Source organism: Salvelinus alpinus, chromosome 6 (genome assembly GCF_045679555.1).
Source record: "Salvelinus alpinus chromosome 6, SLU_Salpinus.1, whole genome shotgun sequence".
NCBI lineage: Eukaryota > Metazoa > Chordata > Actinopteri > Salmoniformes > Salmonidae > Salvelinus > Salvelinus alpinus.
Window position 1 is genome coordinate 5733902 of NC_092091.1, and position 72089 is coordinate 5805990.

The following is a 72089-nucleotide window of genomic DNA, read 5'->3' on the forward strand; positions in this document are numbered from 1 at the left end:
GTGGTTAGAATATATAAAGGGTAACAGTTTCTATGAAGTACATATCTATAATGCTTTTAATGAATGTTGTAATGTCTTCAACTGATATGCTGTGATACTAACTATAAGCGTCCATAATAACTCATACGTGGTTGTAAAACTGTACAATGTGTTCTAGATAATTAGCTACAATGGGGGGAGGGGGGACTTGAAATGGATACAATGTACTGTAGGTGAAATGAATACTGGATGTATAGACTGATCATTGAGAATGATGTAACTCTTTACATTACAGTGTGTTTATTGGTGTGTAATTGGTCCTGTTAGTACAGTGGTGTAACAGGTACTGTGATGCCTCATTCTTCCACTGTACCAGCAGCAGTAACCCTAACCAGTAATAAGGCTACTGTCATGGAAAGTGGTACAGGAAATATAAAGTAAGGATTTATACATGTCATCTAGGATATACTGTATGTAATGATATGTCTTCTAGATGGTGTTCTATACTGTATGTAATGATATGTCTCTGTCTTCTAGATGGTGTTCTATACTGTATGTAATGATATGTCTTCTAGATGGTGTTCTATACTGTATGTAATGATATGTCTTCTAGATGGTGTTCTATACTGTATGTAATGATATGTCTTCTAGATGGTGTTCTATACTATATGTAATGATATGTCTCTGTCTTCTAGATGGTGTTCTATACTGTATGTAATGATATGTCTCTGTCTTCTAGATGGTGTTCTATACTGTATGTAATGATATGTCTTCTAGATGGTGTTCTATACTGTATGTAATGATATGTCTCTGTCTTCTAGATGGTGTTCTATACTGTATGTAATGATATGTCTTCTAGATGGTGTTCTATACTGTATGTAATGATATGTCTCTGTCTTCTAGATGGTGTTCTATACTGTATGTAATGATATGTCTTCTAGATGCTGTTCTATACTGTATGTAATGATATGTCTTCTAGATGGTGTTCTATACTGTATGTAATGATATGTCTCTGTCTTCTAGATGTTGTTCTATACTGTATGTAATGATATGTCTCTGTCTTCTAGATGGTGTTATATACTGTATGTAATGATATGTCTCTGTCTTCTAGATTGTGTTCCATACTGTATGTAATGATATGTCTCTGTCTTCTAGATGGTGTTCTATACTGTATGTAATGATATGTCTCTGTCTTCAAGATGGTGTTCTATACTGTATGTAATGATATGTCTTCTAGATGGTGTTCTATACTGTATGTAATGATATGTCTTCTAGGTGGTGTTCTATACAGTATGTAATGATATGTCTCTGTCTTCTAGATGGTGTTCTATACTGTATGTAATGATATGTCTTCTAGATGGTGTTCTATACTGTATGTAATGATATGTCTCTGTCTTCTAGATGGTGTTCTATACTGTATGTAATGATATGTCTTCTAGATGGTGTTCTATACTGTATGCAATGATATGTCTTCTAGATGGTGTTCTATACTGTATGTAATGATATGTCTTCTAGATGGTGTTCTATACTGTATGTAATGATATGTCTTCTAGATGGTGTTCTATACTGTATGTAATGATATGTCTCTGTCTTCTAGATGGTGTTCTATACTGTATGTAATGATATGTCTCTGTCTTCTAGATGGTGTTATATACTGTATGTAATGATATGTCTCTGTCTTCTAGATTGTGTTCCCATACTGTATGTAATGATATGTCTCTGTCTTCTAGATGGTGTTCTATACTGTATGTAATGATATGTCTCTGTCTTCAAGATGGTGTTCTATACTGTATGTAATGATATGTCTTCTAGATGGTGTTCTATACTGTATGTAATGATATGTCTTCTAGGTGGTGTTCTATACTGTATGTAATGATATGTCTCTGTCTTCTAGATGGTGTTCTATACTGTATGTAATGATATGTCTTCTAGATGGTGTTCTATACTGTATGTAATGATATGTCTCTGTCTTCTAGATGGTGTTCTATACTGTATGTAATGATATGTCTTCTAGATGGTGTTCTATACTGTATGTAATGATATGTCTTCTAGATGGTGTTCTATACTGTATGTGATGATATGTCTCTGAGCTTCGTGAACGGAAAGGCACTGGAGCAACGAACCGCCCTTGCTGTCTCTGCCTGGCCGGTTCCCCTCTCTCCACTGGGATTCTCTGCCTCTAACCCTATTACAGGGGCGGAGTCACTGGCTTACTAGTGCTCTTCCATGCCGTCCCTGGGAGGGGTGTGTCACTTGAGTGGGTTGAGTCACTGACGTGGACTTCCTGTCTGGGTTGATGCCCCTCCTTGGGTTGTGCCGTGGGGGAGATCTTTGTGGGCTATACTCTGCCTTGTCTCAGGGTGGTAAGTTGGTGGTTGAAGATATCCCTCTAGTGGTGTGGGGGCTGTGCTTTGGCAAAGTGGGTGGGGTTATATCCTTCCTGTTTGGCCCTGTCCGGGGGTATCATCGGATGGGGTCACAGTGTCTCCTGACCCCTCCTGTCTCAGCCTCCAGTGCTGAGACAGGAGTGCCTTATGCTGCAGTAGTTTATGTGTCGGGGGGCTAGGGTGAGTCTGTTATATCTGGAGTATTTCCCCTGTCTGATCCGGTGTCCTGTGTGAATTCAAGTATACTCTCTCTCTCTCTCTCTCTCTCTCTCTCTCTCTCTCTCTCTCTCTGAGGACCTGAGCCCTAGATCCATGCCTCAGGACTACCTGTCATGATGACTCCTTGCTGTCCCCAGTCCACCTGGCCATGCTGCTGCTCCAGTTTCAACTGTTCTGCCTGCGGCTATGGAACCCTGACCTGTTCACCAGACGTGCTACCTGTCCCAGACCTGCTGTTTTCAACTCTCTAGAGACAGCAGGAGCGGTAGAGATACTCTGAATGATCGGCTATGAAAAGCCAACTGACATTTACTCCTGAGGTGCTGACCTGTTGCACCCTCTACAACCACTGTGATTTTTATTATTTGACCACTTGGCCTTTCTAGGGAGTTTTTCCTAGCCACCGTGCTTCTACACCTGAATTGCTTGCTGTTCGGGGTTTTAGGCTGTGTTTCTGTACAGCACTTTGTGACATCAGCTGATGTAAGAAGGGCTTAATAAATACATTTGATTGATTGATTTTTGATATTTTTCAATCATTTCATCAAAACTGCTCACGCGCGTCTGCGTAGCCAAGCGCTAAAATAGAACTTGGTTCTATTTTTTGATGCGCTGCAAGTCCCGCCTTTTCCATCTCCTCATTGGTTATTAGGAGCATATACCCACGTGGGTGATTGAAAGCTGAACTGAGGTCCACACTCCAGTCCAGTTGGTGGTGGTAATGCAACTTAAAGTTGGTGTCCAACTGACACACATAACGTCCACAGAGGAAGAAGAAGAGATTACTAGAAACTACATTTTCCCCGTTTATCTGTGGGTTAATTGTTGGAGTAGAGAACAAGATTTTGTGTGACTCAAAATGGATCAAAATTCTAAAAAAGATCCAGGAAAAAAAAGGATATTGTTTTCAAGTAAAATAACAAACCAATGTTTATATCCCAGGACAAATGAGCTAGCAACAGCAAGCTAGCGAGCTAAATAGGAAAAATGACCTAGCAACAGCAATCTAGCGAGCTAAATAGGACAAATGAGCTAGCAACAGCAATCTAGCTAGCTAAATAGGACAAATGAGCTAGCAACAGCAAGCTAGCTAGCTAAATAGGACAAATGAGCTAGCAACAGCAATCTAGCTAGCTAAATAGGACAAATGAGCTAGCAACAGCAAGCTAGCGAGCTAAATAGGACAAATGAGCTAGCAACAGCAAGCTAGCGAGCTAAATAGGACAAATGAGCTAGCAACAGCAAGCTAGCTAGCTAAATATCCATGAACCGTTTCATGTGTTTCGACCTGTTCCCAAATTAATATAGTTGGTTAAGAGTTTTGATATTTCAGCCTGCATGTCCTGATCATGTCTGGTGTGGATGGACAAAATCAACATCCCGGTGTAGACAGCATGTTAGGCATACGGTTATTAGTGTGGTTAGGTTTAAAATCACGTTTTAAGAAGAGAAATTGTATAATTAGGCGATCACTTTGTGGCTGTGGTAACTAGTGACGACCCAGCTCAGCTGATGCTGCCAGTGAATCTGTGGTGCTGTCACTAAATCACTGAAGCTGGAGACTCATATCTCCCTCACTAACTTGAAGCATCAGCTATCAGAGCAGCTTACAGATCATTGCACCTGTACATAGCCCATCTGTAAATAGCCCATCCAACTACCTCATCCCCATTTTGTTATTTATTTTATTTATATGTATTTTTCTTCCTTCTCCTTTGCACCCCAGTATCTCTACTTGCACATTCCTCTTCTGCACATCTACCACTCCAGTGTTTATTTGCTAAATTGTAATTATTTCGCCACTACGGCCTATTTATTGCCTCACCTCCCTAATCTTACTTCATTTGCACACACTGTATATAGACGTTTCTATTGTGTTATTGACTTGGTTCAAATACTAACACACATTCAGTTAATGGCTTAGTGATTACGGTAGTTGAACAGTTGGGTGTGTACTGGCTGGAATAATGAGCCTGTACACCCAGTAGGACCAGGAATGAAGAACGGTAGTGTAAACTGTAACTGTAACTGTAAACCTATGAGCCAACTGGCCCTGATGCCCTGTTTCCTAGGTTGAAGAATGTATGGCATTCTAGCCTTTAACTCACTGGCTATCACACTGGGGTTTTTAGTGTATAAAAACAGAACTTGAAGTAGAAGCTAAGGAAAGACAGGAGGCAGTGAAACCATCGTCCAATCAGAGAGACAGGAGGCAGTGAAACCATCGTCCAATCAGAGTTATACGTTCAGAAAAGAGAAATGGTGGTGAAATCTCAACTCTGAATCCTGCTCTGGGAACTCTGGGAACTCTATGGGTTCAGAATCTACTAGATGGTGAGTTATCAGACTCCTGGTCTGGGTCACTCTGGGAACTCTATGGGTTCAGAATCTACTAGATGGTGAGGTATCAGACTCCTGGTCTGGGTCACTCTGGGAACTCTATGGGTTCAGAATCTACTAGATGGTGAGTTATCAGACTCCTGGTCTGGGTCACTCTGGGAACTCTATGGGTTCAGAATCTACTAGATGGTGAGTTATCAGACTCCTGGTCTGGGTCACTCTGGGAACTCTATGGGTTCAGAATCTACTAGATGGTGAGTTATCAGACTCCTGGTCTGGGTCACTCTGGGAACTCTATGGGTTCAGAATCTACTAGATGGTGAGTTATCAGACTCCTGGTCTGGGTCACTCTGGGAACTCTATGGGTTCAGAATCTACTAGATGGTGAGGTATCAGACTCCTGGTCTGGGTCACTCTGGGAACTCTATGGGTTCAGAATCTACTAGATGGTGAGTTATCAGAGTCCTGGTCTGGGTCACTCTGGGAACTCTATGGGTTCAGAATCTACTAGATGGTGAGTTATCAGACTCCTGGTCTGGGTCACTCTGGGAACTCTATGGGTTCAGAATCTACTAGATGGTGAGTTATCAGACTCCTCGTCTGGGTCACTCTGGGAACTCTATGGGTTCAGAATCTACTAGATGGTGAGATATCAGACTCCTGGTCTGGGTCACTCTGGGAACTCTATGGGTTCAGAATCTACTAGATGGTGAGTTATCAGACTCCTGGTCTGGGTCACTCTGGGAACTCTATGGGTTCAGAATCTACTAGATGGTGAGTTATCAGACTCCTGGTCTGGGTCACTCTGGGAACTCTATGGGTTCAGAATCTACTAGATGGTGAGGTATCAGACTCCTGGTCTGGGTCACTCTGGGAACTCTATGGGTTCAGAATCTACTAGATGGTGAGTTATCAGACTCCTCGTCTGGGTCACTCTGGGAACTCTATGGGTTCAGAATCTACTAGATGGTGAGTTATCAGACTCCTGGTCTGGGTCACTCTGGGAACTCTATGGGTTCAGAATCTACTAGATGGTGAGTTATCAGACTCCTGGTCTGGGTCACTCTGGGAACTCTATGGGTTCAGAATCTACTAGATGGTGAGTTATCAGACTCCTCGTCTGGGTCACTCTGGGAACTCTATGGGTTCAGAATCTACTAGATGGTGAGTTATCAGACTCCTCGTCTGGGTCACTCTGGGAACTCTATGGGTTCAGAATCTACTAGATGGTGAGTTATCAGACTCCTGGTCTGGGTCACTCTGGGAACTCTATGGGTTCAGAATCTACTAGATGGTGAGTTATCAGACTCATTTATAGTTCGTGTTATTGTCTTTAGATATTTTAAATATTCTGTGTCTTGAATGCCTTGAGTAGATATCCAGTTACATAATTAGTATGTTATATAATGTGATAGAATACCACAACAGGTTCTGAGTGGAAGTCCAGTTACATAATTAGTATGTTATATAATGTGATAGAATACCACAACAGGTTCTGAGTGGAAGTCCAGTTACATAATTAGTATGTTATATAATGTGATAGAATACCACAACAGGTTCTGAGTGGAAGTTCAGTTTGACAATCTTTATCAATATGTAAATGTTCATATGCAATGGTCCTGAGTGGAACAATATTGTTTTTCTCATAATGAATCATTTAAAAGGAACAACATTTTTCTCTCTCAGACGTGTCTGGTGCCGTACATGGCGATCTTCCTACCCAGGGCCAATCCCTCAGTGATGGTGCCGTACATGGCGATCTTCTTACCCAGGGCCAATCCCTCAGTGATGGTGCCGTACATGGCGATCTTCCTACCCAGGGCCAATCCCTCAGTGATGGTGCCGTACATGGCGATCTTCCTACCCAGGGCCAATCCCTCAGTGATGGTGCCGTACATGGCGATCTTCCTACCCAGGGCCAATCCCTCAGTGATGGTGCCGTACATGGCGATCTTCTTACCCTGGGCCAATCCCTCAGTGATGGTGCCGTACATGGCGATCTTCCTACCCAGGGCCAATCCCTCAGTGATGCGAACCTGATGTTTGAGGTTACACTTCTATTAGCCTTGTCCCAGATCAGTTTGGGATGTCTTACTGACAACGACCATCAAAGTCAACAAGAAAACACAAACAGGTCTGGGACCAGGCTACACTTTAATGGGCATGTTGTCAAACTCTTTGTTTTTCCTCCGCTCACCCATATCAGCTCACTCCTAAACTTCTTTCTTATACATATGTTATTATCTACCCACATTTCACTGATCGTTAGTTTCTTTCCTCTCCATATAGTTCTTGTTGGGTGGAGTAGAGATCGACAAAGACAACAACATCATCTTGCTGGACCTGGAGATGGCATCTATGAGGCAGGGACGGGCCTTCCTGGCTCGCATCAACCACAACATCCCCAAGACCCTCTCTTCCATGGAGCAGATGGTGAAGGACCTGGAGGACCAGAGAGGGGCTATCCCTCTGGCTGCACCCCGCTTTGAGAGCCTCATCCTGGGCATAGCCTACTCTGCCCACCAGGCCAAGCTCCAGGAGAGAGAGGAGGACCAGGAGAAATGGGGAGAGGTGCTGAAACGTTTAGCTAATGTTACAGTCAACGAGCTGCGTAGACCGGAAGCCATCACAACATTTACTTAGATTTGAATACAGACTGTTCATTAGCCTGGTCCCAGATCTCTTTGTGCTGTATTGCAAAATACCATAGGAGTTGGCAAGACAACACAGGCTAACTATTCATCAGTTTAAGGTACCAGGCTAACTATTCATCAGTGTAAGATACCAGGCTAACTATTCATCAGTTTAAGGTACCAGGCTAACTATTCATCAGTTTAAGATACCAGGCTAACTATTCATCAGTTTAAGGTACCAGGCTAACTATTCATCAGTTTAAGGTACCAGGCTAACTATTCATCAGTTTAAGGTACCAGGCTAACTATTCATCAGTTTAAGGGACCAGGCTAACTATTCATCAGTTGTAAGTACCAGGCTAACTATTCTTCTGTTTAAGGGACCAGGCTAACTATTCATCAGTTTAAGGGACCAGATTAACTATTCATCAGTTTAAGGGACCAGATTAACTATTCATCAGTTTAAGGGACCAGGCTAACTATTCATCAGTTTAAGGGACCAGGCTAACTATTCATCAGTTGTAAGGTTTAAGGGACCAGGCTAACTATTCATCAGTTTAAGGGACCAGATTAACTATTCATCAGTTTAAGGGACCAGATTAACTATTCATCAGTTTAAGGGACCAGGCTAACTATTCATCAGTTTAAGGGACCAGGCTAACTATTCATCAGTTTAAGGGACCAGATTAACTATTCATCAGTTTAAGGGACCAGGCTAACTATTCATCAGTTTAAGGGACCAGGCTAACTATTCTTCTGTTTAAGGGAGCAGTTTAAGGCTAGCTATTCATCAGTTTAAGGGTCTAGATTAACTATTCATCAGTTTAAGGGACCAGGCTAACTATTCATCAGTTTAAGGGACCAGGCTAACTATTCATCAGTTTAAGGGACCAGGCTAACTATTCTTCTGTTTAAGGGAGCAGTTTAAGGCTAGCTATTCATCAGTTTAAGGGTCTAGATTAACTATTCATCAGTTTAAGGGACCAGATTAAATATTCATCGGTTTAGGGTGAAGAATAAATACACAATCAATTTCAAGATCAAAATTCTCTTTTTTAATACAGTATAAAAAGTTTATAAAAAGTAACAATTTATCACCAGAAACAGAGGTATATAAAACATCTGAAACACAAGATATATCTTTGAAACACTGTAGAAAAGTGATCAATGTTGAGAGACATATTTCAAACATCTGTGGATGTTATGTTGTGTGGAGTCAAAGTCACGATTGTCCCTGTTTATAACAATGGGAATGGAACATTTTCAATAAAACACATGATTTGAACAAGAAAAAGGTAACAGATGACAAATGCAGACAGGTAACTGACTAAATTAAAGGAAATACGAGTAAATGAGGGATACAAAGGATATTGAAAGTAGGTGTTTCCACATAGGTGTGGTTCCTGAGTTAATTAACAAATTAATGGCCAATCAGAGTTGCACACCTCATGTAGCCTAGCCCATAGTCCTATATGTTTTAATAAGGTTAGTATCACACCTCATGTAGCCTAGCCCATAGTCCTATATGTTTTAATAAGGTTAGTATCACACCTCATGTAGCCTAGCCCATAGTCCTATATGTTTTAATAAGGTTAGTATCACACCTCATGTAGCCTAGCCCATAGTCCTATATGTTTTAATAAGGTTAGTATCACACCTCATGTAGCCTAGTCCTATATGTTTTAATAAGGTTAGTATCACACCTCATGTAGCATAGCCCATAGTCCTATATGTTTTAATAAGGTTAGTATCACACCTCATGTAGCCTAGCCCATAGTCCTATATGTTTTAATAAGGTTAGTATCACACCTCATGTAGCCTAGCCCATAGCCCTATATGTTTTAATAAGGTTAGTATCACACCTCATGTAGCCTAGTCCTATATGTTTTAATAAGGTTAGTATCACACCTCATGTACCCTAACCCATAGTCCTATATGTTTTAATAAGGTTAGTATCACACCTCATGTAGCCTAGCCCATAGTCCTATATGTTTTAATAAGGTTAGTATCACACCTCATGTAGCCTAGCCCATAGTCCTATATGTTTTAATAAGGTTAGTATCACACCTCATGTAGCCTAGCCCATAGTCCTATATGTTTTAATAAGGTTAGTATCACACCTCATGTAGCCTAGCCCATAGTCCTATATGTTTTAATAAGGTTAGTATCACACCTCATGTAGCCTAGCCCATAGTCCTATATGTTTTAATAAGGTTAGTATCACACCTCATGTAGCCTAGTCCATAGTCCTATATGTTTTAATAAGGTTAGTATCACACCTCATGTAGCCTAGTCCATAGTCCTATATGTTTTAATAAGGTTAGTATCACACCTCATGTAGCCTAGCCCATAGTCCTATATGTTTTAATAAGGTTAGTATCACACCTCATGTAGCCTAGCCCATAGTCCTATATGTTTTAATAAGGTCTGTACTAAAGTGGCCAAATAACTCCTTCAAATGAAGCACATGAATCCTCTTTATAACCGGTGTAGAGTCTCAGACCCCCATTGTTAGGGCGGAGACATGAGCATCTCATCATTATTTACAGATCTCTGGTTTCAGCTTCTTGTGAAATGGAAAGGAAAGTTAGCACGTTCACAGTGCACAGTTAGGATGCTGGATTGGCCTAAAGTAACGTGATGTTTCACCAACATTATAGAATTACTCCTGTCTAAATAACATTATAAAAATACTTCACCAGGGAGCATCTTAGCCACAGAGGAACATTCACTTCATTAAAAGAAATGCTGTGGATTGTTTCAAATCCCCCCAGTGTGTTTGGGAAGCCTGCGATTTGGGTAGTGGGCATGGCAGTAGGTGTAGTTGAATGAGTTGCGACTGTCAGTGAAAAGCGCCATAAACAAGTGTGTAGAGACAGACCAAGGAGCAGTGTGATTGTGTGTAGATAATGTGTCTGTCACGGCGTGTGGAGAGACAGACCAAGGTGCAGTGTGATTGTGTGTAGATAATGTGTCTGTCACGGCGTGTGGAGAGATGGACCAAGGTGCAGCGTGATTGTGTGTAGATAACGTGTCTGTCACGGCGTGTGGAGAGACAGACCAAGGAGCAGTGTGATTGTGTGTAGATAATGTGTCTGTCACGGGCGTGTGGAGAGACAGACCAAGGTGCAGTGTGATTGTGTGTAGATAATGTGTCTGTCACGGCGTGTGGAGAGACAGACCAAGGTGCAGTGTGATTGTGTGTAGATAATGTGTCTGTCACGGCGTGTGGAGAGACAGACCAAGGTGCAGTGTGATTGTGTGTAGATAATGTGTCTGTCACGGCGTGTGGAGAGACAGACCAAGGTGCAGTGTGATTGTGTGTAGATAATGTGTCTGTCACGGCGTGTGGAGAGACAGACCAAGGTGCAGCGTGATTGTGTGTAGATAATGTGTCTGTCACGGCGTGTGGAGAGACAGACCAAGGTGCAGCGTGATTGTGTGTAGATAATGTGTCTGTCACGGGCGTGTGGAGAGACAGACCAAGGTGCAGCGTGATTGTGTGTAGATAATGTGTCTGTCACGGCGTGTGGAGAGACAGACCAAGGTGCAGCGTGATTGTGTGTAGATAATGTGTCTGTCATGGCGTGTGGAGAGACAGACCAAGGTGCAGTGTGATTGTGTGTAGATAATGTGTCTGTCACGGCGTGTGGAGAGACAGACCAAGGTGCAGCGTGATTGTGTGTAGATAATGTGTCTGTCATGGCGTGTGGAGAGACAGACCAAGGTGCAGCGTGATTGTGTGTAGATAATGTGTCTGTCACGGCGTGTGGAGAGACAGACCAAGGTGCAGCGTGATTGTGTGTAGATAATGTGTCTGTCATGGCGTGTGGAGAGACAGACCAAGGTGCAGCGTGATTGTGTGTAGATAATGTGTCTGTCACGGCGTGTGGAGAGACAGACCAAGGTGCAGCGTGATTGTGTGTAGATAATGTGTCTGTCACGGCGTGTGGAGAGACGGACCAAGGAGCAGTGTGATTGTGTGTAGATAATGTGTCTGTCACGGGCGTGTGGAGAGACAGACCAAGGTGCAGCGTGATTGTGTGTAGATAATGTGTCTGTCACGGCGTGTGGAGAGACAAACCAAGGTGCAGCGTGATTGTGTGTAGATAATGTGTCTGTCATGGCGTGTGGAGAGACAGACCAAGGTGCAGTGTGATTGTGTGTAGATAATGTGTCTGTCACGGCGTGTGGAGAGACAGACCAAGGTGCAGTGTGATTGTGTGTAGATAATGTGTCTGTCACGGCGTGTGGAGAGATGGACCAAGGTGCAGCGTGATTGTGTGTAGATAACGTGTCTGTCACGGCGTGTGGAGAGACAGACCAAGGAGCAGTGTGATTGTGTGTAGATAATGTGTCTGTCACGGGCGTGTGGAGAGACAGACCAAGGTGCAGTGTGATTGTGTGTAGATAATGTGTCTGTCACGGCGTGTGGAGAGACAGACCAAGGTGCAGTGTGATTGTGTGTAGATAATGTGTCTGTCACGGCGTGTGGAGAGACAGACCAAGGTGCAGTGTGATTGTGTGTAGATAATGTGTCTGTCACGGCGTGTGGAGAGACAGACCAAGGTGCAGTGTGATTGTGTGTAGATAATGTGTCTGTCACGGCGTGTGGAGAGACAGACCAAGGTGCAGCGTGATTGTGTGTAGATAATGTGTCTGTCACGGCGTGTGGAGAGACAGACCAAGGTGCAGCGTGATTGTGTGTAGATAATGTGTCTGTCACGGCGTGTGGAGAGACGGACCAAGGAGCAGTGTGATTGTGTGTAGATAATGTGTCTGTCATGGCGTGTGGAGAGACAGACCAAGGTGCAGCGTGATTGTGTGTAGATAATGTGTCTGTCACGGCGTGTGGAGAGACAGACCAAGGTGCAGTGTGATTGTGTGTAGATAATGTGTCTGTCACGGCGTGTGGAGAGACGGACCAAGGAGCAGTGTGATTGTGTGTAGATAATGTGTCTGTCACGGGCGTGTGGAGAGACAGACCAAGGTGCAGCGTGATTGTGTGTAGATAATGTGTCTGTCATGGCGTGTGGAGAGACAGACCAAGGTGCAGTGTGATTGTGTGTAGATAATGTGTCTGTCACGGCGTGTGGAGAGACGGACCAAGGAGCAGTGTGATTGTGTGTAGATAATGTGTCTGTCACGGGCGTGTGGAGAGACAGACCAAGGTGCAGCGTGATTGTGTGTAGATAATGTGTCTGTCACGGCGTGTGGAGAGACAGACCAAGGTGCAGCGTGATTGTGTGTAGATAATGTGTCTGTCACGGCGTGTGGAGAGACAGACCAAGGTGCAGCGTGATTGTGTGTAGATAATGTGTCTGTCACGGCGTGTGGAGAGATGGACCAAGGTGCAGCGTGATTGTGTGTAGATAACGTGTCTGTCACGGCGTGTGGAGAGACAGACCAAGGAGCAGTGTGATTGTGTGTAGATAATGTGTCTGTCACGGGCGTGTGGAGAGACAGACCAAGGTGCAGTGTGATTGTGTGTAGATAATGTGTCTGTCACGGCGTGTGGAGAGACAGACCAAGGTGCAGTGTGATTGTGTGTAGATAATGTGTCTGTCACGGCGTGTGGAGAGACAGACCAAGGTGCAGTGTGATTGTGTGTAGATAATGTGTCTGTCACGGCGTGTGGAGAGACAGACCAAGGTGCAGTGTGATTGTGTGTAGATAATGTGTCTGTCACGGCGTGTGGAGAGACAGACCAAGGTGCAGCGTGATTGTGTGTAGATAATGTGTCTGTCACGGCGTGTGGAGAGACAGACCAAGGTGCAGCGTGATTGTGTGTAGATAATGTGTCTGTCACGGCGTGTGGAGAGACGGACCAAGGAGCAGTGTGATTGTGTGTAGATAATGTGTCTGTCATGGCGTGTGGAGAGACAGACCAAGGTGCAGTGTGATTGTGTGTAGATAATGTGTCTGTCACGGCGTGTGGAGAGACGGACCAAGGAGCAGTGTGATTGTGTGTAGATAATGTGTCTGTCACGGGCGTGTGGAGAGACAGACCAAGGTGCAGCGTGATTGTGTGTAGATAATGTGTCTGTCACGGCGTGTGGAGAGACAGACCAAGGTGCAGCGTGATTGTGTGTAGATAATGTGTCTGTCACGGCGTGTGGAGAGACAGACCAAGGTGCAGCGTGATTGTGTGTAGATAATGTGTCTGTCACGGCGTGTGGAGAGACGGACCAAGGAGCAGTGTGATTGTGTGTAGATAATGTGTCTGTCACGGGCGTGTGGAGAGACAGACCAAGGTGCAGCGTGATTGTGTGTAGATAATGTGTCTGTCACGGCGTGTGGAGAGACAGACCAAGGTGCAGCGTGATTGTGTGTAGATAATGTGTCTGTCATGGCGTGTGGAGAGACAGACCAAGGTGCAGTGTGATTGTGTGTAGATAATGTGTCTGTCACGGCGTGTGGAGAGACAGACCAAGGTGCAGCGTGATTGTGTGTAGATAATGTGTCTGTCATGGCGTGTGGAGAGACAGACCAAGGTGCAGCGTGATTGTGTGTAAATAATGTGTCTGTCACGGCGTGTGGAGAGACAGACCAAGGTGCAGCGTGATTGTGTGTAGATAATGTGTCTGTCACGGCGTGTGGAGAGACAGACCAAGGTGCAGCGTGATTGTGTGTAGATAATGTGTCTGTCACGGCGTGTGGAGAGACAGACCAAGGTGCAGTGTGATTGTGTGTAGATAATGTGTCTGTCACGGCGTGTGGAGAGACGGACCAAGGAGCAGTGTGATTGTGTGTAGATAATGTGTCTGTCACGGGCGTGTGGAGAGACAGACCAAGGTGCAGCGTGATTGTGTGTAGATAATGTGTCTGTCACGGCGTGTGGAGAGACAGACCAAGGTGCAGCGTGATTGTGTGTAGATAATGTGTCTGTCATGGCGTGTGGAGAGACAGACCAAGGTGCAGTGTGATTGTGTGTAGATAATGTGTCTGTCACGGCGTGTGGAGAGACAGACCAAGGTGCAGCGTGATTGTGTGTAGATAATGTGTCTGTCATGGCGTGTGGAGAGACAGACCAAGGTGCAGCGTGATTGTGTGTAGATAATGTGTCTGTCACGGCGTGTGGAGAGACAGACCAAGGTGCAGTGTGATTGTGTGTAGATAATGTGTCTGTCATGGCGTGTGGAGAGACAGACCAAGGTGCAGCGTGATTGTGTGTAGATAATGTGTCTGTCATGGCGTGTGGAGAGACAGACCAAGGTGCAGTGTGATTGTGTGTAGATAATGTGTCTGTCACGGCGTGTGGAGAGACAGACCAAGGTGCAGCGTGATTGTGTGTAGATAATGTGTCTGTCATGGCGTGTGGAGAGACAGACCAAGGTGCAGCGTGATTGTGTGTAGATAATGTGTCTGTCACGGCGTGTGGAGAGACAGACCAAGGTGCAGCGTGATTGTGTGTAGATAATGTGTCTGTCACGGCGTGTGGAGAGACAGACCAAGGTGCAGCGTGATTGTGTGTAGATAATGTGTCTGTCACGGCGTGTGGAGAGACGGACCAAGGAGCAGTGTGATTGTGTGTAGATAATGTGTCTGTCACGGGCGTGTGGAGAGACAGACCAAGGTGCAGCGTGATTGTGTGTAGATAATGTGTCTGTCACGGCGTGTGGAGAGACAGACCAAGGTGCAGCGTGATTGTGTGTAGATAATGTGTCTGTCACGGCGTGTGGAGAGACAGACCAAGGTGCAGCGTGATTGTGTGTAGATAATGTGTCTGTCATGGCGTGTGGAGAGACAGACCAAGGTGCAGTGTGATTGTGTGTAGATAATGTGTCTGTCACGGCGTGTGGAGAGACAGACCAAGGTGCAGTGTGATTGTGTGTAGATAATGTGTCTGTCACGGCGTGTGGAGAGACAGACCAAGGTGCAGTGTGATTGTGTGTAGATAATGTGTCTGTCACGGCGTGTGGAGAGACAGACCAAGGTGCAGCGTGATTGTGTGTAGATAATGTGTCTGTCATGGCGTGTGGAGAGACAGACCAAGGTGCAGTGTGATTGTGTGTAGATAATGTGTCTGTCACGGCGTGTGGAGAGACAGACCAAGGTGCAGCGTGATTGTGTGTAGATAATGTGTCTGTCATGGCGTGTGGAGAGACAGACCAAGGTGCAGCGTGATTGTGTGTAGATAATGTGTCTGTCACGGCGTGTGGAGAGACAGACCAAGGTGCAGTGTGATTGTGTGTAGATAATGTGTCTGTCATGGCGTGTGGAGAGACAGACCAAGGTGCAGCGTGATTGTGTGTAGATAATGTGTCTGTCACGGCGTGTGGAGAGACAGACCAAGGTGCAGCGGTGATTGGAGTTCCACATCTTTATTTTTAGTGAAACTTAAAACAAACCAAGAAACAAACAACGACCTACTGAGGTGCACCAAGCACTCACTCAAAACAATATCCCACAGAGCAGGTGGGAACAGGGAACCCTTCAGTATGATCCCCAATTAGAGACAACCAACACCAGCTGCCTCTAATTGGGAACCATACCAAGAGCACCAACATAGAAATATATAACCTAGAACACCCCCTAGTCACACCCTGATCTACTCTACCACAGAGAACCAAGGACTCTCTATGGTCAGGGCGTGACAGTGTCATGAGAATAATTTAACATTTTGCCTCAAGAAGAAGGGGAGGTGGGTGAAGTTATGGTGTGTCTCTCTCCAGAATGCATTCAGATGTAGGAAAGTGCCCATTTGGCAATGTCTGATTTCTGATTGTCTTAACTCACCATGTACACCACCGGCCTCACAAGTCAACAAAGTCTGTTTTTACATCCATTGCAAATGATACCAGCCCGCTGGACAACAGCGCAACAGGCAGTTCTGGGAAACAGATGAACCTTTCTGAGAAGTCACACCACTAACGTTGTCTTGACATACAGTACCAGTTAAAAGTTTGAACACACCTTCTCATTCAAGGGTTTTTCTTTATTTTCTACATTGTAGAATAATAGTGAAGACATCAAAACTTAGAAATAACATATAATCACATATTAACCAACAAAACAAGTGTTTGAAAAATAAAAAACATATTTTAATTTGTTTAAGTAGCCACCCTTTGCTCTGATGATGCTCTGCAGGATCTATTAGATGTACCTATATAACTATATCATAGCTTAATAATAGGAGCATAGAGATGGTAAAGGCCTGATGGTGGCGCTAGAGGAAAGGTCAAGAGGTCACCAAGTCAACAGGTTTCTTCCACTTTGGGTCTTGATTGTGAACAACATATTTTATGACAATCCAGCCATTACTTTGAGATATATCTTGTTCTCTGCCTGTGGGCCTCATGTGTGTAGTGATCCAATATCCATAGCCCTGCCATTTAACAGTTATCACTGTCCCTTGCTCAGCCTTACTCACCAAGAGCCCAGCTTCCTTGCTAGCAAAGTCACTGATCAGCTTGTTTTTCAGCATCCTCACTTTGTCTTTCTGTGCACCTTCTCTCATTTGCTCCATCCTCATTGGTTCTGCCAGAACTGTCTTTCACCTCTTCCTCCACACCCTGACAAAACTGTATCACTTGAAGAGATTCCTGGCTCTGTAGAGTACATGACTCATATGATAATATATCCTATAATATACTACCATTTGTAATAACAACCAACATGTCAGTTACTACCATTCTGTTGACTTAGATTAACTGAACCACGGAAAAAATTAAACAGCACTGAATCCTGCAGAATATTGACCCAAATTACCTGCAGTAGCGTATCACCACCACTAGATGTCAGTAAACGCCCATATTTCAGTCTGCATCAAAGCCATGGACACATTTGAATTTTATTTTATTTCACCTTTATTTAACCAGGTAGGCTAGTTGAGAGCAAGTTCTCATTTACAAATGCAACCTGGCCAAGATAAAGCAAAGCAGTGTGACAAACACAGAGTTACATATGGAATAAACAAGCGTACAGTAGATAAAAAAGAAAGTCTATACAGTGTGTGCAAATGGCGTGAGGTAAGGCAATAAATAGGCCATAGTAGCGAAGTAATTACAATTTAGCAGATTAACACTGGAATGATAGATGAGCAGATGATGATGAGCAGATGAAGGTGTGTAAGTAGTGATACTGGTGTGCAAAAGAGCAGCAAATTAAATAAAACAATATGGGGATGAGGTAGGTAGATTGGGTGGGCTATTTACAGATGGGCTACGTACAGCTGCAGCGATCGGTTAGCTGATGTTTAAAGTTAGTGAGGGAAATATAAGTCTCCAGCTTCAGCGATTTTTGCAATTCGTTCCAGTCATTGGCAGCAGAGAACTGGAAGGAAAGGCGGCCAAAAGAGGTGTTGGCTTTGGGGATGACCAGTGAAATATACCTGCTGGAGCGCGTGCTACGGGTGGGTGTTGTTATCGTGACCAGTGAGCTGAGATAAGGCGGGGCTTTACCTAGCAGAGACTTGTAGATGACCTGGAGCCAGTGGGTCTGGCGACGAATATGTAGCGAGGGCCAGCCGATTAGAGCATACAGGTCGCAGTGGTGGGTGGTATATGGGGCTTTGGTGACAAAACGGATGGCACTGTGATAGACTGCATCCAGTTTGCTGAGTAGAGTGTTGGAGGCTATTTTGTAAATGACATCGCCGAGGTGGAGGATTGGTAGGATAGTCAGTTTTACGAGGGTATGTTTGGCAGCATGAGTAAAGGATGCTTTGTTGCGAAATAGAAAGCCAAATCTAGATTTGATTTTGGATTGGAGATGTTTAATATGAGTCTAGAAGGAGAGTTTACAGTCTTGCCAGACACCTAGGTATTTGTAGTTGTCCACAAATTCTAGGTCAGAACCGTCCAGGGTAGTGATGCTAGTCGTGCGGGTGCGGGCAGCGAACGGTTGAAAAGCATTTAGTTTTACTAGTGTTCAAGAGCAGCTGGAGGCCACAGAAGGAGTGTTGTGTGGCATTGAAGCTCGTTTGGAGGTTTGTTAACACGGTGTCCAAAGGGCCAGATGTATACAGAATGGTGTTGTCTGCGTAGAGGTGGATCAGGGAAACACCCGCAGCAAGAGTGACATCGTTGATATATACAGAGAAAAGAGTCGGCCCGAGAATTGAACCCTGTGGTACCCCCATAGAGACTGCCAGAGGTCCGGACAACAGGCCCTCCGATTTGACACACTGAACTCTGTCTGAGAAGTAGTTGGTGAACCAGGCGAGGCAGTCATTTGAGAAACCAAGGCTGTTGAGTCTGCCGATAAGAATACGGTGATTGACAGAGTCGAAAGCCTTGGCAAGGTCGATGAAGACGGCTGCACAGTACAATCTTTTATCGATGGCGGTTATGATATCGTTTAGTACCTTGAGCGACATACCTTGGCCTAATGACTTGAAGGTATTATTTTAACATTGGCTGTCACTTATACAGACTGAGTCATTCAATGCTTCAAACTGTCCAGCATCCAAGACTACAGGCTGTTTTTGTTTCATATAATGATCATTATGTGGAAAAATAATTACAGTGTTTGAATTCTTATCATTAAAAAGGACTTAATCTTTATTTTTTTTCATAATAATAAAATAAATTCTCACAGACCCCCTGCAATTATGCCAACTGACATGTCATTCAACACAATGCTGCTCACCTTCTTCTTCAGTTGGGAGTAGGGCTGGTTCAGGGAGATGGGGAGACAGGGCTGGTTCAGGGAGATGGGGAGACAGGGCTGGTTCAGGGGGATGGGGAGACAGGGCTGGTTCAGGGGTATGGAGAGACAGGGCGGGTTCAGGGGTATGGGGAGACAGGGCTGGTTCAGGGGTATGGGGAGACAGGGCTGGTTCAGGGGTATGGGGAGACAGGGCTGGTTCAGGGGTATGGGGAGACAGGGCTGGTTCAGGGGTATGGGGAGACAGGGCTGGTTCAGGGAGATGGGGAGACAGGGCTGGTTCAGGGGTATGGGGAGACAGGGCGGGTTCAGGGGTATGGGGAGACAGGGCTGGTTCAGGGGTATGGGGAGACAGGGCTGGTTCAGGGGTATGGGGAGACAGGGCTGGTTCAGGGGTATGGGGAGACAGGGCTGGTTCAGGGGGATGGGGAGACAGGGCTGGTTCAGGGGGATGGGGAGACAGGACTGGTTCAGGGGTATGGGGAGACAGGGCTGGTTCAGGGGTATGGGGAGACAGGGCTGGTTCAGGGGTATGGGGAGACAGGGCTGGTTCAGGGGTAGGGGGAGACAGGGCTGGTTCAGGGGGATGGGGATGGAGAGACAGGGCTGGTTCAGGGGTATGGGGAGACAGGGCTGGTTCAGGGACATGGGGAGACAGGGCTGGTTCAGGGGTATGGGGAGACAGGGCTGGTTCAGGGGTATGGGGAGACAGGGCTGGTTCAGGGGTATGGGGAGACAGGGCTGGTTCAGGGGTATGGGGAGACAGGGCTGGTTCAGGGGTATGGGGAGACAGGGCTGGTTCAGGGGTATGGGGAGACAGGGCTGGTTCAGGGGTATGGGGAGACAGGGCTGGTTCAGGGGTATGGGGAGACAGGACTGGTTCAGGGGTATGGGGAGACAGGGCTGGTTCAGGGGTATGGGGAGACAGGGCTGGTTCAGGGGTATGGGGAGACAGGGCTGGTTCAGGGGTATGGAGAGACAGGGCTGGTTCAGGGGTATGGAGAGAAAGGGCTGGTTCAGGGGGATGGGGAGACAGGGCTGGTTCAGGGGTATGGGGAGACAGGGCTGGTTCAGGGGGATGGGGAGACAGGGCTGGTTCAAGGGTATGGGGAGACAGGGCTGGTTCAGGGGTATGGGGAGACAGGGCTGGTTCAGGGGGATGGGGAGACAGGGCTGGTTCAGGGGTATGGGGAGACAGGACTGGTTCAGGGGGATGGGGAGACAGGGCTGGTTCAGGGGTATGGGGAGACAGGGCTAGTTCAGGGGTATGGGGAGACAGGACTGGTTCAGGGGGATGGGGATGGGGAGACAGGGCTGGTTCAGGGGGATGGGGAGACAGGGCTGGTTCAGGGGTATGGGGAGACAGGGCTGGTTCAGGGGTATGGGGAGACAGGGCTGGTTCAGGGGGATGGGGAGACAGGGCTGGTTCAGGGGTATGGGGAGACAGGGCTGGTTCAGGGGTATGGGGAGACAGGGCTGGTTCAGGGGGATGGGGAGACAGGGCTGGTTCAGGGGTATGGGGAGACAGGGCTGGTTCAGGGGGATGGGGAGACAGGGCTGGTTCAGGGGGATGGGGAGACAGGGCTTTGAGGGCTTTTTTGAGGACCTCATCAATACAGGTACTGTATGTAGAACCATAGTAAAGACCAGTATGGACTATCAATACAGATACTGTATGTAGAACCATAGTAAAGACCAGTATGGACTATCAATACAGGTACTGTATGTAGAACCATAGTAAAGACCAGTATGGACTATCAATACAGGTACTGTATGTAGAACCATAGTAAAGACCAGTATGGACTATCAATACAGGTACTGTATGTAGAACCATAGTAAAGCCCAGTATGGACTATCAATACAGGTACTGTATATAGAACCATAGTAAAGCCCAGTATGGACTATCAATACAGGTACTGTATGTAGAACCATAGTAAAGCCCAGTATGGACTATCAATACAGGTACTGTATGTAGAACCATAGTAAAGACCAGTATGGACTATCAATACAGGTACTGTATGTAGAACCATAGTAAAGCCCAGTATGGACTATCAATACAGGTACTGTATGTAGAACCATAGTAAAGCCCAGTCTGGACTATCAATACAGGTACTGTATGTAGAACCATAGTAAAGACCAGTATGGACTATCAATACAAAGTGACCATTTAGAATGAGGCCCAGTTCAATGAGAGGAAGTCTTAACAGAACTGGGGGATGACAGACAGGAAGTGGGGGGGTGGAGATCTAATATATTGTTGTGCCAAACACTAAAGCATGATATTGTAATAAATCTACACCCTATTCCCTACGTAGAACACTACTTTAGACCTGGTCAGAAGCACCGTAGTGCACTACGTAGGGAATAGGGAACCATTTGGAACAGAGACAGTAATTCCCCTGAACACCTTCCTCTTCCTCATCTGGTTTCTTGAACAGCCCTTCACTCCTCCTCTCTTCCTCCCCTCCTCCCTTTTCATTCTATTCTATCAGCCACACCACTAGCTCACCTCCACACAATACATTTACAAGTTAAAGACACACCTTGGAATAAATAACAAAGGAAAACTATTACTAGATGAAGTTTAGTGTTTTTTATTATTTCCCATCACCATAAATCATATTTGATCACTGAACAGTAGCAGACCTAACTTCATCTGTTCCTGACTCTGGATAGTGGATTAAAAAGACCATCAATCTCCAATGATATTAAAGTACTATTCTGAACATTACTGATATACTGAGTGGCAAGTCAAGATATCTGCTGGTTTTATTGTTTGGTCAATAGCACCACCTGCTGGACAGGTTTAATGTTGCTGGACTGAGCAGTATGGGAGGATGAAAGATGACACATTTAGGGCCGGTTTCCTGGATATCTACATTGAACATACTTTTGAGTCCAGGACTAGGATTAATCTGTGTCTGGGAAACCAGTCCATATAGTTTAGTAGAAAGTAAGTGATACCAGCTTGTAGTGGGCTGACTAGTCCTGAATTGTCCTTTAGTTCCTGGACCATTTTCCATGCAGCTCCAGGTGACAGAGAACACATCAATTAGGACCAACAAGCTGATCAATGATACTGAGGAGAATTACATAGAGACAGAGAACCAACTGAGAAAACATATCAATGGTTCTGAATGACAACCAATATACATCAACACCAGACATCATGATTCATGGAAATGTACAAGATTAAAACATTGCAATTACAAAAATATGAAAACATTGAATTTTAATTCATAACATCTTCTGAAGATCAAATCAGTTAAATCATTGGAGATAAAACAGAGCAGAATGAATCATCACATCTGGGGACCATCACCACCAGCATGACTAGTATCTATGTGGACCCTACTACAGTTTAACCAGCTCAGCTATAGACTACACCAGCATGACTAGTATCTATGTGGACCCTACTACAGTTTAACCAGTTCAGCTATAGACTACACCAGCATGACTAGTATCTATGTGGACCCTACTACAGTTTAACCAGCTCAGCTATAGACTACACCAGCATGACTAGTATCTATGTGGACCCTACTACAGTTTAACCAGCTCAGCTATAGACTACACCAGCATGACTAGTATCTATGTAGACCCTACTACAGTTTAACCAGCTCAGCTATAGACTACACCAGCATGACTAGTATCTATGTGGACCCTACTACAGTTTAACCAGCTCAGCTATAGACTACACCAGCATGACTAGTATCTATGTGGACCCTACTACAGTTTAACCAGCTCAGCTATAGACTACACCAGCATGACTAGTATCTATGTGGACCCTACTACAGTTTAACCAGCTCAGCTATAGACTACACCAGCATGACTAGTATCTATGTGGACCCTACTACAGTTTAACCAGCTCAGCTATAGACTACACCAGCATGACTAGTATCTATGTGGACCCTACTACAGTTTAACCAGTTCAGCTATAGACTACACCAGCATGACTAGTATCTATGTGGACCCTACTACAGTTTAACCAGCTCAGCTATAGACTACACCAGCATGACTAGTATCTACGTGGACCCTACTACAGTTTAACCAGCTCAGCTATAGACTACACCAGCATGACTAGTCTCTATGTGGACCCTACTACAGTTTAACCAGCTCAGCTATAGACTACACCAGCATGACTAGTATCTATGTGGACCCTACTACAGTTTAACCAGCTCAGCTATAGACTACACCAGCATGACTAGTATCTATGTGGACCCTACTACAGTTTAACCAGCTCAGCTATAGACTACACCAGCATGACTAGTATCTATGTGGACCCTACTACAGTTTAACCAGCTCAGCTATAGACTACACCAGCATGACTAGTATCTATGTGGACCCTACTACAGTTTAACCAGCTCAGCTATAGACTACACCAGCATGACTAGTATCTATGTGGACCCTACTACAGTTTAACCAGCTCAGCTATAGACTACACCAGCATGACTAGTCTCTATGTGGACCCTACTACAGTTTAACCAGCTCAGCTATAGACTACACCAGCATGACTAGTATCTATGTTGACCCTACTACAGTTTAACCAGCTCAGCTATAGACTACACCAGCATGACAAATATCTATGTGGACCCTACTACAGTTTAACCAGCTCAGCTATAGACTACACCAGCATGACTAGTATCTATGTGGACCCTACTACAGTTTAACCAGCTCAGCTATAGACTACACCAGCATGACTAGTCTCTATGTGGACCCTACTACAGTTTAACCAGCTCAGCTATAGACTACACCAGCATGACTAGTATCTATGTGGACCCTACTACAGTTTAACCAGCTCAGCTATAGACTACACCAGCATGACTAGTATCTATGTGGACCCTACTACAGTTTAACCAGCTCAGCTATAGACTACACCAGCATGACTAGTATCTATGTGGACCCTACTACAGTTTAACCAGCTCAGCTATAGACTACACCATCATGACTAGTATCTATGTGGACCCTACTACAGTTTAACCAGCTCAGCTATAGACTACACCAGCATGACTAGTATCTATGTGGACCCTACTACAGTTTAACCAGCTCAGCAGTACCATTGAGCCAAATCCCAGGATAGAGGGGCTGAGTGAATGTGGTCTGGACTCTGTGGAGGAGGGTCATTGTGTCAGAGACACTGTAGAAGGACAGAGTACCTGCCTTGTGATCCAGGTACACTCCTACTCTGGAGGACTGAGGGCCTGATACTTTAGTCTCAACATTATTGTGTCTGAACCAATAACCACCACTATAGCACAGTAAACTCCAGGACTTGTTATTGCGTCCAAATGCACTACCTTTCCCTGTCTCTGTTCTGCTGATGTCTTTATATGAGACTGCTGTATTAACAACACCAGTCCACTCCACCTCCCAGTAACAGCGTCCAGACAGACCCTCTCTACACAGAACCTGACAGTAGTTGGTGAATCTGTCTGGATGGTCAGGATATGGTTGGACTTGGTCTGTAAAGGTCACCTTTCTGTTCCCTTTAGACAGAGAGAGGTCTATGTGTGCTGTGTTTGGGTCCAGTGTGAGCTGACAGGAATCTGGGAGAAGAGCAGAGCAGAGACCAATGAGGGGAGTCAGAACAATAAGTTAAGTCAGATACTGTATCTACCCTGTCTTTGATTAGAGCACAGCAGAGATCAAATCAGAGAAATATGAGGAGTCAGATAGATACCCAGTCTTTGATTAGATCTACTATTGCTATATATTTCTAGAGGGATTGTTAGGAGTGTCAGTAAAAAGAGACTGTTAGTTACTTCACAATAAAGAGACTCACATTGTAACAACTGTTCTCTGGTCTTGGGCTCTGGAGGCAGTACAACATCCACTATATTCACTACAGACACACAAACACATTGACAGAGAGAGGGAATGTTATCATCAGACCATATTCCACATGTATATGACTAGTAGGGAACTTTCAATGGTCTAAAGTTGATGTTCTTATTGTTTTCAACACACCTGTAGTGGAGATCTTGGTCCATTCTCCTTTAAGGAAGTCTTCTAGTTTCTCTCTCAGTTCAGACACAGTCTTACTCACATCTCCAAAGTACTGAAGAGGACGGACAACGATGCTGGGTAAGTCTGATGATACACTGATACTGAAGAGAGACTGATAACTCTGGAGAGAGAGAGAGAGAGAGAGAGAGAGAGAGAGAGAGAGAGAGAGACAGAGAGAGAGAGAGAGGGACAGAGAGAGAGAGAGACAGAGGGAGAGAGAGAGGGACAGAGAGAGAGAGAGACAGGGACAGAGATACAGAGGGATGGACAGAGATACATAGACATAGGGAGGGACAGAGAGAGAGAGGGACAGAGAGTCCAACTTTTTTAGGCAGATTTAGGCTCTTAACCCTAGTGGCTCTGGATAAGAGTGTCTGCTAAATGACTCACATGTAAACTTAAATACAAAGTTAACTAGATATAATTTGTGTAATTTATAGCCTGGTACAGATAGTAAAACTACATTAAATACAACGTTAACTAGATATCATTTGTGTCATTTATAGCCTGGTACAGATAGTAAAACTACATTAAATACAACGTTAACTAGATATCATCTGTGTCATTTATAGCCTGGTACAGATAGTAACACTACATTAAATACAACATTAACTAGATATCATTTGTGTCATTTATAGCCTGGCACAGATAGTAAAACTACATTAAATACAACGTTAACTAGATATCATCTGTGTCATTTATAGCCTGGCACAGATAGTAAAACTACATTAAATACAACGTTAACTAGATATCATCTGTGTCATTTATAGCCTGGTACAGATAGTAACACTACATTAAATACAACATTAACTAGATATCATTTGTGTCATTTATAGCCTGGTACAGATAGTAACACTACATTAAATACAATGTTATCTAGATATCATTTGTGTCATTTATAGCCTGGTACAGATAGTAAAACTACATTAAATACAACGTTATCTAGATTTCATCGCCACATAATAACTTATGTGGAATTTAAAAGACACCGTTAACGTTACCGTTAGCTAGCTAACAACGTATGTTACACTGTAACTTACCGGCAGCCTCACATAAAAACGTATTGGTTAACAAAGCTTTGATTATGACCAAAGTCTATAGTAGTGAAAAGTCTCTCTCTCTATTGTAACTTACCACAAATTGCCATCATAGCCTATCTACATGAATGTGTCCTGTCAGAGTCTTTTCCTCTCCGTTAACCGTTAGCTAGCAGTCTCGAGCCACAGCTGACGTTGACCACAATGAGCTACAAGTAGGACTGACGTCACTACCGGTGCAGCAGCCTCTGCAGCAGCAGCCTCCCCCGGGTCCTAGTGCCCGCCCGGTAACACGGTTAAGATGCGATGGAACGGTTGACGGGAAAACAACAAATCACAGAGAAAATATATCGACTGATATATTGAATTGTTTAGGGTAGCTTTAGCTTTGGCTTTAATAAATTCTGAAAATACTTGAAAACCAAAATAAAAAAGAATAGTAGCCCTCCTCAGGAACCACAAAACCCTCACAGACCAACTTCTTCTTCTATGATATAATGGCGGTCCACAAACCAACGTTAAAGGTGCATGGCGCCACCTACTGTGCTGGAGTGTGTTCAATCACGGTTTACACCATTTCTAAATCCTCCTACCTACCTCAGAACTTCTGAGGAAATAAGAAAGAGTCCTACTAACTTCTAATAGACCCTCCCCCATCCCCCAAATCCCTTCCAACCCCCCCAACCCCGTCCAACCTCAATGACCCTACACTTCAATCTTTCCCTCTCTTCAACATCCTTACAACAATATAACAACACATGCTCCACCGTTTCATTGACCATACCCTCCAGACACAAACCATTCACATGCTGCCAACCAGATGTAAGGACCAGTTCAATGTACAATGTCCTAAACACAATCGAGTAAACACCACCTCTTCCTTCCTAATCTGACCTTTGATCCTTGGTCCACCGACCTTTAGAGGACATATAAATGCCGTCCCTTGTGCTCAGAGTCCCATCTCTTCTGCCTCACATCTATCAAAATGTCTCTGATCTTACATGTGGCCTCACCTCTACCCAGTGGAACATTAATATCAATTATATCTTGTTTCAAAACTATTTTAGCTAACTGGTCTACAATTTAATTTCCTTCCAGACCTGAATGTCCTGGGACCCAGCAGAATCTCACTACTACACCCATTCTCTCATTTCTCCATAATAACATGGATACCTACAACTGTCCAACCAAAACCACTGCCTTGTCTACTAGTATATTCCCAACAGTCATCTAGAACAGTAGCAGTGGGATGCTCAACCTCACAGCCTTTCAACCCAATAAGCTAATGACAATTTATTACGCCGTATATCCAAAGGCATCTCACCTGCCTCCACTAGTAAGACACATACAGATGTTGATTTAAATGCACCAATACATATCCTTAAAGCTATATACTGGATTCTGTCCAGCTTCTGAAGACAAGTCTTTGCTGCTGTTCCATAAACTATACACCCGTAATCAATTGTTGTCCTGATCAGAGCTCTATAAATATCCATCAACGATTGTCTGTCAGCACCCCATTCATAACCAGAGACCCACACAACCAACTACCACGAAAGTGATGGAATGAGAGAGAGAGAGACATCGTTACAACACTGTACATAGACATAATATAACGTTTCTTCTTCTTTGGAGTTTAACGGTGGTTGGCATCCAATATGTTGCATTACCGCCCCCAACTGGACAATAATATACATCTATTTTACTTTGTGATACAAAATGGGAAAAGGGGAAATTATGATAATACTAAGCAACACCATTCCAAAGGGTCAGTGGAAGCTCAGCCCTCCTCAGGAACCACAAAACCCTCACAGACCAACTTCTTCTTCTATGATATAATGGCGGTCCTCTATCCCATGACCTCCTGCACTCAGGATCCCTCACCCTTGACCCATCCTCCTCTACTTTCTTCACTGCCTCAGCATACGACACCTTCTACACTACTACCACCTCAACCTGCCTCTCTCTCACCAGACACTTCTGATCCCCAGCAACATGGACACCCCTACAGTCGACACACACAACTTTATCCACTGAAACTACAATCCTCATCCCATGACCTCCTGCACACTTCCCACATCTTGGAGTCTCCCTCCTACAAACTGCTGCAACTTGACCATAAACGTTGCACCTGAAACAGCTCAGTGGATTCAACACAAAGACTCTAACAGGATAACTGATACATCCTAACATGACTTTGTCGGGTAAAGACTCAAAACGCAAAAGGACTGACAGTGACTCCTCTGTTTCACCACGCTCACCACCGGGTCTGCTTCTCACCAAGCGGCTGGCACCACAAACAACAGGAGTTCTTCAACTTAACTTAACTCTACCCCAGAAATCACACATTTCAATGGTGCCCTGTTCCTGAGAGCAAAGCAAGAAACAGATCTTGACCCAAGTTGCATGACACGGAGCGCCCACTCCCTCTGGTCAGAAGAAACACAAACAAATATCACAAACAAAGTCCACTACAGATTACCTAGGTTACCTTCACTGATTCAACTGCACCCAACTCCTTTCCCACCACCCTGAAACCACTAATGGATCTGCCAAAAGGTATGGATCCACTTTCTCCAACAATGTAACTCCTACTAGACCCAACTCCTTTCCCACCCACCCTGAAACCACAAATAAACTCTGTTTTCCAATTGAATTATAACATTTGAAATGTCTCTATTCCTTTGAAACTTTTGTGAGTGTAATGTTTACTGTTAATTTCTGATTGTTTAATTCACTTTTGTTTATTATCTATTTCACTTGCTTTGGCAATGTAAACATGTTTCCCAAGCTAATAAAGCCCATTGAATCGAATTGAAATGAGAGAGAGATCCATGTTAATGTATAGGGGACATGAGTCAGTCATGGTTACTCATGGTTATGTGATGAGGTAGCCCCGCCTGCTACTTCTAAATCAGTGTCGGTCCAATAGGGAATGTCCTCTTGCTGTAACGGTCAAGATGTTGGTTTCTCCCACGGTAGACCTGGGTTCATATCCCGTCAGTTACATTAACTTCTTCTGGCTGGGGGCAGTATTGAGAAGCTTTGATGAATAAGGTGCCCAGAGTAAACTGCCTGCTCCTCAGTCCCAGTTGCTAATATTTGCATATTATTAGTATTTTAGAAAACACTCTGAAGTTTCTAACAACGGTTTGAATAATGTCTGTGAGTATAACAGAACTCATATGGCAGGCAAAAACCTGAGAAGAAATCCAAACAGGAAGTGGGAAATCTGAGGTTGGTCGATTTTCTACCTAGCCCATATTGAATACACAGTGGGATATTGGTTATGTTGCACTTCCTAAGGCTTCCACTAGATGTCAACCGTCTTTAGAAACTTGTTTGAGGCTTCTACTATGAAAGGGGGCTGACAGCCTATTCCCAACAGTGAGGTCAGTGGGATTGGATAGGGGCCCCTCTCCCTCTCTCTCTCTCTCTCTCTCTCTCTCTCTCTGACTAGAGAAGAGAAGTGAAATGGTGTGTCTCCTCTGGTCAACAATACTCACCTTGAGAGACTCCACAGCCTGTTGGAGCTCCTTCAGCTCCTTCTCTCTCTCCTGGAATATCTGCTGGACCTTCTGCTGACTCATCCCCAGCTGCATCTGTGGAGAATCACTCTTCAATGAGCTATCAAGATTTATTAGTCCAGTAGATCAATAGTATAGTAATGTGACATAGGACCCATAGAAGATAGGGATACAAATATTGAGGAAGTGTCTGTCTGAAATTATATCATTATGTAGTCATGTGAATGATTATAGTTTTAACAGTACACAAATCAGAGAGTTGATTGGGTGTTTGATAACGAATGATAATGGTGTTGTTTGATAACGAATGATAATGGTGTTTGATAACTAATGATAATGCTGTTTGACTTGTTGGATTCTAGCTAGAAATATACTTATTCATGTTACCATACTATAACGTACTGATGACTTTACATGTATAAGGAATGTATATGTTGGGGTCAATGACGGGTGGATAGGAACTGGGTGTATGGAAAGTTACTGAGAGAGACAAGGGGAAGTGCTGAAATATTCTGTTCAAACATGTTATTGTTGAATATCAATGTTCCTAAAGAGGGAGACAAAGGGCAACTAGTTTCAGTCTCTGATAAGGCAGGCCAGCTGCAGAACTAGGGAGGAGTCAGGAATTCAACAGTCTAGTTAGTCTATGATAAGACAGGCCAGCTGCAGAACTAGGGAGGAGACAGGAATTCAACAGACTAGTTAGTCTCTGATAAGGCAGGCCAGCTGCAGAACTAGGGAGGAGTCAGGAATTCAACAGTCTAGTTTCAGTCTCTGATAAGACAGGCCAGCTGCAGAACTAGGGAGGAGCGAGTAATTCGTCTTGAGGTCAAGCCACCACAACGACCCTCCTACTACAGTCCTATCTCACACACATACACGTCCACACCCACAAAGGTTTAAGCATCAGACAGGGCCATGACTACACCAGTGAGAGGAACCAATTCAGTTCCTGCCTAGCAACAGAGATGTATTGGCTGTCTAGATGTGTAAGGAGTTTATCCCGCCTAGTATGAGGTTATAAATATATGTTATTGTGTAATCATACATTGTCTTTGCAGCTGTATGACCCAGTGGGTGAATAAACTTGGTTTGAGTTTTTACTCTGTCTCTTCAGAACCTAACAGGCTTTATAAAATGGTGATATATTTGAAGAATCTGGGTTAACATTTCTATACAATCAAGGTTTGTGTTCATATTTGTTCTGCCCTTGATCAATTTAACTTGAATGATCTCATATTCAAACAGATTTAGTTCCTACTGTATCTTTAATTCTTTGTTTATCAGACAGTAACCAACAAGTTGTTCTGGTCTTACCTGTTTCTCAGTCCTCTCTGCTGCAGCTGACACTGTATCATGGCCTTTATGTTCATCCATCACACACAGCAGACAGATACACTGCTGTTCGGTACGACAGTAAACCTCCAGCAGTTTGTCATGATGAGAGCAGATCTTCTCCTGTAGTTGTGCGGTGGCTTTGACCAGCTTGTGCTTCTTCAAAGCAGGAAATTCATAGTGAGGTTGGAGGTGAGTCTCACAGTAAGATACCAGACATGCCAGACAGGACATGAGGGCTTTCTGCTTTCTGGTCCCAGTGCAGAAATCACACGCCACATCTCCAGGTCCAGCATAGCACAGAGCAGGAGGGGGAGCAGCCTGGAGTCCTGTCTTCCTCAGTTTCTCCACCATATCAGCCAACATGTTATTTTTCCTCAGATTAGGCCTTGGAGTGAAGGTCTCTCTGCACTGAGGACAGCTATAGTCCCCTTTCAGAACATCCTGATCCCAGCAGCCCTCAATACAGATCCTACAGTAACTGTGTCCACAGGGGATGGTGACTGGCTCCTTCAGTAGATCCAGACAGACAGAACAACAGAACTGGTCCTGGTCCAGCAGAACTCCCTGCTGAGCCATTTGGACGGTTGTTCACTCTCACACAGACAGACGACACAGAGACTCAGATCAGTTTTGTTTCCACAGAAGAGAGTTTTTGGGAGGTATGGACTTTCTGGTTTTGCCAGATAGGTGAGTTTAGAGGGAGGGAAGGAGGGAGGGAGGGAGGGGTTAGAGAGAGGGAGGGGTTAGAGAGAGGGAGAAAGAACTGCATGCAACGTCGAGAAGGAGACACATATTTTAGTTCCTAGGTTAGGACCCTTAATATTAAATAGAGTGGTTAGAATATATGAAGGGTAACAGTTTCTATGAAGTACATATTATAATTATTTTAATGACCTTTATAATGCCTTATAATACACGTATGTGTTATAACACTGATTATAAGTGTCTATAATAATTAATACGTGGTTGTAATGAGGAGGGAACTTGATATTGATACAATGTACTGTAGGTGAAATGAATACTGTATGTATTGACTGATCATTGAGAATGAGGTAATACTTTACATTACAGGGTGGTTATTACTGTTAGGTCTAGGGTCAGGGTTAGAGGTACTACATTCAGCAGTAACCCTAGACATATCTAGGACTAAAAAGAGAAGACGTTTTACAATCAGAGTTCTTTGTATCTCTTCTTAGTCATACAGATCCCCACATCTTATAGGTGGACGGGGTTATGGACATATACAATACATTATCTCTGAAACCAGATGAAATGAAACTGGCTTTCAGCAGGAAAAGCTGCTCTAATAATCCTAACCATGGCTGGGTGTCTTCAGAGACTGAGAGGTAGAGAGACACACTGTCAAGGTGACAGGTATCCTAGTGGTTTAGAGACTGAGAGGTAGAGAGACACACTGTCAAGGTGACAGGTATCCTAGTGGTTTAGAGACTGAGAGGTATAGAGACACACTGTCAAGGTGACAGGTATCCTAGTGGTTTAGAGACTGAGAGGTATAGAGACACACTGTCAAGGTGACAGGTATCCTAGTGGTTTAGAGACTGAGAGGTATAGAGACACACTGTCAAGGTGACAGGTATCCTAGTGGTTTAGAGACTGAGAGGTACAGAGACACACTGTCAAGGTGACAGGTATCTTATTCTATTATAGTCATTATATTATATTGTATTATAAGAGTCTCCACTCAGTATAGTGTTAATGATGACTTTTTGTTGTGTACATTGATTGAATGGTTAGGACTATCTCTCTATAGTCACAGTTTAAATCCCAAGAGACCAGGAGACCTAAAGGAAGCCTTCAACACTGCATCCCTTCATCCAGTCATAGTAAACTGTCTGTCTGTCTGTCTGTCTGTCTGTCTGTCTGTCTGTCTGTCTGTCTGTCTGTCTGTCTGTCTGGTTGTTGTTGCATCAGTATTAAAAAGCCTTACAACTCTATGCACAAGGACGACTTTAAACAATAAAACATTTACTTGAAGAACAGAGCAGATGCAAAGTTTAAGACACCAAGAGGGTGTCCTGCAGGTAAACAAGACACCACTGAATCTTCTGGTCTTCTAGAACCAAGAGGGTGGCCTGCAGGTAAACAAGACACCACTGAATCATCTGGTCTTCTAGAACCAAGAGGGTGGCCTGCAGGTAACCAAGACACCACTGAATCCTCTGGTCTTCTAGAACCAAGAGGGTGTCCTGCAGGTAAACAAGACACCACTGAATCCTCTGGTCTTCTAGAACCAAGAGGGTGGCCTGCAGGTAAACAAGACACCACTGAATCCTCTGGTCTACTAGAACCAAGAGGGTGGCCTGCAGGTTATCAAGACACCACTGAATCCTCTGGTCTTCTTGAACCAAGAGGGTGTCCTGCAGGTAACCAAGACACCACTGAATCCTCTGGTCTTCTAGAACCAAGAGGGTGTCCTGCAGGTAAACAAGACACCACTGAATCCTCTGGTCTTCTAGAACCAAGAGGGTGTCCTGCAGGTAAACAAGACACCACTGAATCCTCTGGTCTTCTAGAACCAAGAGGGTGGCCTGCAGGTTAACTTGTTAGGGATAGCCCTCCCCATTTTCTCAATTTCCACCTGAAAACATTCCCTAATCTAACTGCTTGTAGCTCAGGCCTAGAAGGAAGGATATGCATATTCTTGGTATTATTTGAAAGGAAACACTCTGAAGTTTGTGTAAATGTGAATTGAATGTAGGAGAATATAACACAATAGATCTGGTAGAAGAAAATACAAGGAAGTCAACAGACGTTTTTTGTTCTTTTATTGTTGTTGCATCTTTAAAATCAACAAGAAAGGCCAAACATTCAGTTATGATACTGGGGATCATTTCAAAATCAGAACATAAGTAGGCAACAGTATTTGACCAAAGTTTCAGATAGATACCTTCAGGAATGAGTGAGGTACATGCCATTGAGCATGAAGTCACCCAGGTGTCCCTAACAAGTTTCCCAAATGTACCCAAGTGGCCGAATTGGTACATTGATACAAATAACTATATACAAAATACAAAACAATTATTCTAACATACCCCAAAACATATATATTTGAAAAATTCTAGAAAAAAAAAATGAATATTTCAACAACAAAAAAAAGACTCTCAGTCCTCTACACAATGTTGCATTCCTGATGCCATGCATTTCTATCATATAATATAATGTTCATGAAATCACAAGTCCAATACAGCAAATGAAAGATAAACATCTTGTGAATCCAGCCATCATTTCCGATTTTTTAAATGTTTTACAGCGAAAACACAATATGTATTTCTATTAGCTAACCACACTGGCCAAAGACTCAACCGCATATTTTCACCATGTTTCTACCGCATAGGTAGCTATCACAAAACCGACCAAATAGAGATATAATTATTCACTAACCAAGAAACAACTTCATCAGATGACAGTCTTATAACATGTTATACAATAAATGTATGTTTTGTTCGAAAATGTGCATATTTGAGGTATAAATCATAGTTTTACATTGCAGCTACCATCAAAAATATCACCAAAGCAGCCAGAATAATTACAGAGAGCAACGTGAAATACCTAAATACTCATCATAAATAATAAATTCCCCATGGCAACACCCTCAGTGATCGAAATGCTGATATTTCCTTCCCCATTGAAGACATTTTGTAACGATCCTCTTGAGGAGAGAGATTGGACCAAGACGCAACGGGTAATGAAGACATGATGAATTTATTAAACAAGACGAAAACGAACTACACTTGATAATAAACAAAATAACAAAACGACGTAGACAGACCTGAACTGGAAAAACTTACATAAACACGCAGAACAGGAATAGACTACACAAACCGAAACAGTCCCGTGTGGCGCGACAAACACAGACACGGAAGACAATCACCCACCAACAAACAGTGAGAACATCCTACCTTAATATGGTTCTCAATCAGAGGAAATGAATTACACCTGCCTCTAATTGAGAACCATATCAGGTAACCTATTAACCAACATAGATACACATAACATAGAATGCCCACCCCAACTCACGCCCTGACCGACTAAACACATACAAAAACAACAGAAAACAGGTCAGGAACGTGACACATTTTGAATTATAAAGTGTATGCACACGCCATTGAATATCTCGCTGAATGCCTATAAAGATGGTTGTTTAATAGTGCAAATAAAAATATTTCCACTTTCTCCCCCTCTCTATTTCCCTTCACTCCTCTCCAACTATTTTCTTTAATCAACACATTTCATTGCCTCTGAGAAGTATTACAGCCTCCTCCTAGGTGCCTCCAGACACTCATGAAGTCAAGGCTCTGGACACTACTCTTGATCAGGCCATCTTGGATTTCGACCCACATTCACTTTGATGCATCAGACAGGTGTTCTGTACCTGTCTGTCCAGGAGGGAGGAGAGTAGAGCAGGACCAAGAGGTGTTCTGTACCTGTCTGTCCAGGAGGGAGGAGAGTAGAGCAGGGCCAAGAGGTGTTCTGTACCTGTCTGTCCAGGAGTGAGGAGAGTAGAGCAGGACCAAGAGGGGTTCTGTACCTGTCTGTCCAGGAGGGAGGAGAGTAGAGCAGGACCAAGAGGTGTTCTGTACCTGTCTGTCCAGGAGGGAGGAGAGTAGAGCAGGACCAAGAGGTGTTCTGTACCTGTCTGTCCAGGAGGGATGAGAGTAGAGCAGGACCAAGAGGTGTTCTGTACCTGCCTGTCCAGGAGGGAGGAGAGTAGAGCAGGACCAAGAGGTGTTCTGTACCTGTCTGTCCAGGAGGGAGGAGAGTAGAGCAGGACCAAGAGGTGTTCTGTACCTGTCTGTCCAGGAGGGAGGAGAGTAGAGCAGGACCAAGAGGGGTTCTGTACCTGTCTGTCCAGGAGGGAGGGGAGTAGAGCAGGACCAAGAGGGGTTCTGTACCTGTCTGTCCAGGAGGGAGGAGAGTAGAGCAGGACCAAGAGGTGTTCTCTACCTGTCTGTCCAGGAGGGGGGACAAGGCCTGGTGGACCTGGAGATAAGGGTGGCAGCGTTCTGACTCAAAGAGTTGCAGAGGCTACTGTACCTACTGTCTGTCTGTCTGTCTGTCTCTCTCTCTCTCTCTTAACAGCGCTCTGCACAGGCAGCAGTGGAGGACAGTGATCAGATCTTTACTGAGCTGATCCGCTCCATTGAGAGAAGGAGCTCTGAGGTGAAGGAGCTGATCAGAGCCCAAGAGAAGGCTCAAGTGAGTCAAGCTGAAGGACTCCTGGAGCAACTGAAGCAGGAGATAGCTGAGCTGAGGAAGAGAAGCACTGAGCTGGAGCAGCTCTCACACACAGAGGATCACATCCATTTCCTCCAGGTAACTAAACTGTCTTGTTACATGTGATATGAAATTAACTTCATGTGAAACTATTCATCTACATCATTATGTTGTCCTGTCTGTCTCTCTGTCCCTGTCTCTCTCTCTGTCCCTGTCTCTCTCTCTGTCCGTCCCTCTCTCTCTGTCCGTCCCTGTCTCTCTCTCTGTCCGTCCCTGTCTCTCTCTCTGTCCGTCCCTGTCTCTCTCTCTGTCCGTCCCTGTCTCTCTCTCTGTCCGTCCCCTCTCTCTCTCTGTCCGTCCCTCTCTCTCTCTCTCTGTCCGTCCCTTTCTCTCTCTCTGTCCGTCCCTCTCTCTCCCCCTGTCCGTCCCTCTCTCTCCCCCTGTCCGTCCCTCTCTCTCCCCCTGTCCGTCCCTCTCTCTCCCCCTGTCCGTCCCTCTCTCTCCCCCTGTCCGTCCCTCTCTCTCTCCCCCTGTCCGTCTCTCTCTCTCCCCCTGTCCGTCTCTCTCTCTCCCTCTGTCCGTCTTTGTTCATCTCTGTTCCCCTTTCTCTCTCTGTCCCTCCCTTTTTCCCCCTCCCTCTCTCTCTCTCTCTCTCTCTCTCTCTCTCTCTGTCTCTCTCTCTCTCTCTCTCTCCAGAGTTATCAGTCTCTCTCCAGTATCAGTGTATCTTCAGACTTACCCAGCATCGTTGTCCGTCCTCTTCAGTACTTTGGAGATGTGAGTAAGACTGTGTCTGAACTGAGAGAGAAACTAGAAGACTTCCTTAAAGGAGAATGGACCAAGATCTCCACTAAAGGTGTGTTGAAAACAATAAGAACATCAACTTTAGACCATTGAAAGTTCCCTACTAGTCATATACATGTGGAATATGGTCTGATGATAACATTCCCTCTCTGTCAATGTGTTTGTGTGTCTGTAGTGAATATAGTGGATGTTGTACTGCCTCCAGAGCCCAAGACCAGAGAACAGTTGTTACAATGTGAGTCTCTTTATTGTGAAGTAACTAACAGTCTCTTTTTACTGACACTCCTAACAATCCCTCTAGAAATATATAGCAATAGTAGATCTAATCAAAGACTGGGTATCTATCTGACTCCTCATATTTCTCTGATTTGATCTCTGCTGTGCTCTAATCAAAGACAGGGTAGATACAGTATCTGACTTAACTTATTGTTCTGACTCCCCTCATTGGTCTCTGCTCTGCTCCCAGATTCCTGTCAGCTCACACTGGACCCAAACACAGCAAACACAAACCTCTCTCTGTCTGAAGGGAACAGAAAGGTGACCTATACAGACCAAGTCCAACCATATCCTGACCATCCAGACAGATTCACCAACTGGTGCCAGGTTCTGTGTAGAGAGGGTCTGTCTGGACGCTGTTACTGGGAGGTGGAGTGGACTGGTGATGTTGTTACAGCAGTCTCATATAAAGACATCAGCAGAACAGAGACAGGACAAGGTAATATATTTGGATACAATAACAAGTCCTGGAGTTTAAGGTGCTCTAGTGGTGGTTATTGTTTCAGACACAATAATGTTGTGACTAAAGTATCAGGCCCTCAGTCCTCCAGAGTAGGAGTGTACCTGGATCACAAGGCAGGTACTCTGTCCTTCTACAGTGTCTCTGACACAATGACCCTCCTCCACAGAGTCCAGACCACATTCACTCAGACCCTCTATCCTGGGTTTGGGATTGGATATTTTCACCTTTTCTCTGGTTCTGCTGAGCTGATAAACTGATTTGTTATTAATTAAAATTCAATACAATGTTTTAATCTTGTACATTTCCATGAATCATGATGTCTGGTGTTGATGTATATTGGTTGTCATTCAGAACCATTGATATGTTTCCTCAGTTGGTTCTCTGTCTCTATGTAATTCTCCTCAGTATCATTGATCAGCTTGTTGGTCCTAATTGATGTGTTCTCTGTCACCTGGAGCTGCATGGAAAATGGTCCAGGAACTAAAGGACAATTCAGGACTAGTCAGCCCACTACAAGCTGGTATCACTTACTTTCTACTAAACTATATGGACTGGTTTCCCAGACACAGATTAATCATAGTCCTGGACTAAAAAGTATGTTCAATGTAGATGTCCAGGAAACTGGCCCTAAATGTGTCATCTTTCATCCTCCCATACTGCTCAGTCCAGCAACATTAAACCTGTCCAGCAGGTGGTGCTATTGACCAAACAATAAAACCAGCAGATATCTGGACTTGCCACTCAGTATATCAGTAATGTTCAGAATAGTACTTTAATATCATTGGAGATTGATGGTCTTTTTAATCCACTATCCAGAGTCAGGAACAGATGAAGTTAGGTCTGCTACTGTTCAGTGATTAAATATGATTTATGGTGATGGGAAATAATAAAAAACACTAAACTTCATCTAGTAATAGTTTTCCTTTGTTATTTATTCCAAGGTGTGTCTTTAACTTGTAAATGTATTGTGTGGAGGTGAGCTAGTGGTGTGGCTGATAGAATAGAATGAAAAGGGAGGAGGGGAGGAAGAGGGGAGGAGTGAAGGGCTGTTCAAGAAACCAGATGAGGAAGATGTTCAGGGGAATTACTGTCTCTGTCCCAAATGGTTCTCTATTCCCTATGTAGTGCACTACGGTGCTTCTGACCAGGTCTGAAGTAGTGTTCTACGTAGGGAATAGGGTGTAGATTTATTACAATATCATGCTTTAGTGTTTGGCACAAAAATATATTAGATCTCCACCCCCCCACTTCCTGTCTGTCATCCCCCAGTTCTGTTAAGACTTCCTCTCATTGAACTGGGCCTTATTCTAAATGGTCACTTTGTATTGATAGTCCATACTGGTCTTTACTATGGTTCTACATACAGTATCTGTATTGATAGTCCATACTGGGCTTTACTATGGTTCTACATACAGTACCTGTATTGATAGTCCATACTGGGCTTTACTATGGTTCTACATACAGTACCTGTATTGATAGTCCATACTGGGCTTTACTATGTTTCTACATACAGTACCTGTATTGATAGTCCATACTGGTCTTTACTATGGTTCTACATACAGTACCTGTATTGATTTTTTATTATAGTTTTTATTTTACCTTTATTTAACACAACATTAAACAACACTATAAACACACATACAGTACAACAATTACATATTACATTAAAAACACAAACATCTTGACTAAAAACAGCTGGCCTAAAAACAATTACAATCTTCTATGATATATACATCGATCAAGTGTTTAAACTCCAATGAAACTAGATCATCACATTTTAAAATGTTCAGGAGAGAATTCCAGGACCACGGAGCTGAGTAACTAAAACTATTTCTACCATGACCTGTTCTAATTCTTGGTACTGTTAGAAGCAAATCAGAATGGGACTGTAATTGATATTTATTTACTGACCTGACTAAAAAAGAACAGAGATAAAATGGCATTTTACCCAACATGGCCTTATAAATCAGTGTCTACCAGTGTTTAAGACTACTCAAGGTCAATGACGACCAGCCAACAGCGCTGTAGAGATCACAATGATGTGTTAGACGTTTCTGATTTGTAATGAACCTGAGGGCTGCATGATACACTGAATCAAGTGCTCTCAGGGTAGTGGCTGAGGGCTGCATGATACACTGAATCAAGTGCTCTCAGGGTCGTGGCTGAGGGCTGCATGATACACTGAATCAAGTGCTCTCAGGGTAGTGGCTGAGGGCTGCATGATACACTGAATCAAGTGCTCTCAGGGTAGTGGCTGAGGGCTGCATGATACACTGAATCAAGTGCTCTCAGGGTAGTGGCTGAGGGCTGCATGATACACTGAATCAAGTGCTCTCAGGGTAGTGGCTGAGGGCTGCATGATACACTGAATCAAGTGTCTCAGGGTCGTGGCTGAGGGCTGCATGATACACTGAATCAAGTGCTCTCAGGGTAGTGGCTGAGGGCTGCATGATACACTGAATCAAGTGCTCTCAGGGTAGTGGCTGAGGGCTGCATGATACACTGAATCAAGTGCTCTCAGGGTAGTGGCTGAGGCCTGCATGATACACTGAATCAAGTGCTCTCAGGGTAGTGGCTGAGGCCTGCATATATATAACATCACTAAAATCTAAAACCGCCAGTAATGGCCTCCAGAGAAAAACAAGAACCGCCTCCCTGGCCTCCAGAGAAAAACAAGCCTTATGCCGGTAATAAAAACCTATTTTCAGCTTGAGCTTCCTTATCAAGTTCTCTCCATGAAGAGTGAAGCTCAGCTTGTCATCAACCCACACACCCAAATATAGGTACACTTTGACCTGCTCTATAGTATGTCCAGACAATGTAGCAATGACATGATTAGTAACATGCCTGGCATTTGAAATTCAGAACCAGCTTCAAATCATACAGATTCTGTTGTATAATGTTAAATGCTCTTTGGGCATTTTCAAAAGATAAAGATAAACTACTACCACTTGAATAAAGAACAGTATCATCTACATTAAAATGAACATCCGCTGTTTCATTAAGATCCCCAATGTTGTTGATATACAAAAGGAACATCCGCTGTTTCATTAAGATCCCCAATGTTGTTGATATACAAAATGAACATCCGCTGTTTCAATGAGATCCCCAATGTTGTTGATATACAAAATGAACATCTGCTGTTTCATTAAGATCCCCAATGTTGTTGATATACAAAATGAACATCCGCTGTTTCATTAAGATCCCCAATGTTGTTGATATACAAAATGAACATCCGCTGTTTCAATAAGATCCCCAATGTTGTTGATATACAAAAGGAACATCCGCTGTTTCATTAAGATCCACAATGTTGTTGATATACAAAATGAACATCTGCTGTTTCATTAAGATCCCCAATGTTGTTGATCTACAAAATGAACATCCGCTGTTTCAATGAGATCCCCAATGTTGTTGATATACAAAATGAACATCTGCTGTTTCATTAAGATCCACAATGTTGTTGATATACAAAATGAACATCCGCTGTTTCATTAAGATCCACAATGTTGTTGATATACAAAATGAACATCCTCTGTTTCATTAAGATCCACAATGTTGTTGATATACAAAATGAACATCCTCTGTTTCATTAAGATCCACAATGTTGTTGATATACAAAATGAACATCCACTGTTTCATTAAGATCCCCAATGTTGTTGATATACAAAAGGAACAACAGTGGGCCCAAAATAGAACCTTGCGGAACACCTGAGCACACCTCTATGGACTCAGATTTACAACCATCCGCCATTACACATTGTGTACGATTTGATAGGTAATTTATAAACCAATCTAGATCATGACCTGTAATTCCACAACATTTTAACCTTTGCACTAACACAGCATGGTCCACGGTGTCAAAAGCCTTTGACAAATCAATAAAGACAGACACACTTGTTGTCAAGAGCACAGTGGATGTCATTTAAAACCTTCAATGTTGCTGAAACAGTGCTGTGGCCAGACCTAAAACCTGACTGCATCCATTTAAAATGTTGTTTTCTTGGAGGCCTTCAGCTGCCTACTAACTAAGGACTCCAGTACCTTTGAAAGTACAGACGGTGTTGATATGGGTCGATAGTTGTCAAGTAGCGAAGGATCTCCACCTTTCAGGAGAGACAGTACAGATGATGTTGATATGGGTCGATAGTTGTCAAGTAGCGAAGGATCTCCAACTTTCAGGAGAGACAGTACAGATGATGTTGATATGGGTCGATAGTTGTCAAGTAGCGAAGGATCTCCAACTTTCAGGAGAGTGTCATGTTTTGTCTTTGATCATCATGTCTTGTCCCTGTGCTTCCCTCTGCTGGTCTTATTAGGTTCTTTCCCTCTTTCTATCCCTCTCTCGCCCCCCTCCCTCTCTCCCTCTCTCGCTCTCTCTCTCTATCGTTCCGTTCCTGCTCCCAGCTGTTTCTCATTCTCCTAAACTACCTCATTTACTCTTTCACACCTGTCCCCTATTTTGCCCTCTGATTAGAGTCCCTATTTCTCCCTCTGTTTTCCGCTTCTGTCCTTGTCGGATTCTTGTTTGATGTTTGCTGTTCTGTGTCCTTGTTCCGCCCTGTCGTGTTTTTGCCTTCTTCAGATGCTGCGTGTGAGCAGGTGTCTATGTCAGCTACGGCCTGTGCCTTCCTGAAGCGACCTGCAGTCTGTGGTCGCGTCTCCAGTCGTTCCTCTCTACTGACGAGAGGATTTCAGTTTCCTGTTTTGGATTTACCTAGGATATTATCCAGGAGTATCATTGTTTGTTAAAGACTGGAATAAAGACTCTGTTTCTATTAAGTCGCTTTTGGGTCCTCATTCACCAGCATAACAGAAGAATCCGACCAAGAATGGACCCAGCGACTACGGATTCTCGCAACACTGCCGTCGAGATCCAGGGAGCAATGCTCGGCAGACACGAGCAGGAATTGTCTGCTGCTCGTCATGCCGTTGAGACCCTGTCCGCTCAGGTCTCCGATCTCTCAGGACAGTTTCAGAGTCTTCGTCTCGTGCCACCAGCTACTTCCTGGTCTTCCGAGTCTCCGGAACCTAGGGTTAATAACCCACCATGTTACTCTGGGCAGCCCACTGAGTGTCGCTCCTTTCTCACCCAGTGTGATATTGTGTTCTCTCTCCAGCCCAACACATACTCAAGAGAGAGAGCTCGGATCGCTTACGTCATATCACTCCTTACTGGTCGGGCTCGGGAGTGGGGCACAGCTATCTGGGAGGCAAGGGCTGAGTGTTCTAACGTTTATCAGAACTTTAAAGAGGAGATGATACGGGTTTTTGATCGTTCAGTTTTTGGGAAGGAGGCTTCCAGGGCCCTGGCTTCCCTATGTCAAGGTGATCGATCCATAACGGATTACTCTATAGAGTTTCGCACTCTTGCTGCATCCAGTGACTGGAACGAGCCGGCGTTGCTCGCTCGTTTTCTGGAGGGACTCCACGCTGAGGTTAAGGATGAGATTCTCTCCCGGGAGGTTCCTTCCAGCGTGGACTCTTTGATTGCACTCGCCATCCGCATAGAACGACGGGTAGATCTTCGTCACCGAGCTCGTGGAAGAGAGCTCGCGTTAACGGTGTTTCCCCTCTCCGCATCTCAACCATCTCCTCCCACCGGCTCAGAGACTGAGCCCATGCAGCTGGGAGGTATTCGCATCTCGACTAAGGAGAGGGAACGGAGAATCACCAACCGCCTTTGCCTCTATTGCGGTTCTGCTGGACATTTTGTCATGTCATGTCCAGTAAAAGCCAGAGCTCATCAGTAAGCGGAGGGCTACTGGTGAGCGCTACTACTCAGGTCTCTCCATCAAGATCCTGTACTACCTTGTCGGTCCATCTACGCTGGACCGGTTCGGCTGCTTCCTGCAGTGCCTTGATAGACTCTGGGGCTGAGGGTTGTTTTATGGACGAAGCATGGGCTCGGAAACATGACATTCCTCTCAGACAGTTAGGGAAGCCCACGCCCATGTTCGCCTTAGATGGTAGTCTTCTCCCCAGTATCAGATGTGAGACACTACCTTTAACCCTCACAGTATCTGGTAACCACAGTGAGACCATTTCCTTTTTGATTTTTCGTTCACCTTTTACACCTGTTGTTTTGGGTCATCCCTGGCTAGTATGTCATAATCCTTCTATTAATTGGTCTAGTAATTCTATCCTATCCTGGAACGTTTCTTGTCATGTGAAGTGTTTAATGTCTGCTATCCCTCCTGTTTCTTCTGTCCCCTCTACTCAGGAGGAACCTGGTGATTTGACAGGAGTGCCGGAGGAATATCATGATCTGCGCACGGTCTTCAGTCGGTCCAGAGCCAGCTCTCTTCCTCCTCACCGGTCGTATGATTGTTGTATTGATCTCCTTCCGGGGACCACTCCCCCTCGGGGTAGACTATACTCTCTGTCGGCTCCCGAACGTAAGGCTCTCGAGGATTATCTGTCTGTTTCTCTCGACGCCGGTACCGTGGTGCCTTCTTCCTCTCCCGCCGGAGCGGGGTTTTTCTTTGTTAAGAAGAAGGACGGTACTCTGCGCCCCTGCGTGGATTATCGAGGGCTGAATGACATAACGGTTAAGAATCGTTATCCGCTTCCCCTTATGTCGTCAGCCTTCGAGATTTTGCAGGGAGCCAGGTTCTTTACTAAGTTGGACCTTCGTAACGCTTACCATCTCGTACGCATCAGAGAGGGGGACGAGTGGAAAACGGCGTTTAACACTCCGTTAGGGCATTTTGAATACCGGGTTCTGCCGTTCGGTCTCGCTAATGCTCCAGCTGTCTTTCAGGCATTAGTTAATGATGTACTGAGAGACATGCTGAACATCTTTGTTTTCGTTTACCTTGACGATATCCTGATTTTTTCACCGTCACTCGAGATTCATGTTCAGCACGTTCGACGTGTACTCCAGCGCCTTTTAGAGAATTGTCTCTACGTGAAGGCTGAGAAGTGCGCCTTTCATGTCTCCTCTGTCACATTTCTCGGTTCTGTTATTTCCGCTGAAGGCATTCAGATGGATCCCGCTAAGGTCCAGGCTGTCAGCGATTGGCCCGTTCCTAAGTCACGTGTCGAGTTGCAGCGCTTTCTCGGTTTCGCTAATTTCTATCGGCGTTTCATTCGTAATTTCGGTCAAGTGGCTGCCCCTCTCACAGCTCTGACTTCTGTCAAGACTTGCTTTAAGTGGTCCGGTTCCGCCCAGGGAGCTTTTGATCTCCTCAAGAAGCGTTTTACATCCGCCCCTATCCTTGTTACTCCTGACGTCACTAAACAATTCATTGTCGAGGTTGACGCTTCAGAGGTGGGCGTGGGAGCCATTCTGTCTCAGCGCTTCCATTCTGACGATAAGGTCCATCCTTGCGCTTACTTTTCTCATCGCCTGTCGCCATCGGAACGCAACTATGATGTGGGTAACCGCGAACTGCTCGCCATCCGCTTAGCCATAGGCGAATGGCGACAGTGGTTGGAGGGGGCGACCGTCCCTTTTGTCGTTTGGACTGACCATAAGAACCTTGAGTACATCCGTTCTGCCAAACGACTTAATGCACGTCAAGCTCGTTGGGCGTTGTTTTTCGCTCGTTTCGAGTTCGTGATTTCCTATCGCCCGGGAAATAAGAACACCAAGCCTGATGCCTTATCCCGTCTCTTTAGTTCTTCTGTGGCTTCTACCGACCCCGAGGGGATTCTCCCTGAAGGGCGTGTTGTCAGGTTGACTGTCTGGGGAATTGAGAGACAGGTAAAGCAAGCACTCACTCACACTGCGTCGCCGCGCGCTTGTCCTAGTAACCTTCTGTTCGTTCCTGTCTCTACTCGTCTGGCTGTTCTTCAGTGGGCTCACTCTGCCAAGTTAGCTGGCCACCCCGGCGTTCGGGGTACGCTTGCTTCTATTCGCCAGCGGTTTTGGTGGCCTACTCAGGAGCGGGACACGCGCCGTTTCGTGGCTGCTTGTTCGGACTGCGCGCAGACTAAGTCAGGTAACTCTCCTCCTGCCGGTCGTCTCAGACCGCTTCCCATTCCTTCTCGACCATGGTCTCACATCGCCTTAGACTTTATTACCGGTCTGCCTTCGTCTGCGGGGAAGACTGTGATTCTTACGGTTGTCGATAGGTTCTCTAAGGCGGCACATTTCATTCCCCTCGCTAAGCTTCCTTCCGCTAAGGAGACGGCACAAATCATCATTGAGAATGTGTTCAGAATTCATGGTCTCCCGTTAGACGCCGTTTCAGACAGAGGCCCGCAATTCACGTCACAGTTTTGGAGGGAGTTCTGTCGTTTGATTGGTGCTTCCGTCAGTCTCTCTTCCGGGTTTCATCCCCAGTCTAACGGTCAAGCAGAAAGGGCCAATCAGTCGATTGGTCGCATATTACGCAGCCTTTCTTTTCGAAACCCTGCGTCTTGGGCAGAACAGCTCCCCTGGGCAGAATACGCTCACAACTCGCTTCCTTCGTCTGCTACCGGGCTATCTCCGTTTCAGAGTAGTCTTGGGTACCAGCCTCCTCTGTTCTCGTCCCAGCTCGCCGAGTCCAGCGTTCCCTCCGCTCAGGCTTTTGTCCAACGTTGTGAGCGCACCTGGAGGAGGGTCAGGTCTGCACTTTGCCGTTACAGGGCGCAGACTGTGAGAGCCGCCAATAAACGTAGGATTAAGAGTCCTAGGTATTGTCGCGGTCAGAGAGTGTGGCTTTCCACTCGTAACCTTCCCCTTACGACAGCTTCTCGCAAGTTGACTCCGCGGTTCATTGTTCCGTTCCGTGTCTCTCAGGTCGTCAATCCTGTCGCTGTGCGACTGCTTCTTCCGCGACATCTTCGTCGCGTCCACCCTGTCTTCCATGTCTCCTGTGTCAAGCCTTTTCTTCGCGCTCCCGTTCGTCTTCCCCCCCCCCCCCCCCGTCCTTGTCGAGGGCGCACCTATTTACAAGGTACGGAGGATCATGGACATGCGTTCTCGGGGACGTGGTCACCAGTACTTAGTGGATTGGGAGGGTTACGGTCCTGAGGAGAGGAGTTGGGTTCCATCTCGGGACGTGCTGGACCGTTCGTTGATTGATGATTTCCTTCGTTGCCGCCAGGGTTCCTCCTCGAGTGCGCCAGGAGGCGCTCGGTGAGTGGGGGGGTACTGTCATGTTTTGTCTTTGATCATCATGTCTTGTCCCTGTGCTTCCCTCTGCTGGTCTTATTAGGTTCTTTCCCTTTTTCTATCCCTCCCTCTCTCCCTCTCTCGCTCTCTCTCTCTATCGTTCCGTTCCTGCTCCCAGCTGTTTCTCATTCTCCTAACTACCTCATTTACTCTTTCACACCTGTCCCCTATTTTGCCCTCTGATTAGAGTTCCTATTTCTCCCTCTGTTTTCCGCTTCTGTCCTTGTCGGATTCTTGTTTGATGTTTGCTGTTCTGTGTCCTTGTTCCGCCCTGTCGTGTTTTTGCCTTCTTCAGATGCTGCGTGTGAGCAGGTGTCTATGTCAGCTACGGCCTGTGCCTTCCTGAAGCGACCTGCAGTCTGTGGTCGCGTCTCCAGTCGTTCCTCTCTACTGACGAGAGGATTTCAGTTTCCTGTTTTGGATTTTCCTATGATAATATCCAGGAGTATCATTGTTTGTTTAAGACTGGATTAAAGACTCTGTTTCTCTTAAGTCGCTTTTGGGTCCTCATTCACCAGCATAACAACAGCATGTGAAATGTATTGTCAATCAGTGTTGCTTCCTAAGTGGACAGTTTGATTTCACAGAAGTGTGATTGACTTGGAGTTACATTGTGTTGTTTAAGTGTTCCCTTTATTTTTTTGAGCAGTGTATTTTACTTTTTGATACAAATAATAAAACACCCTTCCAACTAACCCTACACTCATTAAAAACCCACTACCCCATTCCACTACTTTGACCCTATCTGCTCCTGCACCATGCCAACTAACCCTACACTCATTAAAAACCCACTACCCCATTCCACTACTTTGACCCTATCTGCTCCTGCACAATGACAACTAACCCTACACTCATTAAAAACCCACTACCCCATTCCACTACTTTGACCCTATCTGCTCCTGCACCATGACAACTAACCCTACAACGACCTGGGAGGACGGGACACCACCACTCAACACACCCTGGAACTCTTCTGAAGTCAAATCTCGTATGACCAAATACTTCTCTGGTTCTGAACTCTTCACCACACCTTCTACCTCACTTAACTCTCCCTCATTCATTTCCATTTCACCTCCAGAACTCAGTCTGGCGCACGACTCACTCTATTTGCACTTGAATTATACCATTTGAAATGTCTCTATTCCTTTGAAAATAAATGTTGAGTAATGTTTACTGTTCATTTATGATTGTTTATTATCTACTTCACTTCTTTGGCATAGTAAAGATATGTTTCCCATGCCAATAAATATCTTTGAATTGAATTGAGAGAGAGCTCCATGTTAATGTATAGGGGACATGAGTCAGTCATGGTTACTCATGGTTATGTGATGAGGTAGCCCCGCCTGCTACTTCTAAATCAATGTCGGTCCAATAGGGAATGTCCTCTTGGTGTAACGGTCAAGATGTTGGTTTCTCCCACGGTAGACCTGGGTTCATATCCCATCAGTTACATTAAACAGTCTATTCTCTAAAAGGGGTCCAGACAGCCTGTTCCCAACAGTGGGGTCAGTGGGATTGGATAAGGACCCCTCTCTCTCTCTCTCTGATTGGAGGAGAGAAGTGAAATGGTGTGTCTCCTCTGGTCAACAATACTCACCTTGAAAGACTCCACATCCTGTTGGAGCTCCTTCAGCTCCTTCTCTCTCTGCTGGACCTTCTGCTGACTCATCCCCAGCTGCCTCTGTGGAGAATCACTCTTCAATGAGCTATCAAGCTTTATTAGTCCAGTAGATCAATAGTATAGTAATGTGACATAGGACACATAGAAGATAGGGATACAAATATTGAGGAAGTGTCTGTCTGAAATTATATCATTATGTTGTCATGTGAATGATTATAGTTTTAACAGTACACAAATCAGGGAGTTGATTTGATAACTAATGATAATGGTGTTTGATAACTAATGATAATGAAGTTTGATAACTAATGATAATGGTGTTTGACTTGTTGGATTCTAGCTAGAAATATATTTATCCATGTTACCATACTATAACGTATTGATGACTTTACATGTATAAGGAATGTATATGTTGGGGTCAATGACGGGGGGATAGGAACTGGGTGTATGGAAAGTTACCGAGAGAGACAAGAGGAAGTGCTGAAATATTCTGTTCAAACTTGTTATTGTTGAATATCAATGTTCCTAAAGAGGGAGGCAAAGGGCAACTAGTTTCAGTCTCTGATAAGGCAGGCCAGCTGCAGAACTAGGGAGGAGCCAGGAATTCAGCAGTCTAGTTAGTCTCTGACAAGGCAGGCCAGCTGCAGAACTAGGGAGGAGCCAGGAATTCAACAGACTAGTTAGTCTCTGATAAGGCAGGCCAGCTGCAGAACTAGGGAGGAGCCAGGAATTCAGCAGTCTAGTTAGTCTCTGACAAGGCAGGCCAGCTGCAGAACTAGGGAGGAGCCAGGAATTCAACAGACTAGTTAGTCTCTGATAAGACAGGCCAGCTGCAGAACTAGGGAGAAGCCAGGAATTCAACAGTCTAGTTAGTCTCTGACAAGGCAGGCCAGCTGCAGAACTAGGGAGGAGCCAGGAATTCAACAGTCTAGTTAGTCTCTAAGGCAGGCCAGCTGCAGAACTAAGGAGGAGCCAGGAATTCAACAGTCTAGTTAGTCTCTGATAAGGCAGGCCAGCTGCAGAACTAGGGAGGAGCCAGGAATTCTACAGACTAGTTAGTCTATGATAAGACAGGCCAGCTGCAGAACTAGGGAGAAGCCAGGAATTCAACAGTCTAGTTAGTCTCTGATAAGACAGGCCAGCTGCAGAACTAGGGAGGAGCCAGGAATTCAACAGTCTAGTTAGTCTCTGATAAGGCAGGCCAGCTGCAGATCTAGGGATGAGCCAGGAATTCAACAGTCTAGTTAGTCTCTGATAAGACAGGCCAGCTGCAGAACTAGGGAGGAGCGAGTAATTCGTCTCGAGGTCAAGCCACCATAACGACCGTCATACTACAGTCCTATCTCACACACATACACTTCCACACCCACGAAGGTTTAAGCATCAGACAGGGCCATGACTACACCAGTGAGAGGAACCAATTCAGTTCCTGCCTAGCAACAGAGATACATTGGCTGTCTAGATGTGTAAGGAGTTGATCCTGCCTAGCAACAGATATGTATTGGCTGTCTAGATGTGTAAGGAGTTGATCCCGCCTAGCAGGAGGTTATAAATATATGTTCTTGTGTGATCATACATTGTCTTTGCAGCTGTATGACCCAGTGGGTGAATAAACTTGGTTTGAGTTTTTACTCTGTTCAGAACCTAACAGACTATAAAATGGTGATACATTTGAAGAATCTGGGTTAACATATCTATATATGTGTGTGTTCATATTTGTGGATCCATTTCATTTGAATGATCTCATATTCAAACAGCCTTAGTTCCTACTGTATCTTTCATTTTTTGTTTGTCAGACAGTCACCAGCAAGTTGTTCTGGTCTTACCTGTTTCTCAGTCCTCTCTGCTGCAGCTGACACTGTATCATGGCCTTTATGTTCATCCATTGTACACAGATAACAGATACACTGCTGATCGGTACGACAGTAAACCTCTAGCAGTTTGTCATGATGAGAGCAGATCTTCTCCTGTAGTTGTGCGGTGGCTTTGACCAGCTTGTGCTTCTTCAAAGCAGGAGATTCATAGTGAGATTGGAGGTGAGTCTCACAGTAAGAGGCCAGACACACCAGACAGGACATGAGGGCTTTCTGCTTTCTGGTCCCAGAGCAGACATCACACGCCACATCTCCAGGTCCAGCATAGCACAGAGCAGGAGGGGGAGCAGCCTGGAGTCCTGTCTTCCTCAGTTTCTCCACCATATCAGCCAACATGTTATTTTTCCTCAGATTAGGCCTTGGAGTGAAGGTCTCTCTGCACTGAGGACAGCTATAGACCCCTTTCAGAACATCCTGATCCCAGCAGCCCTCAATACAGATTCTACAGTAATTGTGTCCACAGGGGATGGTGACTGGTTCCTTCAGTAGATCCAGACAGACAGAACAACAGAACTGGTCCTGGTCCAACAGAACTCCTTGCTGAGCCATTTGAACGGTTGTTCACTCTCACACAGACAGACGACACAGAGACTCAGATCAGTTTCATTTCCACATAAGAGAGTTTTTGGGAGGTATGGACTTTCTGGTTCTACCAGATAGGTGAGTTTAGAGAGAGGGAGGGGTTAGAGAGAGGGAGGGGTTAGAGGGAGAGGAGAGAGAGAGAGAAATGCATGCAACGTCGAGAAGGAGACAAATATTTTAGTTCCTAGGTTAAATTATAGTTCCTGGTTACATTTTATTTAATCCATTTATAAAAAGACTGTAATGTAACCAAATGTGGAAAAAGTCAAGGTGTCTGAATAACTTCTGAATGCCCTGTAATGCCGTCTACAGTGCCTTGTGAAAGTATTCACCCCCCTGGGCATTTTTCCTATTTTGTTACCTTACAACCTGGAATTAAAATAGATTTTTGGGGGGGTTTGTATTATTTGATTTACACAACCACAACCTCCCACTTTGAAGATGCAAATTGTTTGTTATTGTGAAACAAACAAGAAATAAGAGAAAAAAACAGTAAACTTCAGTGTGCATAACTATTCACCCCCCAAAGTCAATACTTTGTAGATCCACCTTTTGCTGCAATTACAGCTGCAAGTCCCTTGGGATATGTCTCTATAAGCTTGGCACATCTAGCCACTGGGATTTTTTCCCATGTTTCAAGGCAAAACTGCTCCAGCTCCTTCAAGTTGGATGGGTTCCACTGGTGTACAGCAATCTTTAAGTCATACCACAGATTCTCAATTGGATTGAGGTCTGGGCTTTGACTAGGCCATTCCAAGACATTTAAATGTTTCTTCTTAAACCACTCGAGTATTGCTTTAGCAGTATGCTTTGAGTCATTGTCCTGCTGGAAGGTGAACCTCCGTCCCAGTCTCAAATCTCTGGAAGACTGAAACAGGTTTCCCTCAAGAATTTCCCTGTATTTAGCACCATCCATCATTTCTTCAATTCTGACCAGTTTCCCAGTCCCTCCCAATAAAAAACATCCCCACAGCATGATGCTGCCACCACCATGCTTCACTGGATGGTGTTCTCGGGGTAATTAGAGGTGTTGGGTTTGTGCCAGACATAGCGTTTTCCTTGATGGCCAGATTGATCATGATGACCAGAGTACATTCTTTCATATGTTCGGGGAGTCTCTCACATGCCTTTTGGTGAACACCAAACGTGTTTGCTTATTTTATTTTTAAGCAATGGTTTTTCTGGCCACTCTTCCGTAAAGCACAGCTCTGTGAAGTGTACGGCTTAAAAGTGGTCCTATGGACAGATACTCCAATCTCCGCCGTGGAGATTTGCAGCTCCTTCAGGGTTATCTTTGGTCACTTTGTTGCTTCTCTGATTAATGCCCTCCTTGCCTGGTCCGTGAGTTTTGGTGGGCGGCCCTCTCTTGGCAGGTTTGTTGTGGTTCCATATTCTTTATATTTTTTAATAACGGATATAATGGTGCTCCGTGGGGATCTTCAAAGTTTCTGATATTTTTCCATAACCCAGCCCTGGTCTGTACTTCTCCACTACTTTGTCCCTGACCTGTATGGAGAGCTCCTTGGTCTTCATTGTGCCGCTTGCTTGGTGGTGCCCCTTGCTTAGTGGTGTTGCAGACTCTGGGGCCTTTCAGAACAGATGTATATATACTGAGATCATGTGACAGATCATGTGATACTTAGATTGCCCACAGGTGGACTTTGTTTAATTAATTATGTGACTTCTGAAGGTAATTGGTTGCACCAGATCTTATTTAGGGGCTTCATAGCAAAGGGGATGAATACATATGCACCCACCACTTTTCCAGGTTTTATTTTTTAGATTCTTTTGAAACAAGTAATTTTTTTCATTTCACTTCACCAATTTGGACTATTGTGTGTATGTCCATTACTTGAAATCCAAATAAACATACATTTAAATTACAGGTTGTAAGGCAACAAAATAGGAAAAATGCCAAGGGGGTGAATACTTTTGCAAGGCACTGTATTACAGCACTTTGGTCCACTATGCTTTATGCCATAAATAAACTGTTAAATACCCGGGAAAGACGTGAGTCTGAATGCATATGGGGATACTAAGATTCTATGACATTCATTGGCTGAGCTACAACCTTCTATTGCTGAGGAGACAAAACATACACTTTGCTTGGAAAGTAATCTAATTCTGTCGCTATCAGTTGATGGAGCTATTAACTTCCTGTAAAATAGAATATGTTTAAACCCAGTCAGCTTTTAGGGAAACACTTGTGACCGTCTCTAGTTGGGTTAAGCCACGTAAGTTAAAGCTTAAATATTACTGTATTGTTCTGCCCACTCTGTCTGGGGTGGAAAGGTAGGCCCACTCTGTCTGGGGTGGAAAGGTAGGCCCACTCTGTCTGGGGTGGAAAGGTAGGTCTACTCTGTCTGGGGTGGAAAGGTAGGTCTACTCTGTCTGGGGTGGAAAGGTAGGTCTACTCTGTCTGGGGTGGAAAGGTAGGCCTACTCTGTCTGGGGTGGAAAGGTAGGCCCGCTCTGTCTGGGGTGGAAAGGTAGGATCTACTCTGTCTGGGGTGGAAAGGTAGGACTACTCTGTCTGGGGTGGAAAGGTAGGCCTACTCTGTCTGGGGTGGAAAGGTAAGCCCACTCTGTCTGGGGTGGAAAGGTAGGCCTACTCTGTCTGGGGTGGAAAGGTAAGCCAACTCTGTCTGGGGTGGAAAGGTAGGTCTACTCTGTCTGGGGTGGAAAGGTAGGCCTACTCTGTCTGGGGTGGAAAGGTAAGCCAACTCTGTCTGGGGTGGAAAGGTAGGTCTACTCTGTCTGGGGTGGAAAGGTAGGACTACTCTGTCTGGGGTGGAAAGGTAGGACCACTCTGTCTGGGGTGGAAAGGTAAGCCAACTCTGTCTGGGGTGGAAAGGTAGGTCTACTCTGTCTGGGGTGGAAAGGTAGGACTACTCTGTCTGGGGTGGAAAGGTAGGTCTACTCTGTCTGGGGTGGAAAGGTAGGTCTACTCTGTCTGGGGAGGAAAGGTAGGCCTACTCTGTCTGGGGTGGAAAGGTATGCCCACTCTGTCTGGGGTGGAAAGGTATGCCCACTCTGTCTGGGGTGGAAAGGTAGGCCCAAAGTTTCCTTGATGCCCTTCCAGACTCCCTCTTCCTACCCAAGGACGTCAGAGGACAAAAATCAGTTAACCACCTAACTGAGGAACTCAATTTAACCTTCCGCAATACCCTAGATGCAGTTGCACCTCTAAAAACTAAAAACATTTGTCATAAGAAACTAGCTCCCTGGTATACAGAAAATACCCGAGCTCTGAAGCAAGCTTCCAGAAAATTGGAACGGAAATGGCGCCACACCAAACTGGAGTCTTCCGACTAGCTTGGGAAGACAGTACCGTGCAGTATCGAAGAGCCCTCACTGCTGATCGATCTTCCTATTTTTCCAACTTAATTGCGAAAAATAAGAACAATGCGAAATTTATTTTGGATACTGTCGCAAAGCTAACTAAAAAGCAGCATTCCCCAAGAGAGGATGGCTTTCACTTCAGCAGTAATAAATTCCTGAACTTCTTTGAGGAAAAGATCATGATCGGTAGAAAGCAAATTACGGACTCCTCTTTAAATCTGCGTATATCTCCAAAGGTCAGTTGTCCTGAGTCTGCACAACTCTGCCAGGACCTAGAATCAAGAGAGACACTTAAGTGTTTTAGTACTATATCTCTTGAAACAATGATGAAAATAATCATGGCCTCTAAACCTTCAAGCTGCATGCTGGACCCTATTACAACTAAACTACTGAAAGAGCTGCTGACACGCCCCGGCCATAAAGAGGCTTTTATTCTCTATTTTGGTTAGGCAAGGGTGTGACTAGGGTGGGCATTCTAGTTTCTTTATTTCTAAGTTTTCTATTTCTTCGTTTTTTGCCGAGTGTGGTTCCCAATCAGAGGCAGCTGTTTATCCTTGTCTCTGATTGGGGATCACATATAAGTTGTCATTCTCCTTTTGGTGTTTGTGGGATCTTGTTTTTTGTTAGCTCTGTGAAGCATGCAGAAATTAAGGTTCGTTATTATTTTGTTGTTTTGTTTGGTGTTCTGAGTAAATAAAGAATCATGAACACGCTGCACCTTGGTCTCCTTCCGACGACAAACGTTACAGCTGCTTCCTGTGCTTGGCCCTCCTATGTTGAACATAATAAACGGCTCTCTATCCACCGGATGTGTACCAAACTCACTAAAAGTGGCAGTAATAAAGCCTCTCTTGAAAAAGCCAAACCTTGACCCAGAAAATATAAAAAACTATCGGCCTATATCGAATCTTCCATTCCTCTCAAAAAAATATTGAAAAAACTGTTGCACAGCAACTCACTGCCTTCCTGAAGACAAACAATGTATACGAAATGCTTCAGTCTGGTTTTAGACCCCATCATAGCACTTAGACTGCTGTTGTGAAGGTGGTAAATGACCTTTTAATGGCGTCAGACCGAGGCTCTGTATCTTTCCTCGTGCTACTAGACCTTAGTGCTGCCTTTGACACCATCGATCACCAAATTCTTTTGGAGAGATTGGAAACCCAAATTGGTGTACACGGACAAGTTCTGTCATGGTTTAGATCTTATCTGTCGGAAAGATATCAGTTTGTCTCTGTGAATGGTTTGTCCTCTGACAAATCTACTGTACATTTCGGTGTTCCTCAAGGTTCCGTTCTTGGACGACTATTGTTTTCACTATATATTTTACCTCTTGGGGATGTCATTCGAAAACATAATGTTAACTTTCACTGCTATGCGGATGACACACAGCTGTACATTTCAATGAAACATGGTGAAGCCCCAAAACTGCCCTCGCTAGAAGCCTGTGTTTCAGACATAAGGAAGTGGAAGGCTGCAAACGTTCTACTTTTAAACTCGGACAAAACAGAGATGCTTGTTCTAGGTCCCAAGAAACAAAGAGATCTTCTGTTGAATCTGACAATTAATCTTGATGGTTGTACAGTCGTCTCAAATAAAAATGTGAAGGACCTCGGCGTTACTCTGGACCCTGATCTCTCTTTTGACGAACATATCAAGATTGTTTCAAGGACAGCTTTTTTCCATCTACTTAAAGCCTTTTATGGCTGCAGGGCGGTGCCGGTACACTTATGACCACAGCCCGTCCAAGTGCAGGGCGCGAAATTCAAAAGATATTTTTTAGAAATATTTAACTTTCACACATTAACAAGTCCAATACAGCAAATGAAAGATACACATCTTGTGAATCCAGCCAACATGTCCGATTTTTTAAATGTTTTACAGCGAAAACACCACGTATATTTATGTTAGCTCACCACCAAATACAAAAAAGCACAGACATTTTTCACAGCACAGGTAGCTTGCACAAAACCAACCTAACTAACCAAGAACCAACCAAACTAACCAAGAAACAACTTCATCAGATGACAGTCTTATAACAAGTTATACAATAAATCTATGTTTTGTTCGAAAAATGTGCATATTTGAGGTAGAAATCATAGTTTTACATTGCAGCTACAATCGGAAATAGCACCGAAGCAGCTAGAACAATTACAAAGACCAAATTGAAATACCTAAATATTCATCATAAAACATTTATGAAAAATACATGGTGTACAGCAAATTAAAGACAAACATCTTGTGAATCCAGCCAATATTTCCGATTCCTTAAGTGTTTTACAGCGAAAACACAATATAGCATTATATTAGCTTACCACAATAGCCAAAAACACAACAGCATTGATTCAAGCCAACAGTAGTGATAACGAATAAACCAGCAAAAGATATACATTTTTTCACTAACCTTCTCAAACTTCTTCAGATGACAGTCCTATAACATCATATTACACAATACATATATTGTTTGTTCGAAAATGTGCATATTTAGCGGCACAAATCGTGGTTATAGATTCCTTTCCATTCCATTCCTACATTACATATACAATCTAGGCAAAATGCAATAACAATGTCCGGAGAAATCCTGGAGAGGCACCTAATCTAATCAAAAACTAATCATAAACGTTACTAAAAAATACATGTTGGACAGCAAATTAAAGACAGCTTAGTTGCAATCGCCGTGTTAGAATTCTAAAAATAACTTCATTACGACATCCAGCTTACGTTATGGCGAGAGAGCGCCCAAAATCTGGGCGCAAACTAATAGTACACATGTTCGACAGATATATGAAATAACATCATAAATGGGTCCTACTTTTGATGAGCTTCCATCAGAATGTTGTACAAGGGGTCCTTTGTCCAGAACAATCGTTGTTTGGTTTTAGAACGGCCTTTTTCCCCCTCGATTTAGCAAGCACACTTGCCAAGTGGCGCGAATCTCTCCATCGTCAACAAACTCAGAGAACGGAACACGGCAAAACTCCCGAAAAATTTCAATAATCTGATTAAACTATATTGAAAAAACATACTTTACGATGATATTGTCACATTTATCAAATAAAATCAAAGCCGGAGATAGTTGCCGTCTATAACGACAGCTTTTCAGAAGGCAATCCCAGGTTCCTTCTCGCGTCTTCCTGAAAACAGGAAATTGGTGTCACGTCATGCCAAGAGCTCTTATTCGACCTCAGTTCAAGCTATACACTCCATTTCTTCTCTCACTGCCTATTGACATCTAGTGGAAGGTGTATGAAGTGCATGTATAGTCATAAATCTCAAGCAAAATGATAGGGAGGGCCTGGAACAGAGCCTCGATTTGAGATTTTTCACTTTCTGACAGGAAGTTTGCTGCAAAATGAGTTCTGTTTTACTCACAGATATAATTCAAACGGTTTTAGAAACTTGAGTGTTTTCTATCCAATAGTAATAATAATATGCATATTGTACGAGCAAGAATTGAGTACGAGGCCGTTTGAAATGGGCACCTTTCATCCAAGTTACTCAATACTGCCCCTGCAGCCCAAAGAAGTTAACATTGCAAAAATCAGACACTTTCTGTCCAAAAATGATGCATAAAAATGAATCCATGCTTTTGTTACTTCTAGGTTAGACTACTGCAATGCTCTACTTTCTGGCTACCCGGATAAAGCACTAAATAAACTTCAGTTAGTGCTAAATACGGCTGCTAGAATCCTGACTAGAACCAAAAAATTTGATCATATTACTCCAGTGATAGCCTCCCTACACTGGCTTCCTGTTAAGGCAAGGGCTGATTTCAAGGTTTTAATGCTAACCTACAAAGCATTACATGGGCTTGCTCCTACCTATCTTTCCGATTTGGTCCCGCCGTACATACCTACACGTGCGCTACGGTCACAAGACGCAAGCCTCCTAATTGTTCCGAGAATTTCTAAGCAAACAGCTGGAGGCAGGGCTTTCTCCTATAGAGCTCCATTTTAATGGAATGGTCTGCCTTCCCATGTGAGAGATGCAGACTCGGTCTAAACATTTAAGTCTTTACTGAAGACTCATCTCTTCAGTGGGTCATATGATTGAGTGTAGTCTGGCCCAGGAGTGTGAAGGTGAACTGAAAGGCTCTGGAGCAACGAACCGCCCTTGCTGTCTCTGCCTGGCCAGTACCCCTCTCTCCACTGGGATTCTCTGCCTCTAACCCTATTACAGGGGCTGAGTCACTGGCTTACTGGTGCTCTTCCATTCCGTAGGAGGGGTGCGTCACTTGAGTGGGTTGAGTCACTGACGTGTTCTTCCTGTCTGGGTTGGTGCCCCCCCTTGGGTTGTGACGTGGCGGAGATCTTTATGGGCTATACTCTGCCTTGTCTCAGGGTGGTAAGTTGGTGATTGAAGATATCACAATAGTGGTGTGGGGGCTGTGCTTTGGCAATGTGGGTGGGGTTATATCCTGCCTGTTTGGCCCTGTTCGGGGGTATCATCGGATCGGGCCACAGTGTCTCCTGACCCCTCCTGTCTCAGCCTCCAGTATTTATGCTGCAGTAGTTTATGTGTCGGGGGGCTAGGGTCAGTTTGTTAGGACTACCTGGCATGATGACTCCTTGCTGTCCGCAGTCCACCTGGCCATGCTGCTGCTTCAGTAGCAACTGTTCTGCCTGCGGCTATGGAACACTGACCTGTTCACCGTGCTACCTGTCCCAGACCTGCTGTTTTCAACTCTCTAGAGACAGCAGGAGCGGTAGAGATACTCTTAATGATCGGCTATGAAAAGCCAACTGACATTTACTCCTGAGGTGCTGACTTTTTACACCCTCAACAACTACTGTGATTGTTATTATTTGACCATGCTGGTCATTTATAAACATTTGAACATTTTGGCCATGTTCTGTTATAATCTCCACCCGGCACAGCCAGAAGAGGCCTGGCCATCCCTCAAAGCCTGGTTCCTCTCTAAGTTTCCTCCTAGGTTTTGGCCGTTCTAGGGAGTTTTTCCTAGCCACCGTGCTTCTACACCAGCATTGCATGCTGTTTGGGGTTTTAGGCTGGGTTTCTGTACATTACTTTGAGATATCAGCTGATATCAAGGGCTATATAAGAAGGGCTATATAAATACATTTGATTTGATTTGACATCTTCTTCCTCCCATCCTTACTGGGATTTACATTTAGCAGACGCTCTTATCCAGAGACTTACAGTAGCAATTAGGGTTAAGTTCCTTGCTCAAGGGCACACCGGCAGATGTTTCACCTTGTGGGCTGATTTATAGTAGAGGTTAGTTAGATGAATCATTGATGTGACTGAGGGGGAGTAGAGATTATTTACCTGAAATATTTCCCCTGAGGGCCAAGAAGGTATGTAACACAGAGAAGAGGAGAGATGTCTTCCACTGTTCTGTTCTCACCACAACCTGCTCTTCCACATTCTCACACACATTCCTCACTGCTGCAGACCTTAGCCTGAGTCCCAGTCTATTTGTTTCATCATGCCAACTCCTTGTCACTCATGGTGATGCCAAATGTTTGGCTTGACAACGACAGCAATAGAGTTGGGAAGAACACAAATCTATGACCAGGCTAGAGACACCTAGGATTATTCCTGTAGTCAACTCACACTGCACCACAAACACACACACTAACCCACTACCTGTATGTCCCCTCTGTCTAGGATCAGTAACCCACACTAACCCACTACCTGTATATCTCCTCTGTCTAGGATCAGTAACCCACACTAACCCACTACATGTATGTCTCCTCTGTCTAGGATCAGTAACCCACTACCTGTATGTCTCCTCTGTCTAGGATCAGTAACCCACACTAACCCACTACATGTATGTCTCCTCTGTCTAGGATCAGTAACCCACACTAACCCACTACCTGTATGTCCCCTCTGTCTAGGATCAGTAACCCACACTAACCCACTACCTGTATGTCTCCTCTGTCTAGGATCAGTAACCCACTAACTGTATGTCTCCTCTGTCTAGGATCAGTAACCCACACTAACCCACTACCTGTATGTCCCCTCTGTCTAGGATCAGTAACCCACTACCTGTATGTCTCCTCTGTCTAGGATCAGTAACCCACTACCTGTATGTCTCCTCTGTCTAGGATCAGTAACCCACACTAACCCACTACCTGTACGTCCCCTCTGTCTAGGATCAGTAACCCACACTAACCCACTACCTGAATGTCCCCTCTGTCTAGGATCAGTAACCCACACTAACCCACTACCTGTAGACCCCCTCTGTCTAAGATCAGTAACCCACACTAACCCACTACCTGTACGTCTCCTCTGTCTAGGATCAGTAACCCACACTAACCCACTACCTGTATGTCTCCTCTGTCTAGGATCAGTAACCCACTACCTGTATGTCTCCTCTGTCTAGGATCAGTAACCCACACTAAACCACTACCTGTACGTCCCCTCTGTCTAGGATCAGTAACCCACACTAACCCACTACCTGAATGTCCCCTCTGTCTAGGATCAGTAACCCACACTAACCCACTACCTGTAGACCCCCTCTGTCTAGGATCAGTAACCCACACTAACCCACTACCTGTATGTCTCCTCTGTCTAGGATCAGTAACCCACTAACTGTATGTCTCCTCTGTCTAGGATCAGTAACCCACACTAACCCACTACCTGTATGTCCCCTCTGTCTAGGATCAGTAACCCACTACCTGTATGTCTCCTCTGTCTAGGATCAGTAACCCCCTACCTGTATGTCTCCTCTGTCTAGGATCAGTAACCCACACTAACCCACTACCTGTACGTCCCCTCTGTCTAGGATCAGTAACCCACACTAACCCACTACCTGAATGTCCCCTCTGTCTAGGATCAGTAACCCACTACCTATATGTCTCCTCTGTCTAGGATCAGTAACCCACACTAACCCACTACCTGTATGTCTCCTCTGTCTAGGATCAGTAACACACACTAACCCACTACCTGTATGTCCCATCTGTCTAGGATCAGTAACCCACACTAACCCACTACCTGTATGTCTCCTCTGTCTAGGATCAGTAACACACACTAACCCACTACCTGTATGTCTCCTCTGTCTAGGATCAGTAACACACACTAACCCACTACCTGTATGTCTCCTCTATCTAGGATCAGTAACCCACACTAACCCACTACCTGTATGTCCACTCTATCTAGGATCACTAACCCACTACCTGTATGTCCCCTCTGTCTAGGATCAGTAACACACACTAACCCACTACCTGTATGTCTCCTCTGTCTAGGATCAGTAACCCACACTAACCCACTACCTGTATGTCTCCTCTGTCTAGGATCAGTAACCCACTACCTATATGTCTCCTCTGTCTAGGATCAGTAACCCACACTAACCCACTACCTGTATGTCTCCTCTGTCAATCTGTTTTCTATTTAGAGAATTATCTACTGTTATGAACTTGTATTTTTCTACTGATGCAAACTGTCTTTGTGTAACTTAGTAATGCGGCTAAGAGCAGTTTGGGTGTGACCACAGTAAGTGACATATCCTGTTTGTTGGTATCTGCAATGGACACAGCTGGGTGGAGAAATGTCAGAGAACAGAAACTAGCTGGAGCAGCAGCACCTGAATATCAGCAGAAAGTCACGACTTCCACCGAAGGTGGCTCCTCTCCCTGTTCGGGCGGTGCTCGGCGGTCGTCGCCGGGCTACTAGCTGCCACCGATCCATTTTTCCTTTTCGTTTGTGTCTGTCTGTATTGTTTACACCTGTGTCCTATTAGTTGATTTGGGTGGGTTTATTAACCTCCGCTGCCTGCTAGTCTTTTGTGTGGGATTGTTGCTGTGGTTACGTTGTTAGGGGTGCATAACCGGTTCCACTATCTCTGATTTACCCCCCCAAGATATCCCTGGAGACTGGTTCCATTATCTCTGATTTACCACCCCAAGATATCCCTGGAGACTGGTTCCATTATCTCTGATTTACCACCCCAAGATATCCCTGGAGACTGGTTCCATTATCTCTGATTTACCACCCCAAGATATCCCTGGAGACTGGTTCCATTATCTCTGATTTACCACCCCAAGATATCCCTGGAGACTGGTTCCATTATCTATATCTCTGATTTACCACCCCAAGATATCCCTGGACAATGTCTATGTTCTCCGCTACTGGATGGAAACTACAGTGTAATGGCTGAGCTCAATGCAATGGCACTTATACATGTAGATCCTTCAAACTCCCCAAACAGGGAAACAGATCCAAATCAAAGGTGTTATCACCTGCTCCACTAAGGCAGTTATCTTATAACTTGTCCAAGGGGGGGAAATTATTCTGGTAAAACAAAGTGTGAGTTAAAAGTACGAATCTCAGAGCATCAAAGCACCAAACTCGACTCACCCATTTGCGGCCCACTTTTTGGAAGCGAACCACTTGATTTCATCCCTACGTTATATCAGCATCGAACATGTCACCCTCCCTAGGAGAGGGGGTGACCTCGACAATCTATTGTTGAAACGAGAGGCTGCCAGGATCTTTCATTTATTGGCCCTTGCTCCCTTCGGTCTCAACGTAGACTTTGATCTGAAGCAATTCTTGTGATTCTTGTGATTTTGCTTTTCGTTGTAAATGTTTGTAGGCCTAGCCAAATTGTATCTATGATCGTATGCTATCCCTTCATCTAAAAATATATATATTTAACCTTTATTTATCCAGATTTTTCTCATTGAGATAACATCTATTTTCCAATGGACCTGGTCCAATAGCAGCAGGGGGAACAACGTTTCAGACAAAACAACGTACATACACTAACACAACATTAAACAAAACTATAAACACACACAGTACAACAATTACATATTACGTTAAAAACACGAAAGTCTTGACTAAACAGCTGTCCTAAAGACAATTACACTCTATGATATTTACATCAGTCAAGTGTTTAAACTCCACCAACGAATCTAGATCATCACACGTTAAAATGTTCAGGACGGAATTCCAGGACCACGGAGCTGAGTAACTAAAACTATTTCTACCATGACCTGTTCTAATGTTTGGTTCTGTTAAAAGCAAATGAGAATGAGACTGTAATTGATATTTATTTACTGACCTGACTAAAAAAGAACAGAGATAAAAATGGCATTTTACCCAGTATTAGTGAGAATACAGTAGACGGCACACGTCAAACGTGTGATTTATGACCCTATGTTATGGGTCACGTGGTCATGTCCATGTATGGGCATCCTGCAGGACATCCTGTCAGGAAGTTCTCAAGCGCTCTAGGGCGTGCCCATATATGGGCATCCTGTCATTCCGTTCTCACGCTTTAGAGTGAGTGTTTATTTAACCAGATAGTGCATCTGTTCCTTTGAAGCTGTCCTGATGATTGATGTGTAGGGACCTCGTTGAACTGGGGGATCTGTTTGAACATTTCAAAGAGTATGGTTCCCCCCTGTTGTAGTGACCTTAGGGCTGTTGTCTATGAAACAGGAATGTCCGGGGGTTTTGGGGGCAGCCGCATTATAAATAAGAGCTGAACACTACAAGCGACCTCGAAAAAACACTAAACAAGAAATGAAACATGTATTGTAACTCACAACCTACCATCACACCTCGATCACTAACCACAGAGAGCTCAGTGCAGCAGGGTCCGGTGGGTTTAATGGAATCCCGGATGAGCCCCCATTATGTTACGCACACCTCTGAGAAGAGGGAACGCAACTCCCTGCTGCAACTCAACTCCCTGTGAAGTGTAAGAGGTATGGACTGTAGGCGTGAGTAAGGACGACAAAGACAGATTTTACCGTTACTAGGATTTATTTCCTTAAGGTAATATGGGGAAAAGGGGCTGGATGGAACCAAAGCAAAGAAAGTAAATATCAAAACTTCCCCCTTTCCTATCTAACCTGCCTACCCACTAATTACCTATCTTAGCACCACCTGGTGCCCTAACCAAAATACAGGGGGTGGTCCGCCCAGGTCTTACCTAGTGTGCCTAGACAATGAATATACTACGGGTATATGTATGCCCGCGGGCCTCTTGCCTAAGCACTCCCAAAGTGCCTTCTCCTTCCCCCCTGGGAACAAATGAAACAGAACAATTATTAACAAACAATTTCAATAATCAAAACAGTGCGTCCTATAACACATAAGACATAACCAATCAGCTCCGTCAGCAACTCTCCAATTATCAATTAGCCATGGAGAACTCAGGAAGCTATCTCCTGAAACACACACTCAAATACATACCACAACACAGAAAACTGGGGAACGTAACAGTCCCCTACATGACTCAATTACTGAACCAAGTCAAAGATCATCAGTCCCCTACATGACTCAATTACTGAACCAAGTCAAAGATCATCAGTCCCCTACATGACTCAGTTACTGAATCAAGTCAAAGATCATCAGTCCCCTACATGACTCAATTACTGAACCAAGTCAAAGATCATCAGTCCCCTACATGACTCAATTAATGAACCAAGTCAAAGATCATCCATCCCCTACATGAGTCAATTCTGAGGATTCAGTGGATCGTTAGATAGGGTTCAAGTCCGGGCTCTGGCTGGGCCTCTCAAGGACATTCAGAGACTTGTCCCGAAGCCACTCCTGCGTTGTCTTGGCTATGTGCTTAGGGCAATGTCCTGTTGGAAGGTGAACCTTCACCCCAGTCTGAGCTCCTGAGCGCTCTGGAGCAGGTTTTCATCAAGGATCTCTCTGTACTTTGCTCCATTCATCTTTCCCTCGATCCCAACTAGTCTCCCAGTCCCTGCCACTAAAAAACGTCCCCACAGCTTGATGCTGCACCACCATGCTTCACCGTAGGGATGGTGCCACCACCATGCTTCACCGTAGGGATGGTGCCACCACCATGCTTCACCGTAGGGATGGTGCCAGGTTTCCTCCAGACGTGATGCTGCACCACCATGCTTCACCGTAGGGATGGTGCCATGTTTCCTCCAGACGTGATGCTGCCACCACCATGCTTCACCGTAGGGATGGTGCCATGTTTCCTCCAGACGTGATGCTGCCACCACCATGCTTCACCGTAGGGATGGTGCCAGGTTTCCTCCAGACGTGATGCTGCCACCACCATGCTTCACCGTAGGGATGGTGCCAGGTTTCCTCCAAACGTGACTCTTGGCATTCAGGTCAAAGAGTTCAATCTTTGTTTCATCACCAAGCCATGAGGTCGAAGGAATTGTCCGTAGAGCTCCGAGACAGGATTGTGTCAAGGCACCAATCCGCGGAAGGGTACCAGTAAACAAGACACCACTGAATCCTCTGGTCTTCTAGAACCAAGAGGGTGGCCTGCAGGTAAACAAGACACCACTGAATCCTCTGGTCTTCTAGAACCAAGAGGGTGTCCTGCAGGTAAACAAGACACCACTGAATCCTCTGGTCTTCTAGAACCAAGAGGGTGTCCTGCAGGTAAACAAGACACCACTGAATCCTCTGCAGCTTCGATTAGGGCCAGGAGTTTTCCTGGCTACGTCTCCTGGCAGTAAAAACGTTGTCTTTAGTAATATTAATGCTCACAGAGTGAGTCCATGTAACTTATGTGACTTGTTAGGTACATTTTTACTGGACTATGTATGTTAATGGAATGTGTTCACCCCAATAGCAAAGGTCAACAACAAAAAACATCCATATCTCTAAATACCATCTTATTAGATGGAGCCATTTCCCCCATTAGTTTGGGATTCAGACCTGCAGTCATCTTGATTTCAGACACTTTGGAGAAGTGTTCCACAGGCAGTAAATCTATTGTAGAATAAATGGAACCTGGATCCATTTCATTCTATTAACATGGTTTATGTGTTATAGCAGTAATGGGGTTAAACTGATATTAAAATGACAACTCCATAGGTGGTACCAGGTCAGGGGAGTTCATCTCTGCTCCCAGCATCCCTGGGACAGTACTGATCAACATAGCTGACCTGATGCAGAGGTGGACCAGTGATGTTTTCCTCTCAGTGGTGAGACTTGCCCTTCCATTTGACACACCTTTACCTGATGAGATCATACAAGACGTTACAGGCTTATTGCACGTGGTAACAGACCTGCGTTAAAATAATGTTGAATACTTAATAAGCAGTGTTTGATGGAGGTTGTTGTAATGGAACCAATAGAAACGTCCTAAAAGTACAAACAACCCCGCCCACCTGGAGGACTAAAGTAAATGCTCAAAGTATTTGAATCCAGGGTCGTATTCGTTAGAGAACACTGTAGCAAAACATTTAGCAACATAATTATTTTAGTTCAGTTAGTCCCTCTCTGTTTCAGTTGATTTTCTTCAGTTTGGTGCCTCGTGAATATGATTCAGGTCTCCGTGGAAACATCAATGTAAATTCACCTTTGATTTTTACTCCTCACTTTCCCTTTCAGGTCCATAGGGTTTTACTGCCCCCTGCTGGAGACTGGAGCACACTGCAGTCCCTTTCAGGTCCATAGGGTTTTACTGCCCCCTGCTGGAGACTGGAGCACACTGCAGTCCCTTTCAGATCCATAGGGTTTTACTGCCCCCTGCTGGAGACTGGAGCACACTGCAGTCCCTTTCAGGTCCATAGGGTTTTACTGCCCCCTGCTGGAGACTGGAGCACACTGCAGTCCCTGGCTTTCTTTGTGCAGCCGGATGATGAGGCCCTCATCAATAAAGACCAGTATGGACTATCAATACAGGTACTGTATGTAGAACCATAGTAAAGACCAGTATGGACTATCAATACAGATACTGTATGTAGAACCATAGTAAAGTCCAGTATGGACTATCAATACAGGTACTGTATGTAGAACCATAGTAAAGCCCAGTATGGACTATCAATACAGGTACTGTATGTAGAACCATAGTAAAGACCAGTATGGACTATCAATACAGGTACTGTATGTAGAACCATAGTAAAGCCCAGTATGGACTATCAATACAGGTACTGTATATAGAACCATAGTAAAGTCCAGTATGGACTATCAATACAGGTACTGTATGTAGAACCATAGTAAAGCCCAGTATGGACTATCAATACAGGTACTGTTTGTAGAACCATAGTAAAGCCCAGTATGGACTATCAATACAGGTACTGTATGTAGAACCATAGTAAAGTCCAGTATGGACTATCAATACAGGTACTGTATGTAGAACCATAGTAAAGCCCAGTATGGACTATCAATACAAAGTGACCATTTAGAATGAGGCCCAGTTCAATGAGAGGAAGTCTTAACAGAACATGGGGATGACAGACAGGAAGTGGGGGGGGTGGAGATCTAATATATTGTTGTGCCAAACACTAAAGCATGATATTGTAATAAGTCTACACCCTATTCCCTACGTAGAACACTACTTTAGACCTGGTCAGAAGCACCGTAGTGCACTACGTAGGGAATAGGGAACCATTTGGAACAGAGACAGTAATTCCCCTGAACATCTTCCTCTTCCTCATCTGGTTTCTTGAACAGCCCTTCACTCCTCCCCTCTTCCTCCCCTCCTCCCTTTTCATTCTATTCTATCAGCCACACCACTAGCTCACCTCCACACAATACATTTACAAGTTAAAGACACACCTTGGAATAAATAACAAAGGAAAACTATTACTAGATGAAGTTTAGTGTTTTTTATTATTTCCCATCACCATAAATCATATTTAATCACTGAACAGTAGCAGACCTAACTTCATCTGTTCCTGACTCTGGATAGTGGATTAAAAAGACCATCAATCTCCAATGATATTAAAGTACTATTCTGAACATTACTGATATACTGAGTGGCAAGTCAAGATATCTGCTGGTTTTATTGTTTGGTCAATAGCACCACCTGCTGGACAGGTTTAATGTTGCTGGACTGAGCAGTATGGGAGGATGAACGATGACACATTTAGGGACGGTTTCCTGGACATCTACATTGAACATACTTTTTAGTCCAGGACTAGGATTAATCTGTGTCTGGGAAACCAGTCCATATAGTTTAGTAGAAAGTAAGTGATACCAGCTTGTAGTGGGCTGACTAGTCCTGAATTGTCCTTTAGTTCCTGGACCATTTTCCATGCAGCTCCAGGTGACAGAGAACACATCAATTAGGACCAACAAGCTGATCAATGATACTGAGGAGAATTACATAGAGACAGAGAACCAACTGAGAAAACATATCAATGGTTCTGAATGACAACCAATATACATCAACACCAGACATCATGATTCATGGAAATGTACAAGATTAAAACATTGTATTTGATAAAAAATAAGTACATTACATTTTAATTAATAACAAATCAGTTTACCAGCTCAGCAGAACCAGAGAAAAGGTGAAAATATCCCTACTACAGTTTAACCAGCTCAGCTATAGACTACACCAGCATGACTAGTATCTATGTGGACCCTACTACAGTTTAACCAGCTCAGCAGTACCATCGAGCCAAAACCCAGGATAGAGGGTCTGAGTGAATGTGGTCTGGACTCTGTGGAGGAGGGTCATTGTGTCAGAGACACTGTAGAAGGACAGAGTACCTGCCTTGTGATCCAGGTACACTCCTACTCTGGAGGACTGAGGGCCTGATACTTTAGTCTCAACATTATTGTGTCTGAAACAATAACCACCACTAGAGCACCTTAAACTCCAGGACTTGTTATTGAATCCAAATCCAACATCTGTCCCTGTTCTGCTGATGTCTTTATATGAGACTGCTGTATAAACAACACCAGTCCACTCCACCTCCCAGTAACAGCGTCCAGACAGACCCTCTCTACACAGAACCTGCCAGTAGTTGGTGAATCTGTCTGGATGGTCAGGATATGGTTGGACTTGGTCTGTATAGGTCACCTTTCTGTTCCCTTTAGACAGAGAGAGGAGTGTGTGTGCTGTGTTTGGGTCCAGTGTGAGCTGACAGGAATCTGGGAGAAGAGCAGAGCAGAGACCAATGAGGGGAGTCAGAACAATAAGTTAAGTCAGATACTGTATCTACCCTGTCTTTGATTAGAGCACAGCAGAGATCAAATCAGAGAAATATGAGGAGTCAGATAGATACCCAGTCTTTGATTAGATCTACTATTGCTATATATTTCTAGAGGGATTGTTAGGAGTGTCAGTAAAAAGAGACTGTTAGTTACTTCACAATAAAGAGACTCACATTGTAACAACTGTTCTCTGGTCTTGGGCTCTGGAGGCAGTACAACATCCACTATATTCACTACAGACACACAAACACATTGACAAAGAGAGGGAATGTTATCATCAGACCATATTCCACATGTATATGACGAGTAGGGAACTTTCAGTGGTCTAAAGTTGATGTTCTTATTGTTTTCAACACACCTGTAGTGGAGATCTTGGTCCATTCTCCTTTAAGGAAGACTTCTAGTTTCTCTCTCAGTTCAGACACAGTCTTACTCACATCTCCAAAGTACTGAAGAGGACGGACAACGATGCTGGGTAAGTCTGAAGATACACTGATACTGGAGAGAGACTGATAACTCTGGAGAGAGAGAGAGAGAGAGAGACAGAGAGAGACAGAGAGACAGAGAGAGAGAGACAGAGAGAGAGAGAGAGAGACATAACGAGAGAAGGATATTGAGAGAGAGAGAGGGACAGATAGACATAGAGGGACAGAGAGAGAGAGAGAGACAGAGACAGAGAGAGAGACAGAGAGAGGGAGAGAGAGACAGAGAGAGGGACAGAGATACATAGAGTTGGACAGAGAGACAGAGGGACAGAGAGAGAGAGAGAGGGACAGAACGAGAGAAGGACATTGAGAGAGAGAGAGAGAGAGAGAGAGAGAGACAGAGAGAGAGAGAGACAGAGAGAGACAGAGAGAGGGACAGATAGACATAGAGGGACAGAGAGAGAGAGAGAGAGAGGACAGAGATAGAGAGTGAGACGGTCAGAGAAAGAGAGAGAGAGAGGGAAGGAAATAGAGAGAGAGAGAGAGAGAGAGAGAGGGACGGACAGGACAACATAATGATTGAGATGAATAGTTTCACATTAAGTTAATTTCATATCACATGTAACAAGACAGTTTAGTTACCTGGAGGAAATGGATGTGATCCTCTGTGTGTGAGAGCTGCTCCAGCTCAGTGCTTCTCTTCCTCAGCTCAGCTATCTCCTGCTTCAGTTGCTCCAGGAGTCCTTCAGCTTGACTCACTTGAGCCTTCTCTAGGGCTCTGATCAGCTCCTTCACCTCAGAGCTCCTTCTCTCAATGGAGCGGATCAGCTCAGTAAAGATCTGATCACTGTCCTCCACTGCTGCCTGTGCAGAGCGCTGTTGAGAGAGAGAGAGAGAGACAGAGAGAGACAGAGAGAGACAGAGAGAGACAGAGAGAGACAAAGAAAGACAGAGACACAGACAGAGAGAGAGAGAGAGAGAGAGAGAGACAGTAGGTACAGTAGCCTCTCTGCACCTCATTGAGTCAGAACGCTGCCACCCTGCTCTCCAGGTCCACCAGGCCTTGTCCCCCCTCCTGGACAGACAGGTACAGAACACCTCTTGGTCCTGCTCTACTCTCCTCCCTCCTGGACAGACAGGTACAGAACACCTCTTGGTCCTGCTCTACTCTCCTCCCTCCTGGACAGACAGGTACAGAACACCTCTTGGTCCTGCTCTACTCTCCTTCCTCCTGGACAGACAGGTACAGAACACCTCTTGGTCCTGCTCTACTCTCCCCCCTCCTGGACAGACAGGTACAGAACACCTCTTGGTCCTGCTCTACTCTCCTCCCTCGTGGACAGACAGGTACAGAACACCTCTTGGTCCTGCTCTACTCTCCTCCCTCCTGGTACCCCCTCCAGTAGCCTGCCCCGTAGCAGAGCTAGAACCAGCCTCTGCCCCCTGAGTCCTAGTAGGCTGGACAATAGAACGAGTCCAAACGGCCAAAGAACGTTGTCTGAGCTGGAACACTAGCGAGGCCATAGCAAATGAATTGAAACGAACCTTCACAGAGCCTCTTCCGACTGGAATGATCCTTAGAATTACATTTCCCCTAAATGCCACCAAAAAATGACTCCCTTTTTATTTGACCACTAAAACCTGTTCTTAGGACCAAACTGGAAAATAACAACTTGTCTACCCTCCTGGACCGCTTGGTGTTAAGTAGCAGACGAGGTGAAAAATCTGTAAATCGACTTTTTTAGGCAGATTTAGGCACTTAACCCTAGTGGCTCTGGATAAGAGTGTCTGTTAAATGACTCACATGTAAACTTAAATACAAAGTTAACTAGATATCATTTGTGTCATTTATAGCCTGGCACAGAGAGTAAAACTACGTTAAATACAACGTTAACTAGATATCATTTGTGTCATTTATAGCCTGGCACAGAGAGTAAAACTACATTAACTTCTTATGGCTGCAGGGGCAGTATTGAGTAGCTTGGATAGAAGGTACCCATTTCAAACGGCCTCGTACTCAATTCTTGCTCGTACAATATGCATATTATTATTACTATTGGATAGAAAACACTCTCAAGTTTCTAAAACCGTTTGAATTATATCTGTGAGTAAAACAGAACTCATTTTGCAGCAAACTTCCTGATCAGGAAGTGTAAAATCTGAAAACGATGTTCTGTTCCAGGGCCTCCCTATAAATATGCTTGAAATGTATTAGAATACATGCACTTCATACGCCTTCCACTAGATGTCAATAGGCTGTGAGAGAAGAAATGGAGTGTATAGCTTGATCTGAGGTCGAATAAGAGCTTTTGGAATGACGTGACACCAATTTCCTGTGTTCAGGAAGGCGCGAAGGGACTTTGGATTGTCTTCTGAAAAACTGTCGTTATAGACGGCTACTATCTCCGGCTTTGATTTTATTTGATAAAT

At 44.5% G+C, this 72089-nt stretch overlaps 3 protein-coding genes, 1 long non-coding RNA gene and 2 pseudogenes across 5 annotated transcripts in view; 2 read left to right on the forward strand and 4 right to left on the reverse strand.

The window, feature by feature from the left end:
* The window catches only part of LOC139577454 (tripartite motif-containing protein 16-like), a 154835-nt gene extending 147158 nt beyond the window's left edge, over nucleotides 1-7677 (forward strand). The window contains exon 3 of the mRNA XM_071404460.1: nucleotides 7215-7677. Within this exon, the coding sequence (XP_071260561.1) occupies nucleotides 7215-7568 (354 nt within the window). The 3' untranslated portion in view covers nucleotides 7569-7677. The remainder of the gene's footprint in view (nucleotides 1-7214) is intronic.
* A 921-nt stretch (nucleotides 7678-8598) lies between these two features.
* Nucleotides 8599-10480, reverse strand: LOC139577479 (uncharacterized). The gene is made up of 2 exons (XR_011675304.1): nucleotides 9216-10480; nucleotides 8599-9003 (listed from the first exon to the last, which is right to left on the reverse strand). It is a non-coding gene; the product is annotated as an uncharacterized lncRNA (long non-coding RNA).
* Nucleotides 10481-29601: 19121 nt separating this feature from the next.
* On the reverse strand, nucleotides 29602-31777 carry LOC139577475 (E3 ubiquitin-protein ligase TRIM47-like; annotated as a pseudogene).
* A 4393-nt stretch (nucleotides 31778-36170) lies between these two features.
* Nucleotides 36171-38757, forward strand: LOC139577471 (tripartite motif-containing protein 16-like; the record flags this gene model as incomplete). The annotated part of the gene is made up of 4 exons (XM_071404491.1): nucleotides 36171-36407; nucleotides 37005-37164; nucleotides 37288-37347; nucleotides 37579-38757. Coding segments are annotated over 4 exons (987 nt in total), but the record flags the coding sequence as incomplete, so codon positions are not given.
* Nucleotides 38758-47625: 8868 nt separating this feature from the next.
* On the reverse strand, nucleotides 47626-51145 carry LOC139578031 (E3 ubiquitin-protein ligase TRIM47-like; annotated as a pseudogene).
* Nucleotides 51146-66139: 14994 nt separating this feature from the next.
* The window catches only part of LOC139577464 (tripartite motif-containing protein 16-like), a 13985-nt gene continuing 8035 nt past the window's right edge, over nucleotides 66140-72089 (reverse strand). The window contains exons 3-6 of one of the 2 annotated variants that reach the window (XM_071404479.1): nucleotides 70302-70535; nucleotides 69593-69752; nucleotides 69408-69467; nucleotides 66140-66303 (exon numbers count right to left, since the gene is read on the reverse strand). In XM_071404479.1, the coding sequence (XP_071260580.1) occupies nucleotides 66140-66303; nucleotides 69408-69467; nucleotides 69593-69752; nucleotides 70302-70535 (618 nt within the window). Of the gene's footprint in view, nucleotides 66304-67883; nucleotides 69172-69407; nucleotides 69468-69592; nucleotides 69753-70301; nucleotides 70536-72089 lie in introns of those variants that run through there. The other variant, XM_071404478.1, reaches the window with a different exon arrangement.